Source organism: Bufo gargarizans, chromosome 9, assembly GCF_014858855.1.
Source record: "Bufo gargarizans isolate SCDJY-AF-19 chromosome 9, ASM1485885v1, whole genome shotgun sequence".
Lineage (NCBI taxonomy): Eukaryota > Metazoa > Chordata > Amphibia > Anura > Bufonidae > Bufo > Bufo gargarizans.
In genome coordinates, this window is record NC_058088.1 from 77,546,319 (window position 1) to 77,618,407 (window position 72,089).

The window sequence follows — 72,089 nt, forward strand, 5'->3', positions numbered from 1 at the left end:
ATTTATAGAATTTTAATTTATTATTACTTTTGTCAGATTAAAGTTATTTCTGTGACCATTGTGACTTTTTCTTTCATTGACCAAAGGGTACCAACAATTTTGTCCACGTCTGTATATGGACAAAGTCCTCACTCTGATATGATAATATCTGAGACACTTAGTCAATATATTTTGATCAAAACACATCTAAGCCCGCCTACCGAACGCCAAGGTGGTCTCAGGTCAGGCGGGTAGGGGAGGGGGCAAAAGTGCAGAGGAATGCTACTCCAAAGATAATAGGTGCGCATTCACACTTGAAGGTGCCACTCCCTCAAGCAAATACTACATAGACAAAAAAATTCCACAGAAAAAAACTAAGGTAAAAACATCCTGCACGATATGATATACAAATGTGCGGATGTCCCTGGCCATATTATTGAAGAAAACCACTGCACTTTTGCCCCCTCTCCTATCCAATAGAGCGCCTTGATTAGGTGGTACATATGGCTGTGCTTGCTCCTCCTCCCATTGGTTGCTTGATGCACATGGAGGTGACTAGGAGCAGCACACCATATGTGCGGCGTCTGCGCTCCTGAACATAGAAGCCCAACGGCTTAGGTAGGTTTAGCGTAGGACCCGCCTGACCTGAGACCACCTTGGCGTTCGGTAGGCGGGCTTAGATGTGTTTTGATCAAAATATATTGACTAAGTGTCTCAGACATTATCATATCAGAGTGAGGACTTTGTCCATATATAATGCTTTCATCTACTTTAATAAGTGCATTATTATCTTATTTCTGTGGTTTTCTTCAATAATATGGCCAGGGACATCCACACATTTGTATATCATATCGTGCAGGATGTTTTTTCTTTGTTTTTTCTGTGGATTTTTTTTGTCTATGTACCCAGTACACATCACACTGGTCACTGACCATGGCACCAGCACACATTTAAGGGGTTATCCCATGTAAAAAAAATCTGACATCATGTAGTACATGACAATCTCTTTCTAAGGCTACTTTCACACTAGCGGCACGGACCTCCGGCAGGCTGTTCCGTCCCTATTGACTATAATGGGGGCGGGGTGGCGTTCCAGCGCACGGCGAGAGGCTGCTGGAATAAATGTCGGACATGTCGTAGTTTTATTCCGGCAGCCTCTTGCCGTGCGTCTACCGGAACTCCGCCCCACCCCCATTATAGTCAATGGGGACGGAACAGCCTGCCGGAAGTCCGTGTCGCTAGTGTGAAAGTAGCCTAACAAAGCTAGAACCAGTCCTGCACCTCACATGGATCCAGAGATCTCCACATTCACAGCTCCAATTGTTCTGCTAGATTTATTTCAAGCTGGCAGCTTAGGGGATGTGTCCTTTCTCATGGGGCATGTCCTTTCTGCTGCAGCTTGTGGCTGTTGAAGGATGGAACTGAGCATGTGCTTCCGTCTCAGTAAGCAGGGCAGAGAAACTAGAGAAAGAGCAAACAGCAGGTGGCGCTATACAGATAGATTTCATTGAATAAATCAGTTGTTATAATACATTTTTAATTACATGCAATTACAAAAGTCTTCAGACTCCAGGCATTGGTTTGAAAAATGTAGAACCCTTTAATGTAGACTATGCTGGCACACATACAGTGACATTGGTGCAGCTCTCAGGGCACATATTACCAGAAGCACACTGACAACTTTATGTCAGTATGATTCTGTTACCGAAAGGTCAGGCAGAAGCACACAGCATTATAAATCATGATAATGCCATGCGCTTCTGTAGTCCAGAACGCACAATCCCACCCTCACACGGAGAGCAATTCCTGCAAGGGACATGCTTGTGTGAAAAAGCACTTTGGGCTACATTCACACGAAAGCTAAAAATGGCTCTGTGACAGCCATCTAAGTAACAGCCGTCACATGGACATTTTTTAGAGTCAATTAAAGTCAATGGGGCTGGGGGCGGAGCTAGCGCCTGAATAGCATGGACGCTTGAGGGCACAGCTCCGTTACAAGAATCACCACCGAAGCACTTTTCTATTAAACTGGCGCACCGATCATGGTGAAAATCGGAGGTCCACGGTCCGGAGAGCAAGAGGTACAGGCCAGGAGAAACCCTACCTCCGGAGAAATGGATAAATATATTAAAAAAGCGGCGACGCTGCAAGAGCCCAGGGAACCTAAGATGGCGCCGACCCCTATCCGCGGCCGGCACTCTAATCAAACCGACTTACTGGATCAAGCTGCAGGCGGCGTAGAAGACACAGACGATCTCCCTGTCTCGCGCACCTTCCTGAAGGAACTTCTGTCCTCCTCATTAGCTTCTGCCCTAGAGCCTCTGAGCTCAGATCTAACGGCCATTAAGCAAGAAATACTACAGGTGGGCTGCCGTGTTGAATCACTAGAAAACACGCAAGAAGCGATCATCCGCCACCAAACAGAAGTATCCCAGCGATTCCTGAGTATCCAACAGAAGATGAATAGCCTATGTAACTCCCAGGAAAACAGAGGTAGGCGATTATCACCAAAGCTCGTCAATCTGGCAAAGTGACCTGGGACGGTCATGAAATACAAATTTTCCAGGACCTGGCCCAATCCACACTGGATAAAAGAAGGGCTTTGGGCCCGCTGACAAGATGGCTCAGGGACCATAGGATCCCATACAGATGGACATTCCCTTTTGGCCTGTCTTTTATGTTTGATGGACGCAGACTCTCAGTATCTAAATACGCAGATTTGAGCTCAATCTTTGATCATTTGCAGATAGATCACCTAGAAATAGAGAATTGGGATCCCATCCAGGACTTTTCCAACCTTCCTGATCTTCCACAACCAGGCATCTGGGAACGCCAACGCACCCCAAAACGCCAAAAGAGTCCCAGGAACACCAGGAAAACCTCATCCAGAAGACTACCTTTGGGCAATTGAACACCTCCTTACAAGTCTGACCAGACCCGCCAGATCTTTAACATTATGGTGATTTCAAACATGTTTTCCTTATTTCCCCCTCAATCTATAGGCCTTACTATGCCTATTACTTTTCTGTTCACACTAGATATATCTGTCACGGACGGTGTACAGGAAACAAGGCAAAGCAACATGTATAAACGACTCGCTGGATCCAAAAACTAAGGAACCAAGGGAGACCCCTGCAGAAGACCTGGCACTTTCCCTGGCTGCTCAGCCTATGCAAAGATCCGAATGGTGGAGGTTTGCATATCCACGAACCTTGACTATAAAGCCCTGAGCACCCTACAATAGTGAGGGGACACGACCACCGGCTCCCTACACAAGATACGGAGGGAGTCAGGGTCACCTGGGATCCAGCAAACAGATAATAACAGATAAAGGTACAATACTTAGCTTTGAAGCAAACAGGAGGACAGAGTCAGCGTGCACACACACTCCAGGAAGTAGTATAAGCCGCCCAGAAAAGCCTTCTGGGGAAGAATTTAAAGGGAAGCAATTAGTCCAACACATGACAGCTGAGAGAGGCTGACGAGAGGAGGAGCTGAATACCACAACACAGAAACTCAAGGAGGAGGTTCTGAAAGGCCTCTGTCAGAGCTTCTCAGCTGTCTGGTTGTGACAGTACCCCTCCCTCTACGAGTGGACTCCGGACACTCAGAACCCACCTTCTCAGGATGGGACCTATGGAAAGCCCTGATGAGACGAGAGGCCTTAATGTCCGTCACTGGGACCCACATCCTCTCCCCAGGACCATACCCCTCCCACTGAACAAGGTACTGAAGAGAACCGCGGACAAGACGAGAATCCACAATCCTAGAGACCTGAAATTCAAGATTCCCATCAACCATAATCGGAGGAGGAGGCAAAGGCTAGGGTACAATGGGTTGAACATAAGGTTTCAATAAGGACTTATGAAAAACATTATGGATCTTCCAAGTCTGAGGAAGATCAAGACGGTATGCAACAGGATTGATGACAGACAGGATTTTGTAAGGCCCAATAAACCTAGGACCCAACTTCCAGGAGGGAACCTTCAATTTGATATTCTTGGTAGACAACCACACCAGATCACCAACATTCAGGTCCGGACCAAGCACACGTCTCTTATCAGCCACACGCTTATATCTCTTACTCATGCTCTTTAGATTATCTTGAATCTTTTGCCAAATAGATGACAAAGACGAGGAGAATCTGTCCTCATCAGGTAAACCAGAAGACCCCTCTCCCGAGAAAGTCCCAAACTGTGGATGAAACCCATATGCACCAAAAAATGGTGACTTATCAGAGGACTCCTGACGACGGTTATTTAAAGCAAACTCAGCAAGGGACAAAAAAGAACACCAATCCTCTTGATTCTCCGCCACAAAACAACGCAGATATGTCTCCAGATTCTGATTGACGCACTCTGTCTGGCCATTCGACTGCGGGTGGAAAGCAGAAGAGAATGACAACCGAACCCCCAAGCGAGAACAGAAAGCCTTCCAGAATCTGGAAACAAACTGCGTGCCCCTATCAGAGACTATGTCTGAAGGAATACCGTGCAATTTGACAATGTGATCAACAAATGCCTGCGCCAGCGTCTTAGCATTGGGCAAACCAGGAAAAGGGATGAAATGCACCATTTTGCTAAAACGGTCCACCACGACCAGAATCACAGTCTTCCCCGAGGAACGAGGCAGGTCCGTTATGAAGTCCATGGACAGATGTGTCCAAGGACGGGAAGGAATGGGTAAGGGAAGGAGAGGACCTGATGGCCGTGAATGAGGGACTTTGGCACGAGCGCAAGTCTCGCAGGCTGCCACAAAACCCTCAACCGACTTACGAAGCGCAGGCCACCAGAATCTCCGAGCGATGAGATCCAGTGTGGCTCTTACCCCCGGGTGCCCAGCAAGGACCGTATCGTGGTGTTCTTTAAAAATCTTGTGTCTTAAAGCGAGAGGCACAAACAACCTCCCAGGAGGACAAAGATCAGGAGCCTCTGACTGGGCTGCCTGCACCTCTGCCTCCAATTCAGGAAAAAGAGCAGAGACCACCACACCTTCAGCCAAAATGGGACCCGGGTCTTCAAAATTCCCGCCTCCCGGAAAACAACGTGACAGGGCATCTGCCTTCACATTCTTAACTCCAGGGCGGAACGTGACAACAAAATTAAACCTAGAAAAGAACAACGACCATCTGGCCTGTCTCGGGTTCAGACGCTTGGCTGACTCCAAGTAGGCCAGATTTTTATGGTCAGTAAATACGGTAATAGGGTGTCTGGCTCCCTCTAGCCAATGGCGCCATTCCTCAAAAGCCAACTTGATGGCCAACAATTCCCTATCTCCCACATCGTAATTTCTCTCTGCGGAGGAGAGTTTTCTTGAGAAAAAGGCACACGGTCGCCATTTGGCAGGAGAGGAACCCTGAGACAAGACCACCCCCACACCCACCTCAGAAGCATCAACCTCAACTATGAAGGGTAAAGAAACATCAGGTTGCACCAAGATGGGAGCGGAAGCAAAACTCTCCTTGATATCAGAAAAAGCCTTACGCGCCTCTACTGACCAAGAAGAAAAATCTACCCCCTTTCTGGTCATATCAGTGAGTGGTTTAACAATAGAAGAATAATTCAAAATGAACTTCCTGTAATAATTGGCAAAGCCCAAAAAACGCATCAGTGCCTTTTGATTCTCAGGAAGCTCCCACTCAAGCACAGCGCGGACCTTCTCGGGGTCCATGCGAAAACCAGAAGCGGAGAGAAGAAACCCCAGAAATTGAATTTCTGGAACCGCAAACTCACATTTTTCCAGTTTCGCATATAATTTATTCTCCCGCAGGATGAGCAAGACCTGACGTAAATGTTCCTTATGAGTTTTGAAATCGGGAGAAAAAATCAAAATGTCATCCAAATACACCAATACAAATTTTCCCATCAAATGATAAAAAATGCTGTTCACGAAATGCTGAAAAACGGCTGGGGCATTCATCAAACCAAAAGGCATAACCAAATTTTCAAAATGGCCCTCAGGGGTATTGAAGGCCGTCTTCCATTCGTCCCCTTCTCTGACCCTGACCAGGTTGTATGCCCCTCTTAAATCTAATTTGGAAAAGACTTTAGCCCCAACAACCTGGTTAAATAGGTCCGGGATCAGAGGAAGCGGATAAGGGTCACGAATTGTGATATTGTTCAGCTCCCTGAAATCCAGACAAGGTCTTAAAGAACCATCTTTTTTCTTAACAAAGAAAAAACCAGCGGCAACAGGTGACTTCGAGGGTCGTATGTGTCCTTTTCTCAGACTCTCAGAGATATAAGCACGCATAGCGATCCTCTCAGGTTGGGAAAGATTGTATAAACGAGATTTAGGCAGCTTGGCGTCTGGGATGAGATTAATAGGGCAATCGTACTCCCTGTGCGGGGGCAAATCCTGAACTCCACTCTCAGAGAAGACATCCGAAAATTCAGAGAGAAAAGATGGTACAGTCTTAGTAGCAACCTCAGAAACAGATGTCATGAGGCAATTCTCTCTGCAAAAGTCACTCCAACCATTTATTTGCCTCGCTTGCCAATCAATGGTGGGGTTATGCTTAGTGAGCCAGGGCAGCCCCAACACCAGAGGGGTGGGTAAACCGCTAAGGACGAAACATGACACATCCTCAACATGAGCATCACTCACAATTAAACGGATATTGTGAACTATGCCCTTTAATGATTTTTGAGAAAGTGGAGCGGAATCGATAGCAAAAACAGGAATATCCTTTCCCAAAGTGCGCACCTGGAAACCATGAGTTATCGCAAATTGATTATCAATGAGATTAACCGCTGCTCCACTATCCACAAAAATCTCACAAAAAATGTTCTTGCTCTCTAGCGCCACCCTAGCCGGCAGGACAAAACGGGAACTACAAGCAAATGGAAAACCTTCAATTTCCGCCTCAACCCTGCCAATAGTAACAGACGGAACATTTTTAAAAGATTTTTTCCTGTTTGTTTCTTTATTACTCCCAGAAAACTGCCTGAATCTCCTAGAGGGACAAATATTTGCCAAATGATTTATACCTCCACAACAAAAACAAACCCTCCCATGCGAGCTGAATCTTCTATTGTCAGAAGCAATCAACCCCAGCTGCATGGGCTCCTGCTCAGAAGGGGCTGACGGCGACTGAGACCCCTGCGCACAGAGCGGGACCGCTGCACTGTCCTGGGACTGCGTATGACAGGAAGGAGACATCTCTCCTCTCTCTCTAAGACGCCTGTCAATACGAACGGCCTGAGACATAGCAGAGTCCAAAGAAATAGGCCTCTCATGAAAGGCAAATGCATCTTTCAATCCCTCTGAAAGACCATGGCAAAATTGACTTCGGAGCGCAGCATCATTCCAACCAGTATCAACTGCCCATCTCTGAAATTCTGAGCAGTATATTTCTGCGGATTGTTTACCCTGGCATAATAGACGTAGTTTAGACTCAGCCAGAGCAATACGATCCGGATCATCATATATCTGACCCAGGGCTAAAAAGAATTCATCCACTGAACGGAGAGGCCGTGCCCCCTCCGGCAGCGAAAAGGCCCAGGACTGAGCGTTACCTCTGAGCAGCGATATAATGATCCCCACCCTCCGTTCCTCATCACCAGAGGAGTGGGGAAGAAGGCGAAAATGGAGTTTGCAAGCCTCTCTAAAACGCACAAAATTCTCACTACCCCCGGAGAACGTATCCGGGAGCGAGATCTTAGGCTCAGAACAAACTCCATGAACGCAAGCTGAACCGGTCACTTGAAGCTGAGAAAAAGTCTTGTCATATGTTTATAGTGGTGTCTATTAGTTAGACCCACCATAAAGTGTTCTCAGTAGTCTCAAATATCTGTATGCTGTTAACTGAGTTTGCCTTTGTGTATTTAATATAAGATTTAACTTTTATTCTTATTATTTAAAATAAATATGAGACAGCTGAATTTAGTGAAACTGCTGCGCTGTTTAGAGACAGAAGGGGCCAGTTATGTAGTACTATGGCTGGTCAGTTTGTATATAGAGGACAACATTAGTATATTTTACTAGAATTCCCTATATCTCCACCCTACTTGACCTACTCTAGTCAGGGTGATGACCTAAATGGCTGTAGTCGGGGCACATCTTCATATAATGTAACCCCCAGTGATATGTCGTTACTGAGTAAGGGCTTATCATTTGTCCCTACAGTCCAATATGACATGTTTGAATGGAGTAAGGACCTAGCACTGTTTACACGCAAATTGCTTTGGCACAAACTACTTCCGCCTACAGGATCGCAAAAAATATGAAGAGCTGAATATGAACCCCAGGGAACTTGAGGCCACACTGACCCTTGTTGGCTTACTGGAGGAGGGGGATAAGGATAGAGCAGAGGGCCCCTTCACAGAACTTAAACTTAAGAGTACGCAGATGCCACCACCCCTACCAGACTCCAGTATATCGATTTTCCACAATTTAGTCTCCAGGGATCTGGAACGCATTAAAACAACTAAGGGGATTCCAAACCTGAGTAAAGAAGAATACCAAGCCCTATCAACCTTAGAAAAAGACCGGAATTTAACAATTAAACCGTCGGATAAAGGAGGAAACCTGGTCATAATGGACCAAGACGCATATAAATCTATGTGTCTGGACATACTAAATGACAAGAAAACATATGAAATCCTATCAAAAGACCCTGGCCCTACATTTGCCTCAGAACTTCGGCAAATTTTAGGGAAGGCACTGTACAACAAACTAATTGACCAGTCAGAGCTAGACTTCCTCCTGCCAAAATATCCAGTGCTAGCTACTTTCTACTCCACTCCAAAGATCCATAAGGGGATAACACCCCTAAAGGGACGCCCAATAGTGTCAGGTATGGGTAGTCTAAGTCAAAATGTTGGGATCTACATAGATAAAATTATCAAACCCTTTGTAGAGACACTACCGTCCTACATACGGGACACCTCTGATCTCCTCCTGAGACTCAGCGGTGTGACCATGGATGACCAAACTCTGCTGGTGTCAATCGACGTAGAGACCCTCTACAGCTCTATCAAACATGATCTAGGTATGAAGGCAGTAGAAAGTTTTTTGAGTATGCGGGATATTAGACAATCTCGACATAATCAATTCATACTTGACCTACTTAATTTCATTCTAACCAGAAACTATTTTGTCTTTAATGACCACTTTTACCACCAGCTCAGGGGCACCGCGATGGGCTGTTCCTGTGCGCCATCTTACGCAAATTTGCTCCTGGGTTGGTGGGAAGCCAATATAATTGGCTCTGATGAGATGGAAAGGTGGCAGGACAAGATAGTTTTATGGCTGAGATTTATTGATGACGTCTTTGTAATGTGGCGAGGGACGGTGGAAGAATTTGGGGAATTTATGGAGTCAATAAATGATAACAATATGGGCTTAAAATTTACATCTGAACATAGCTACAACAATCTAGCTTTCTTAGATGTGCTTATAGAGAGAGGACCCAATAACAATATTGTAACATCTGTATACCGCAAGAAAACAGCGACAAACAGCTTACTCCGCTGGGATAGTGCCCATCCCTACTCCCTACGGAAAGGTATACCGAAAGGCCAGTACCTAAGAATTCGACGAAACTGCTCGACTTTTGGAAAATTTAAGAGTGAGGCAGAAGAATTAAGATTTAGAGACAGAGGATACCCAGATGGTGTACTCCGAGTGGCCTATGAGACGGCTGTCTCAGAGAATAGGGATGGGCTACTAATTCCGAAGAAAAAGAGAATTGACTACATGACCTCCTCTAAAAACACACGGATCATAGGGACCTTTGATAATGCCCATAGACAAGTAAGGCAGATATTTACAAAATACTGGGACATACTAAAAACTGATCCTGACCTTGAAGAGATTATAGGTCCACATCCAGCAATAACCTATAGGAAGGGTAAAAGTCTGAAAGACAGACTAGTCAATAGTCATTACCTACCCCCCACTAGTCCTGGGAACTGGTTATCTAGGAAACCTACGGGCACATTTAAATGTGGCAGATGTCTGGCGTGTAGCCAGATAAAGAAAACAAAAACATTCACGTGCTCACATACAGGAAGACAATATACCAACCGTGACTACGTGAACTGTTTAACCACAGGGGTAGTATACCTCGCACAGTGCTCCTGCCCGCTAGACTATGTAGGAAAGACTAAAAGAGAATTCAGGAGACGCATTAGAGATCATTATAATGATATACAAAACAAGAAGGACACATCCGTGGCTCGACACATTAACCAATGCCATGGAGGCAACGTGGCATGCCTTCAGTTTATGGGGATCCAACATGTCCCTAAACCCAAGAGAGGAGGAGACTGGGATAAACTAATTCTGAAGGCAGAGGCCAGATGGATCTATAGACTCAAGTCAGTCACACCAAACGGCTTAAATGAATATCTCTCCTACAAACCCTTCCTATAAGTAAATAAATAAATAAATAAATATTCTCATAAGGTCCCTATAAAAATATATATAAGCATCAAAATATAAGTATCTAGAACCCATATATCTATACACAACAATGTATTATATTATAAAAATCAGCATATAAACTGCATAATTTCATAAGAATTCATATAGTCACCCATATAAAATAAGATGGCCGATAATATCAAATTGATGACTATCAAAATATCATAACCCTGTAGAGAATACCTAAAATGATGGCTACTATGATAGCTAATAATATAACATAACTCAGCAAAAAATACAGGATTATCTATTCTCTGTCCATCTAGAGTAGCCCTGCTTGCTTTCTCTATTAATCAAATCGAATTACCCACAGGATTCCAGGAGATAGGAATATCTTGCGTAATAGTAAGCCAGCCGGGGACGCGGCTTGAGATCCCCATGACGACAAACCACTCCCACACGCCACGTCACCTCCTGACTACAGCTGAGCATAGCCGGACAGCCTGACGTAAGACGCAGCTCAAGTCTGCGCATGTCTCAGCGGGGAAGCAGACTCGTGAATATTCATAAGGGGGAGCGCCATCAGTACGTCCGAACCTGACCCGATGATTGGTGTATTCCATAGAGGGGAGGAGCGAGGCGCACAAAAGTGAGACACAGCTTCACAAACGCCGCCACTGCCGCATGATCGAACCGGATGAGAGCCACTGCCTGCAACACCGGATAATCTTCCTTAGTCCCTGAGGAGCCTAATCAGGCGAAACGCGTCGGATAAAAGGAAAGGGATTCAACAGCAGAGAGGTAAGAGAATAGGGAATTATAGAACAGGTCCGAGGTTCCTGAGGCTGGGGGTCGTCTTTTCAAAGACGAGTGCCCCGACTACAGCCATTTAGGTCATCACCCTGACTAGAGTAGGTCAAGTAGGGTGGAGATATAGGGAATTCTAGTAAAATATACTAATGTTGTCCTCTATATACAAACTGACCAGCCATAGTACCTCTAACCTGTACTACATAACTGGCCCCTTCTGTCTCTAAACAGCGCAGCAGTTTCACTAAATTCAGCTGTCTCATATTTATTTTAAATAATAAGAATAAAAGTTAAATCTTATATGAGAAAAAGTCTTACGGAGATCAGCTACCTCCAATGAAAGACCCTGGAAGCGTTCAGCCAAAAGTGAAACCGGATCCATGCTTGAGACGGTTATGGCGGCTTATAATGTCACGGACGGTGTACAGGAAACAAGGCAAAGCAACATGTATAAACGACTCGCTGGATCCAAAAACTAAGGAACCAAGGGAGACCCCTGCAGAAGACCTGGCACTTTCCCTGGCTGCTCAGCCTATGCAAAGATCCGAATGGTGGAGGTTTGCATATCCACGAACCTTGACTATAAAGCCCTGAGCACCCTACAATAGTGAGGGGACACGACCACCGGCTCCCTACACAAGATACGGAGGGAGTCAGGGTCACCTGGGATCCAGCAAACAGATAATAACAGATAAAGGTACAATACTTAGCTTTGAAGCAAACAGGAGGACAGAGTCAGCGTGCACACACACTCCAGGAAGTAGTATAAGCCGCCCAGAAAAGCCTTCTGGGGAAGAATTTAAAGGGAAGCAATTAGTCCAACACATGACAGCTGAGAGAGGCTGACGAGAGGAGGAGCTGAATACCACAACACAGAAACTCAAGGAGGAGGTTCTGAAAGGCCTCTGTCAGAGCTTCTCAGCTGTCTGGTTGTGACAATATCATTCTCTAGTTATGTTGTTAACCATTTTGTTTTAGGATGTAATATGTTCTATGGTCCGTCTAAGCTACATGTAGTAAGGAATAATGACATATATTTTTCTGTGTTTCGTGGTGCCCCTTTTGGGGGGAGGCGGCGAGGCAGCCCCAGTCTATTTATAATATAATATGGCAGACATACAGATTACTTCCTATAATGTAAAAGGCTTTAACGCCCCCTCCAAACGCTGCCAAATTCTTTCAGAATTAAAGAAAATGGGCTGTTCCGTGGCCTTCCTCCAGGAGACGCACTTCAAGGTAAACCACTTCCCGAATCTATCCCACTCTTACTTCCCTACCTGGTTCCATTGTGGTACTCATTCGTCCGCCTCTAAAGGGGTTAGTATAGGTTTTAATAAGAACACTCCTTTCACTCACATCGACCATATAACTGACCCTGAGGGTAGATTTATTTTCTTAAAAGGTTACATAGCAAACCAGATTTACACATTTATTAATGTGTATGCTCCAAATGTCAACCAGGCTACATGGCTTTATAGCATTCTCCAGACAATTGATCATTTCAGAGAAGGTGTGACCATTTTGGGCGGAGATCTTAATCTCACCCTGGTACCCCCAGCAGATTCATCTTCCAGTAAATCTGCTATTTCAAATAAGGCCCTAAGCAAACTGAGAAAATCTCTTCATGAACGACGCCTGGTTGACATCTGGAGAACCCTAAACCCCTCGGTCAAAGACTATACATTCTACTCACACCCACATAGCTCTTATCAGCGATTAGACTATTTTTTGATTTCTTCAGAACATATCCAACTTTGCTCTAAGGCCCAGATAGGCTCTATCAGCATATCTGACCACGCCCCTATATGGATCAACATTCTCACACCTGACAGACCCATTAACTCATACAATTGGAGACTCAATGAATTGTTGATTCAATCCCCAGAAAACAAAGAAAAGGTCCTCAAATGGTTGAAAGACTTTTTCTTAGATAACAACACCCCCAATATCCACCCATATACCCTTTGGGACGTCCACAAAGCATATATCCGGGGCCAACTCATAAGCTTAGGCTCCTTTACAAAAAAACTAAGGCTCGCCCGCATGGATTCTCTCTTAAAAAATATCAGAGATATTGAGATTCTCCACAAACGGTCCCTGTTAGACTCTCACATGACAAAACTTACGCTCCTTAGGGCTGAACTAAAAAACCTCCTTAATACACAATCGGCCAAATACTATCTCCATGCACAATATAAATACTTCGCCCACGGGGACAAGGTGTCCAAATTTATGATGTCCAGAATTAAAAAGGGAAAGGCCCAAAATTTAATCAGCAAAATTCGCAACAAAGAAGGTGACATACTTTCTAATACTGAAGACATAGCTCGGATATTCTCCGAGTTCTATCGCTCCCTCTATAACCTCCCTACCCAGAGTAGCACTACCCCAGACACCACACATCAGGATCTAATTAAACTCTTTCTCCGCTCTATAGATCTGCCCCGAATGACCGACGCTCACATTAACACCCTAAATTCCCCATTTTCTAGTGAGGAACTGCTTTTAGCTATAAAACAACTCCCAAAAGGTAAGGCCCCTGGCCCTGACGGGTTCCCAGCTCTATATTACCGCTCATTTCAATCTGTCCTACTACCACACTTACTCAATGTCTGTAATCAAACCTTACAAGGTGACCCTCTCTCTCATGAAATGGCAAAGGCAAACATCTCAATCATCCCCAAAGAGGGCAAAGACCCCACGGACTGCAGTAACTACCGCCCTATCTCTTTATTAAATTTGGACTTAAAACTGTTGGCTAAACTATTGGCTAACCGTCTTGCCCCCATTCTTCCCCATCTCATCCATAGAGATCAAACAGGTTTTATCAAAGGTAGGGAAGGAAAAGACAATACAGCCAGAGTCTTAAATGTATTGCTTCATGCCTCAAAACATCGCCTTCCTCTAGTCTTGGTCAGCACCGATGCCGAAAAAGCCTTCGACCGGGTACAATGGAACTATATGTATCACACCATGGAACATTTTGGAATCCCTAATACCTTTATAAGTTCTGTTCAAGCCATGTACACTAATGCCTCGGCATCGGTGCTGATCAACAACACTATTTCCCACCCCTTTCCCATAAACAATGGGACTAGGCAAGGATGCCCTTTGTCCCCCTTGATCTTTGTATTGATTTTAGAACCCCTCCTCTCTCTCATACGTAGTGAAGGCACTATTGAAGGGCCGAAATTGGGTGATCAGGAGCACAAAATAGCCGCCTTCGCCGACGATCTTCTTATTATGTCCTCTAATCCCGATAAATCTCTAAAAAGTATATATTCCATTTTGGAAAAATTCAGTCTCCTTTCCAATTTCAAAATCAACATGAAAAAATCCCACATCTTAAGTATAGGGCTAAGCCAGAAACAAAAAACTACCTTGGCTCTTTCCTCTCCCTTTAATTGGGACTCACCCTATATATCTTATTTAGGAGTCAAGATTCACCCCGATATTGCATCACTATTCAAACTAAACTATATCCCCCTGCTTAGTTCTATTAAAAGCCAACTGGAAACCTTAAACCCCCCCCTTACTTTCTTGGTTTGGACGAAAAAACATGGTCACGTCCCTCGTCCTACCTAGACTAACATACCTTCCCCAGGTACTCCCCATTCCTATATCGAACTCCTTTTTTCAATCACTGGGTCAATACATACGCTCCTTCATATGGAACGGTAAAAAGGCAAGGATCAACATTAATACCCTCCAGAGATCTAGAACTCAAGGTGGCATTGGCCTTCCCAACCCCCTAATATACAATAAGGCCATACTTCTCTCCAGAGCCCTAGACTGGTTTAGAAACCCCAAACATAAATCCTGGGTTGGTATGGAGACCCCTCCTTATCTCCAAAACTTAAGGGCCTTACTAGTAGATCCCCATCATAATTTGTTATCACCCATCAAACACAATTTGCTAGTATCATCTACCCTTGATGCATGGAAATGGTTTCAAAACTCAAAATGGGGCTTTCCATCTCCCTCCCCTCTTGTCCAAATCAGAGATGTGATGGGCTTGGCGCCCCTGGAGCTTAGACAAAGTGTTCCTAAAGGTTTACGATCCTCTGATATATCAATAATCTCCATCTTATTAAAGAATGAGGAGGGGATAGTAAACCGAGAAACTCTTATCTCTTCTCTCCCAGAAATTAAATCCTACCCCCTTATGCTCTCCTTCTTGATGACTTACATCAACAAACATATACAAAAGAGTTCTCTCACTAGACCTCTCACTTGGTTTGAGAGCCTTATCCATAGCTCTTCTCCCCCGAGGAAAGTTATATCTCAACTATATAAATACCTCAACACGGCAATCCTACCTCCCAAACCTAGCTTTATAACCTTATGGGAAAGGGACTTGGACACTCATTTCTCATGCGGGGATCAATATACTCTGTTTAATATACCTCACACATCCTCGAGATGTACCAGAATCCAGGAAAATGGATATAAAGTACTAACCAGATGGTACAAGACATCTGACATCACATGCCGCTACAGTAACAAGGATTCCGACACTTGTTGGAGATGTGGAGAAGAACGGGGAACAATGTTTCACATCTGGTGGTAATGCCCCCGGATCCTTGAATGGTGGACCAACATTTTCAAAAAATGCAATGAAATTTGCAGATCAAATATCACCCCATCACCAGTACTGGCTCTACTGGGGCTGCATACTGACCACAATACAAAAATCCCTCCCATATTCAGGATCTTAATTATAGCTGCTCGACTCCTAATCCCTACACATTGGTTGTCTCCAAATATCCCCTCTCTGGAACATTGGTCTAATAAAGTTGACTCAATATATAGATTTGAGGAAATAGCTGCTTGGGAAAACAGATCCCATCACAAATTTGTATCTTTTTGGGAAGAATGGAGATCCTACAGAAATTTCCAGGGATAATTTTATCCTCATTGTCCTACCTTACAATATTTCTTATAATTGTGGACCTACTCTTGCTTGCAAATATGTACTTCATACAATATAGCACTGTTTACAAACATCCTTTATTGTTGTTATGTTGCTTATTGCTTACTGATCGCCACTAAACAACCCATGTAATACAATTTATGTGTAACGGGAGTTTACCTCCCCTTTTCCTTTTCAATGAGTCAATGTGATTGTAACTGATATCTATTTTGCAATTAAGCTTTTAAAAAACTAAAAAAAAAAAAAAAAAGTCAATGGGGCTATGCACATGGTCGTTTTTTTAATGGCCAGTGAATAGCAGCTGTCAAAAAATAGGACATGTCCAACATTTAGCTGTTTTCATGGCCAGACGGACCCCATTAAACGCAACACAACAGTTTTAAATGGCTGTTAAAACAGTTACAAAGGGCCTTTCATTGGTTAAAACAACAACAACAAAAAAATATCATCCACTTGAACTCTCGGGGACATCCGTTCCTCACTGGACGCAGGTGATGACGTCATCACTCCGGCAGTGCAGGTCCTGCTGTCTCCAGTGAAGGGGACTCTCACTCCTCATTGTATGTAGCAGCATTTTTTTTTTTTTTGTACGCACAAGCAGAATGGAGGCGGGGGGTGGGAGGTATTAATACTGGGGGACACTAATGAAGGCATTATTAATACTGGGGGTCAATAATGGGGTCATTAATCATACTGGGGGCACTATGGGGATATTATGTATACGGAGGGCACTGAAGGGGTTGGGATTTATTTATTTATTAATTCATTAGTTTTTAATAGCCGTTAAAAACAGACAGCCCAAGAACAGATGAAAAATTGTTTAAAAACAGGCATGAAAATTTTTCTTCATGGTCCTTTTTTCACTGTGGTGTGAATGTTTTCTTAGTATGGCTTTTGCTGCTCCCATAGTAGTTGACAGAACGGAGAGACTTGATGAGCCCAGGGCTTCATTGCTATGGAAATCTGCATTCAGATACTGACAGAACGTCACAATACTATGAACACACATATTATTCAGATTTCTCAGATATGCCTGACATGCTTATCTATTTTTATTGGTACTTGTAAAATCCAATCTGACAAGGTTAACAGATTCTGCAAAAAAAAAATATGGATACAGAGATACAACATAATGTATATTTGTATTTTATGGTGCATACAGAGTGCTAGAGACGTTCTTAAAGTGAATCCCTCCTTTCACAATATTATTTTATTGTTACCATGTCATTTTAGATCTCAAAATTCTGTCCTGAATTGACCCCCGCAGAGCGTCTAGCTTGGGGGGAGACATGGGGGCAATGACACCATTGTTAGGCAGAAAGTTAAAGGTTTTTAGGGGCCTTGTTTCTCTCTGTATCTCTTTTCCCGCCCTTTTTTCTATTACAGGTAAAATCACCTCAGAGATGTCTTACCTGCATTCCAGAAGTTTCCAGCTGCTGCGTGTCAAGAAGGCAGCTGATTGGTTGCTGTTTGTTGCTGGGGGAGATTTCCAGCTCCCTGATTTGTTGCTGGATTATCGGCGGGAATCTGTTCCCTTTTATATTTCCAGGTTCGGCAGAGCTGGCTCAGAAGTGCCTAAAGAGCTGACCAGCGTAGGACATGGAAGAACTCTTGCAGCAGCTGATGGAGAGAGCGGGGGCCGCCGGAGGAGAAGACTGGCTGAGGAGCTGTTTGAAGATGCCAGCGCCACTCCTATTAAGCCAAGTTCGTCTGGACCGCCGCTGGGGACCTCGATGTTGCCGCCACCGCCGCCATCCCTGGAGCTGCCACCGCATGTGGAAGAAGAAAGGCCGGTTCCAGCTCGTAGAAGAATGCCGGAGCAGCGCTCAGCCGGAGAAGCTCTCAGCCGTTTCCGGGAAGAGGAGTCAGCAGCGCTACCTGGCAAAGGAGCTAGAAGGGCAAGGAGCGCTTATACTCCTCCCCCGGGGGCGGGGCGCCGGCGCAGTAGCAGTCAGAGAGGAGCAGCTTTACAGAGAGGCCGTCGGTCCTCCAGGAGGGCAGAGCGGTCAGCCAGGATATCCAGCTTGTGCTCTTACTGGTGGGGATCGTCATCAAGATGCTGCCAGTGAGGAGCTGCAGCATGAAGTGGAGCAGGGATGCAGCCTGACTGATCTACAGGGGCTGCATGTTGAGAGGCTCCCACCTCTGTTGGTTGAGCCATCTCCGGGCCCCCTGGGAAGACTACCACACCTATCATCGTCAGCCTCTGGTCCACGCCAGGAGGGTCAACCAATGGGTGAGAACATCAATGTTGTCCCTTTGTCTGAGTCGTCTGTTTTAAATAATTTGGTTAAGCTGCTAGCTGAGTTTTCTAGCAGGCAAACAGTTCATGCCGCTTCAGATGTCTGGAGCAATGGTCAAAGTACGGTGGTTATTCCGTCTGGTGTTAATAATGTTGGCAATGTTGTGCCTGTGATGGAGAGAGGTGCAGGGGTTAAGGAGACTTTGAAGGAGGCTCTAGTCTGTGAAGTGTCTCCTTTGGGCTATCACCTTATTACTATGATGAAAGAGCGTATTTGACGAATGGAGTACGTTGAATTAATGGCGTTATTGCCGTCCGCCAAAGATAGTGCTTTTAAAAAGGATGAAAAATTTGAGCATGAAAATAAACGCTTTCCCCCTAGATCATTTAACAATTGGCTTCAGGCTTTTTGTGTTTATGCTGCGGTTTTGGGGGAGAAGCATTCTGAGCTGTGTTCGGGACTGTTCCAGCATTTGGATATTGTTATTGAGGCCTACAGGAATTTTGGCGGGATGGCTTGGTTTCAAAACGATGAGACGTTCCGCCAAAAGTTAGTTGTCCATCCATCCCTTAAATAGGGTGTGAAGGACATTGGGCTCTGGGTAAATTTAATGTTGCCGCAAAAATCTATACCAGCAAAGCCGCCGGTGTCGTCTCAGACGGTTATGAGAAAAGGTGTCTGTTTTGCTTATAACGAGGCTTCATGTAAATGGTTGCATAACTGTCGTTTTAAGCATGAATGTTCCTTTTGTGGGGGGACCTATCCTATGTCCCGTTGCTATAACCACTTCAACCCCGCTAGCTAAAACCCCCTTCATGACCAGGCCACTTTTTACACTTCTGCACTACACTACTTTCACCGTTTATCGCTCGGTCATGCAACTTACCACCCAAATGAATTTTACCTCCTTTTCTTCTCACTAATAGAGCTTTCATTTGGTGGTATTTCATTGCTGCTGACATTTTTACTTTTTTTGTTATTAATCGAAATGTAATGATTTTTTTGCAAAAAAATGAAATTTTTCACTTTCAGCTGTAAAATTTTGCAAAAAAAACGAAATCCATATATAAATTTTTCGCTAAATTTATTGTTCTACATGTCTTTGATAAAAAAAAAATGTTTGGGCAAAAAAAAATGGTTTGGGTAAAAGTTATAGCGTTTACAAACTATGGTACAAAAATGTGAATTTCCGCTTTTTGAAGCAGCTCTGACTTTCTGAGCACCTGTCATGTTTCCTGAGGTTCTACAATGCCCAGACAGTAGAAAAACCCCACAAATGACCCCATTTCGGAAAGTAGACACCCTAAGGTATTTGCTGATGGGCATAGTGAGTTCATAGAACTTTTTATTTTTTGTCACAAGTTAGCGGAAAATGATGATTTTTATTTAAATTTTTTTTTTCCTTACAAAGTCTCATATTCCACTAACTTGCGACAAAAAATAAAAAATTCTAGGAACTCGCCATGCCCCTCACGGAATACCTTGGGGTGTCTTCTTTCCAAAATAGGGTCACTTGTGGGGTAGTTATACTGCCCTGGCAATTTAGGGGCCCAAATGTGTGAGAAGTACTTTGCAATCAAAATGTGTAAAAAATGGCCTGCGAAATCCGAAAGGTGCCCTTTGGAATATGTGCCCCTTTGCCCACCTTGGCTGCAAAAAAGTGTCACACATCTGGTATCGCCGTACTCAGGAGAAGTTGGGGAATGTGTTTTGGGGTGTCATTTTACATATATCCATGCTGGGTGAGAGAAATATTTTGGGAAAAGACAACTTTTCCAATTTTTTTATACAAAGTTGGCATTTGACCAAGATATTTCTCTCACCCAGCATGGGTATATGTAAAATGACACCCCAAAACACATTCCCCAACTTCTCCTGAGTACGGCGATACCAGATGTGTGACACTTTTTTGCAGCCAAGGTGGGCAAAGGGGCACATATTCCAAAGTGCACCTTTCGGATTTCGCAGGCCATTTTTTACACATTTTGATTGCAAAGTTCTTCTCACACATTTGGGCCCCTAAATTGCCAGGGCAGTATAACTACGCCACAAGTGACCCCATTTTGGAAAGAAGACACCCCAAGGTATTCCGTGAGGGGCATGGCGAGTTCCTAGAATTTTTTATTTTTTGTCGCAAGTTAGTGGAATATGAGACTTTGTAAGGAAAAAAGAAAAAAAAAGAAAAATCATAATTTTCCGCTAACTTGTGACAAAAAATAAAAAATTCTAGGAACTCGCCGTGCCCCTCACGGAATACCTTGGGGTGTCTTCTTTCCAAAATGGGGTCACTTGTGGTGTAGTTATACTGCCCTGGCAATTTAGGGGCCCAAATGTGTGAGAAGAACTTTGCAATCAAAATGTGTAAAAAATGGCCTGCGAAATCCGAAAGGTGCACTTTGGAATATGTGCCCCTTTGCCCACCTTGGCTGCAAAAAAGTGTCACACATCTGGTATCGCCGTACTCAGGAGAAGTTGGGGAATGTGTTTTGGGGTGTCATTTTACATATACCCATGCTGGGTGAGAGAAATATCTTGGCAAAAGACAACTTTTCCCATTTTTTTATACAAAGTTGGCATTTGACCAAGATATTTCTCTCACCCAGCATGGGTATATGTAAAATATAGATGCGCCTAGATGCGCAAAGGTGCCCAAATTCCTTTTAGGAGGGCATTTTTAGACATTTGGATCCCAGACTTCTTCTCACACTTTCGGGCCCCTAAAAATCCAGGGCAGTATAAATACCCCACATGTGACCCCACTTTGGAAAGAAGACACCCCAAGGTATTCAATGAGGGGCATGGCGAGTTCATATAAATTATTTTTTTTTTGCATAAGTTAGCGGAAATTGATTTTTTTTTGTTTTTTTCTCACAAAGTCTCACTTTCCGCTAACTTAGGACAAAAATTTCAATCTTTCATGGACTCAATATGCCCCTCACGGAATACCTTGGGGTGTCTTCTTTCCAAAATGGGGTCACATGTGGGGTATTTATACTGCCCTGTCTTTTTAGGGGCCCTAAAGCGTGAGAAGAAGTCTGGAATATAAATGTCTAAAAATGCATTTGGATTCCGTGAGGGGTATGGTGAGTTCATGTGAGATTTTATTTTTTGACACAAGTTAGTGGAATATGAGACTTTGTAAGAAAAAACAAACAAACAAAAAAATATATATTTCCGCTAACTTGGGCCAAAAAAATGTCTGAATGGAGCCTTACAGGGGGGTGATCAATGACAGGGGGGTGATCACCCATATAGACTCCCTGATCACCCCCCTGTCATTGATCACCCCCCTGGTAAGGCTCCATTCAGACGTCCGTATGATTTTTACGGATCCATGGATACATGGATCGGATCCGCAAAACACATGCGGACGTCTGAATGGAGCCTTACAGGGGGGGGTGATCAATGACAGGGGGTGATCAATGACAGGGGGTGATCAGGGAGTGTATATGGGTGATCACCCGCCTGTCATTGATCACCCCCCTGTAAGGCTCCATTCAGACATCCGCATGTGTTTTGCGGATCCGATCCATGGATCCGTAAAAATCATACGGACGTCTGAATGGAGCCTTGCAGGGGGGTGATCAATGACAGGGGGTGATCAGGGAGTGTATATGGGTGATCACCCCCCTGTCATTGATCACCCCCCTGTAAGGCTCCATTCAGACGTCCGTATGATTTTTACGGATCCATGGATACATGGATCGGATCCGCAAAACACATGCGGACGTCTGAATGGAGCCTTACAGGGGGGGGTGATCAATGACAGGGGGTGATCAGGGAGTGTATATGGGTGATCACCCGCCTGTCATTGATCACCCCCCTGTAAGGCTCCATTCAGACGTCCGCATGTGTTTTGCGGATCCGATCCATGTATCCGTGGGTCCGTAAAAATCATACGGACGTCTGAACGGAGCCTGACAGGGGGGTGATCAATGACAGGGGGGTGATCAATGACAGGGGGGTGATCAATGACAGGGGGGTGATCAGGGAGTTTATATGGGGTGATCATGGGTGATCAGGGGTTCATAAGGGGTTAATAAGTGACGGAGGGGGGGGGTGTAGTGTAGTGTGGTGTTTGGTGCGACTTTACTGACCTATCTGTGTCCTCTGGTGGTCGATCCTAACAAAAGGGACCACCAGAGGACCAGGTAGCAGGTATATTAGACGCTGTTATCAAAACAGCGTCTAATATACCTGTTAGGGGTTAAAAAAATCAGATCTCCAGCCTGCCAGCGAGCGATCGCCGCTGGCAGGCTGGAGATCCACTCGCTTACCTTCCGTTCCTGTGAGCGCGCGCGCCTGTGTGCGCGCATTCACAGGAAATCCCGGCCCTCGCGAGATGACGCATATATGCGTGACTCTGCGCAGGGCTGCCGCCTCCGGACCGCACATCTGCGTTAGGCGGTCCGGAGGTGGTTAAAAGGAACTCCCAGTCAGGCCAGCAGCAGCCAAACGTTAGGGAACAGGTGGCAAAAAGCATTGAGTCCAGTGAAGTTGGCAGAAATGCAAACGTGGCTCGCTCTTTATCCAGACCGTCAGAAAGCTGATTTAATTTTTAACGGTTTTCTGTATGGTTTAAGTTCCAAATTTTTCTGGTGTTGGCTGCTGTTGGGTTGAGAATTTAAAATCAGTAAATTTGCATAAGGAGGTAGTCCGTAGAAAGATTCAGAAGGAGCTGGACTTGGGGAGGATTGAGGGCCCCTTTTACAGAGCCGCCGTTTTTTAATTTTAGGCTTTCTCCTTTGGGCGTTGTGCCAAAGAAGGAGCCTGGTGATTTTAGGCTGATTCATCACCTGTCGTTCCCAGAGAAAGGCTCTTTGAATGATATGGTGAATAAATCTAGGGCTTCTGTGTCATATGCCTCTTTTGATAGTGCACTAGCATTAGTTAGGTCTTTCGGCAAAGATGCCCTATTAGCTAAGGCGGACATTAAATCTGTGTTTCGTTTATTGCCTGTTTGTCCAGATGGTTTCAACTCGTTAGGTTTTCATTTTGACAGTCGTTTTTCTTTTGATAAATGCCTGCCGATAGGTTTTTCGTTGTCATGTTATTATTTTGAAGCATTTTCTTCTTTTATTCAGTGGGTTGTTGAGTGTGATTAAAATTTTAATGATGTTCTTCAGTATTTAGATGATTTTTTGTTTGTCGGTTCTTCTCATTCTAGTGCTTGTTCAGATCTGTTAGCTAGGTTTTTAAAAAAATGTTCTTGTTTTGGTATTCCAGTAGCGGAGTAGAAGACTGTTGGTCCTTGTGTTTGTTTAGAGTTTCTCGGGATAGCTATCGACTCTAGTCGCATGGAATTTCGCCTGTCAGAGGCTAAATTGGAAAAAATCCGGATGTTGCTCTTGTCTTTGTTGGGTAAGAAGAAATGTACGCTGAGAGAGATGCAATCTCTTCTTGGATCCCTTAACTTTGCTTGTAGGGTTATTCCCATAGGTAGGGTTTTTTCTAGTCGATTGTATTTTGCGACTAGGGGTCTTAAGTCACCTAATTCCCATATTCGGTTGACTAAATGTTTGAAGGAGGATATGGGTGTTTGGTTAGAATGCCTCCAGGAATTTAATGGTTCTAGTTGCTGGCAGGAGGAATTTCTGAGTTCAGACGCTTTAGGGTTATTTACGGATGCGGCTGGTAGTTGTGGTTATGGAGCATTCTGGAACTGTAAATGGTCAGCTGAGAAATGGCTAGCTTCCTGGGTGGATAATGGGCTCACAAGGAATATTGTTTTATTAGAACTTTTTCCGGTTATTGTTGCAGTTGTTCTTTGGGGTTATGAGTTTAAGGATAGGAGGATCTTATTACACACGGATAACAAAGGGGTTTGTTTTGTGGTCAATACTCTCTCTTCCAAATGTGATGTAGTGGTAAAGTTATTAAGGCATTTCGTTTTATTTTGTATGAAGTTTAATATATGGATCAAAGCGAAATATATTGTAGGGCCTTCTAACGTGCTGGCTGATTCTTTGTCTCGTTCACAGTTCCTGAGATTCCGGGAGTTAGCTCCGGAGGCGGATCTGGATGGGAGCACGTGTCCTCAACATCTGTGGGGTTTGATTTGGGACTGATGTCTGCAGCTATTGAGAGGTCTTTAGCCCCGAGAACATGGGCAGCTTACTCTGCCGCATGGAGGGATTGGTTGTATTTCGTAAATGCATGTTCTGAAGATATTAAAGGGAATGTTTTAAGTTGCGGTTTATTGTTTGTTACTAGTTTGTTTAAGAAAAAATTGGCGGCTTCGTCTATTGCTAGGGTGGTGGCAGGTGTTTCGTTTTTCCAGAAACTGCAAGGTGAGAGACCGTTATCTGCCTTTTTTCTGATTAAACAGTCGTTAAAGGGTTACAGGAAAAGTGTTGGTAAGTTGGATTCTAGGAGGCCAATTTCTATCTCTTTGTTGGGTGACCTTTGCAAGGTTTTGGGTGACGTGTGTAGGGATCAAGGTGAAGTATTGCTCTTTCGTACAGCATTCGTGTTAGCCTTTTTTGGGGCTTTTAGGGTTAGTGAGTTAGTGGCTGCGAGCTGTAATAGTTTATCGGGTTTGGAGTTTTCAGATGTTGTTGTTATTAATGATAAAGTTGAGATTTTTGTCAGAAAGTCCAAAACTGATCAGTATGGTAGGGGTCAGGTAGTTAGATTATATTCTTGGGTAGGTTCTGAATTTTGTCCAGTTAAATTGGTAAGGTGTTTGCTTGAGATTCATCCTGCTACGTCTGGCTCTTTTTTAATGCATCAGGATGTCTCCCCTGTCACTAAATTTCAGTTTAGCGCAATTTAAAAGAAATGTTTGGGGAAGTTGCGACTTAGCTCTGTAAAGTTCTCGTCGCATTCATTCAGGATAGGCGCTGCGACTGAGGCTTCTAGGTTTGGGTTAGATGATTCAGTAGTTAAAAGAATTGGGAGATGGGAATCTAACAGGTTTAGAATTTATGTTAGACCAGAGTTAATGTTACCAGTCTGAATGCCTTCTTTATTTTACAGGGAGTCAGTTTGTGATTTGGATTGTGGGCCATTCATTTGTGTTTTGGGCTCAGAAGCGAGCTGAAAAAATAATATATTCAGAGAATTTGTCGTTTAATGCATCTGAAGTTCTTATTCTTTGGCAGGGAAATAGAGGAATGTGCTGGAAGGGGTAAATGGAAGAAATTATTAGGCTCATGAAAAAATTGCCTGTTCCGCATTTGATTGTTATCCACCTTGGGGGGGAACGATTTAGGTAGGTTAAGAACCTGTGAATTATTGTGGGTTATGAAGAGGGATCTGGCCTTATTACATCATAGTCTTCCCGGTACTGATTTAGTTTTTTCAGAAATTGTCCCTCGCTTAGTCTGGTCAGGTAAGGAGGGTACATTTTTTTTAAAATTTGCAAAAGAGTGAATAGGGCCCTAGAGAAATTTCTTCCCTTAGTAGGTGGGTTTAGCTATAGGCATTCGGATTTGGAGGGGTTTTTGCCTGGCCTTTTTAGGTCCGATAGCGTTCATCTTTCCGAAGTAGGGATTGATATTTTTAATTTGGGCTTTCAGAATATAGTGGAGAAATGGCTGCGGTGTTGTGGGGGGCCTCGCCTTTGTTAGGCGTGGCTTGTGGGGTAGTGTCGCTCAGCTCATGCTGAGTGGATCTTGGTCTTTATATGGTTAATTTATTATTGGTCTTATGGTATCGGTTATGATGGTATTTTAAAATTTATTTATTTATTTAACGTATGGTTGTAAAATATTTGTAAGTAACCCTTAATAAAGCTCAGCGGCCATTTCCTCCACTATGTTGTTGATGTCAATTATTTATTTAGGAATAAGTCAGTATTAGAGTGTGTCATTTGCCCCCATGAATTGACCCCACCAGAGCGTCTAGCTTGGGAGGAGACATGGGGGCAATGACACCATTGTTAGGCAGAAAGTTAAAGGTTTTTAGGGGCCTTGTTTCTCCCTGTATCTCTTTTCCCGCCCTTTTTTCTATTACAGGTAAAATCACCTCAGAGATGTCTTACCTGCATTCCAGAAGTTTCCAGCTGCTGCGTGTCAAGAAGGCAGCTGATTGGTTGCTGCTTGTTGCTGGGGGAGATTTCCAGCTCCCTGATTTGTTGCTGGATTATCGGCGGGAATCTGTTCCCCTTTATATTTCCAGGTTCGGCGGAGCTGGCTCAGAAGTGCCTGGAGAGCTGACCAGCGTCCCCCCCCCCTTCCCCTAATTTTTCACTGTGTCACCTGTCGCTGGGCTTTATTAGAGGGCTAGTGTCGCTCAGCTCATGCTGAGTGGATCTTAGTCTTTATATGGTTAATTTATTATTGGTCTTATGGTATCGGTTATGATGGTGTTTTAAAATTTATTTATTTATTTAATGTATGGTTGTAAAATATTTTTAAGTGACCCTTAATAAAGCACAGCGGCCATTTCCTCCACTATGTTGTTGATGTAAATTATTTATTTAGGAATAAGTCAGTATTAGAGTGTGTCATTTGCCCCCATGAGTAATATATTCTGCTATAGGAGCTCTGCTTTTTTGCCGACACAAAGTTCCAAATCCCCTACATAGACGTACATTTTAAAGATACCATGGAGGCTGCCTGCAGCCACCACTAGAGGGAGCTTACTGCATACTGAACCATTACTGAGTTCAATGCATTAATTGTATGCAGACCTCTATCAGAAAAAGAACTTTAACCACTACATTGAAATACCGTATTAAAGGGGTTAGCTATGATTGATGTAAACAATGAAAATAAGACATCATATAGATGACAATACCTTTCTAACCAAGGTAGAACAAGCCCTGTACTGCACAGGGGCCCATAGAGATCCACATCCACACCTATAATTGCTCTGATAGATTATCTTGAGCTTGGCAGGTCAGAGGATGTGTCCTTTCTGCTGCCGCTCTCTCCCTGTAACTCCCACAGCTTCTAACAGAACATACTGCTGGTGGCAGTGGAAGATTTAAACTGAGCATGTGTGACCAGCTCAGTGAGACGGACTGAAAATAAGGAAAAGAACAAACAGCAGGTGGCGCTATACAGATACATTATATTGAATAACTCAGTAGCTATACAAAATTTTTTATTACATTGAATTGCATAATTATTCAGATCCAGGTGCTGTTTTGAAAAATGTAGAATATGTTTTGTGACACAAACCCCGTTAATAAATTAATCAGCACACAATACCAAACCATTTTATAATCATAACAAAAAAATGGTGTTTCCAAAGTGACCATACACTTTAACCCTTTTTGTGTAAAGGAAATACTGTACGTAATACGCCTTGCCTGGCTGCAAAAATTAGATCTTTGTATCAAACAAAGCCCCGAAACTTAGCTTTCAAGTGATACCAATATACTAGATGCAATATTTGGGGCACAACTCTTGTTTTAAGGTAGGGAGCAGCTGTCAGGAGTTCCTGGTCGACCTGTCAGGGTGACTAGAAGCCGAGCCAATCAGGTTTTTGTGTCCAATCCCAGAGCTAGGCTGGGGATTTAAGATTGCTGATTCCTAGTTGACTTGCCTGTGATTTTCATTTGTATTACGGCTCTGTGTGATTTCCCATTGACTTTTCTGGTAACTGACTTCTGGCTGTTTTTAGATTTACCCTATGGCTTCTGCTCCAGCATATATCAACTCTTCTGGTAGCTGACCATGGCCCGTCTCTGGTTTTACCTCACATATACTGCATTTACCATGTCTGTCTTTTGTTTTTGATCCTGCTTGCTGACTTTTCCTTTGTACCTCCCAAATCATTCTGTTAGGTCTGCCCTAACGTGCCCACACCAGTTTTCTGTAATCCACTCGGCAGATGCAACCTGGGTCCCTAGCAACAAAATCCATTAGGCCTCACAGCGGGCTCTGGTGAAGGACCAAGTGGTTGCCTCAGCTTCAGGTCTCACTAGTGCTTTATACAGCGGGATCTCTCTCTTCCTATTGGTTATACCTAGAGATGAGCAAAGTTTTGGAAAATTCTATTTGGCTGAAATACTTCGTCACAAAGAGCATTTTTTTGTAAGCAGAGGGTGCAATGACATGGAGTTGCGATATCGCCACTCCCCATCATTGTACCCCTCAGATGCCACTGCCGCCATTTTGTGCAAAATCTCACATTGCCCGAGATGATGTCGTCACACCAGGTGGCGTGGTGATGTCACACTGGGCATATTTCTGTGAGGGGGCACATAACTGGGCATATTTGTCACAGTGGGGAGTGGAGGAAAAAAAAACACCGCACAATGTCTATATAGACCATGCCACTAGGCCTGGAAGCCAGGATAAGGGAGCAGGTCACCTCCTATGCATCCCTAGCCTTCTGACTGTATGAGCCAATCTTGATGGTGGGAGGGCTCGTACCCGTAACCTGGGACCCTAATTCGCCCTGATGATCCCTGAAGGTATTGTAAGGAGAAAGACAACGGTTCCTTCAAGACACAGAAGAACCGGAGGCTCCCACAGGCCTAGCAACAATGAAGCAGCAGAGAGCAAGCATAAACACATAACAGCAGGTAAGAGCCCAGAGCAAACGACTTCACCATTTCCTATAAATTTGAATAAAGGGTACTTTAAAGTTTAGGTAGTCTTTAACTGCTCTCTACGTGCTGTAAAAAGAAAAGGCAAAAAAAAACAAAAAAAAAGGTTTAATGGTTTCAGCTCATCTTCGGGAGGTCCTTGCACCAGAAAATTAAATGTCCATGTAACGGCAGTCGTGTACCTCCAATGGAGGCAGATTATGCAGCTGCTTTGGGGTCTGTGGGGGTAAGGGGGCCGACCATGGATGAAAGGGCCACCCCCTAATTACACCTGGAAAGCTAGGTGTGCAGAGGAGAAGCTAGGAAGTCCAGAAGGACCTGAGGGATGTTCTCATTATATGACCGGTGCTGGAATAGACAGAGCTCAGCAGTGCAGAGGAGAAGTGGTGAAGGCCCTGTGTGATGTCACCATGTGAGGGGGTGGAGCTCCTGTGTGTGGAGGAGCGGTTGGTACTGTCCCCTGATGGCCTATCATAACAGGGATCAGCTGTTCTAAAACTACAACTCCCAATATGCATCATTACCTTCTACGGGGGTTAGAGCCAGGACGGATTGGCCGTAGACCTTACAGGGAAATTTCCGGGCGAGCTGATGCCCAGGGGGCCGCCTGAGTAGGGTTGCCACCCGTCCGGGATTGACCCGGACAGTCCGGGTTTGTAATTCTGTGTCCGGGTACAAACCTTTCTCAGACCCGGACACAGGATTATTCATTCAAAGTAAACTGCAGTGTGTGTGGACGGACGTCCGACCGAGACTCCGTCGATCCGATCACATATTTAAGCTGTCACTCACTGCGGCCGGGTGATCAGCTGAGCGCAGCGCTCCCTCCCTCCCTCCTCCCTCCTCCCTCCTCTAGTCTACACACTACAGTGATGCCAGGCAGTGCTGTGTTCACTCACTGTTCAGCAGCTTCAGTCTCCCTCGCTCCTCCTCTGCCTCCCAGTCCCTCCCTCCTTCTCTCTGATAAGGAAGTCAGGTCCACACAGGAAGTGACATCAGAGAGAGAGAGGCAGGGAGGGAGAATTGAAATCATTCTTCTTCAAGCTCCAGCCCAGCTCCAGCAGTGCCCCTGCCCACTGTGCCCTGCCTGCAGAGTGACCAAGACAGTCCTGACACCTGTCCTAGATAGACACTTCTAAAAAGGTATATAAAACATTTGAAGTGTGTAAATGTAACAGTGTTTAAAGGGTTTCTACCACCAGAAATACTGTTATGTATCTGACTGATATAGCGATGCGCCCATGTCAGCACTACATAACAGTATGTTTCTAACATTAGTCCCTGCAGCCATTTTTGCTAAATGAGCCTCTAGGTGCTATGTGGGCGTAAAATCAGCACCTAGAGGCTCCGCCACTCACCCATTATCCCGTCCAGGTCCCCTGTTCTGCCCGCCCTGCTCCTCTTGATTGATGCCACTGTTCGCAGCAGCGTTGACAAAATCCCACGCCTGTGCCGTTCACTATGTCTTCGGCGCAGGCGCAGTGAGTGAAGGCCACTCTCTTGGTGCCGACTTCCTCACTGTGACGTCATCGGCGCAAGTGCAGTGAGGAATCCGGCACCAGGATCGCATCATTCACTCACTACGCCTGCGCCGAAGACATAGTGAACGGCACAGGCGCGGGATTTCGCCATCGATGCAGGGAACAGTGGCATCAATCAAGAGGAGCGGGGCGGGCACAACACTGGACCTGGGCGGGATAATGGGTGAGTGGACAGAGCCGCTAGGTGCTGATTTTACGCCCATATAGCACCTAGAGGCTCATTAGCATATTATTAAAGTGCTTTTTTTTAGCAAAAACGGCTGCAGGGACTAACATTAGAAACATACTGTTATGTAGTGCTGACATTAGCGCATCGCTATATCAGTCAGCTACATAACAGTAATTCTAGTGGTAGAAACCATTTAAACAGGTTTATGAATCTGTCAATCATCAGAAAAAACGTTACGTTATGTAGCTGACTGACATTAGCGATGGGCTGATGTCAGTCAGCTACATAACAGTGTGTTTTATAACTCCCTGCCGCTGCCGCCGTTCTCTTAAAATAAAGACGTATAATATGCTAATGAGCCTCTTCAGGGCGTAACGATCGCGGTGTGACAGCGACCAGGGGTGGAGGTGGAACATGGGCGTGGCTAGAGGTGGGGCATGGGTGTGGCTGGAGGTGGGACATGGGTGGGGCCTGGAAGGGGGCCCTCCCTCCCTTCTGTTCGGGTTTGGCTTGAAGAAAAGGTGGCAACCCTACGCCTGAGCCCTCCTCATGGTCAGCCAGTGGAAGTTTTTGGGGATGTATTTAGTGCTGCTGTCAGCAGTATTATGTGATGGACTGTGGTATTTGGCTCTGTTGGGGTGCTATAATGTGCCACAATATGGTATTGTTGGCAATGCCTTCCATCAATTTGGACCCAATTACAAAATGGGGCCGCTTTTCGTATTTTTTCCAGGGCCACTTTAACTTCCCAGTCCGCCCCTGGTTAGAACAGTCTGGACATAATGTTCCTGTGCCGTTTAGCGATGCCCTATAGTAGTCACGTCATGTTGGGAGTTGTAGCTCTTTCCATCTACACTCCTCTCCCTATAATTTCAACTGATTCACCATTAACCGCTTTACGTCCGCCCATAGGATATAAACGTCCTATGGGTGGACCTCTATTTCTGAACGGACGTTTCTGAACGTCCTTTCAGAAACAGCAGCTGCACGCTAATCGTGCAGCTGCTGATCGGGTTCCCTGCTGTCAGTGACAGCAGGGCAACCCAGAGAGAAGGCAGGGACAGTGCCCAGGTGTCCCTGCCTTCCGGATCGCTGCAGACACAGCGCTCGCCGGGACCGGAGCTGCAGGAGCTGTGTGAGGTCTCTCACAGACCTCGATCAGCCCTGCATTGAGGCTGTACAGCGCAGAATCACGCTGTACAGCCTCTCTGGGGGGTGCATTTCTTCTGTAACTGGGGCTACTATGTCAGGCCCAGTTACAGGAGAAATCAATAGTGGAAAAAAAAAGAAAAAGTGAAGCAAATGTCCCCCAGAGGTCTTGTATGACCTTATGGGGGACGAAAAGTGTAAAAAAAAATAAAAAAAAATAAAGGGTTGAAAAAAATAAAATAAAAAAAAGTTTCACATGTAAAAATAAAAAGGTCCCCAAGTAAGGAATAAATAAAAAAATTAAAAATAGAAAAAAATAAAATAAAATAGACATATTTGGTATTGCCACGTCCGTAAAAACCAGCTCTATAAAAATATCACATGAGCTAACCCCTCGGGTGAACACTGTAAAAAAAAATTAAAAAAAAACTGTGTCAAAACAAGCAATTTTTGTCACCTTGCATCACAAAATATGCAACACCAAGTGATCAAAAATGCGTATGTCCCAGAAAATGGTACCAATAAAACCGTCACCTCATCCCGCAAAAAATGAGCCCCTACATAAGAAAATCTCTCAAAAAAATAAAAAAAACTATAGCTCTTAGAACATGGAGACAATAAAACATCATTTTTTGGTTTCAAAAATGCTATTATTGTGTTAAAGTGAAACAAATAAAAAAAAGTATACATATTAGGTATTGCCGCGTCCGTAAAAACCAGCTCTATAAAAATATCACATGAGCTAACCCCTCAGATGAACACCGTAAAAAAAAAAAAAAAACTGTGTCAAAACAAGCAATTTTTGTCACCTTGCATCACAAAAGCTGCAACACCAAGTGATCAAAAACGCGTATGTCCCACAAAATGGTACCAATAAGACAGTCACCTCATCCCGCAAAAAATTAGCCCCTACATAAGAAAATCTCTCAAAAAATAAAAAAACTATAGCTATCAGAACATGGACACATTAAAACATAATTTTTTTGTTTCAAAAATGCTATTATTGTGTAAAACTTTAATAAATGAGAAAAAGTATACATATTAGGTATCGCCACGTCCGTAACAATCTGCTCTATAAAAATGTCACTTGACTGAACCCCTCAGGTGAACGCTGTAAAAATAAATAAATAGAAACTGTGCTAAAACAACCAATTTTTTGGTCACCTTGCCCCATAAAGTGTTATAATGAATGATCAAAAAATCATATGTACCCAAAAATAGTACTAATAAAACTGGCACCTTATCCCCTAATTTCCAAAATGGGGTCACTTCTTGGGAGTTTCTACTGTAAGGGTGCATCAGGGGGCTTCAAATGGGACATGGCATCTAAAAACCATGTGGAGTTCCTTTTTTTCTGCGCCCTGCCGTGTGCCCATACAGCAGTTTATGACCACATGTGGGGTGTTTCTGTAAACCGCATAATCTGGGTAATAAATATTCAGTTTTGTTTGGCTGTTAACCATCGATGTGTTAAAGAAAAAATTGGATTAAAATGGAAAATCTGCCCAAAAAGTGAAATTTAAAAATTTGATCTCCATTTTCCTTTAATTCTTGTGGAACGCATAAAGGGTTAACAAAGTTTGTAAAATCAGTTTTGAGTAACTTGAGGGGTGTAGTTTCTACAATGGGGTCATTTATGGGGGTATCCACTATGTAGGCCCCACAAAGTGACTTCAGACCTGAACTGGTCCTTATAAAGTTGGTTTTGGCAATTTTCTTAAAAATTTGAAGAATTTCTTCTAAATTTCTAAGCCTTCTAACGTCCTAAAAAAATAAAATGACATTTCCAAAATGATGCCAACATAAAGTAGACATATGGGGAATGTTAAATAATAAATATTTTATGAGGTATCACTTTCTGTTTTAAAAGCAGAGAAATTGAAATTTAGAAAATTGCGAATTTTTCAAATTTTTGGGTAAATTTGGGATGTTTTCATAAATAAAGGTGACATATTTTGACTCAAATTTATGACTATCATGAAGTACAATGTGTCACGAGAAAACAATCTCTGAATGACTTGGATAAATAAAGGCGTTCCAAAGTTATTACCACATGAAGTGAGATATGTCAGTTTTGCAAAATTAGGCCTGGTCAGGAAGCGGGCAAATGGCCCAGATGGGAAGTGGTTAAAATAAAAGACTGACTGTGCTGGGAGTTGTAGTTCTCTCCTCTGTTACTCACTCCTCCTATTTTTCAATAATACATTCATTTCATACAAACACACCAAGCCCCTACTGCGCACATAGTAATCCTGTACTCCTGTATGAACACGTGCCATTTCTAGGCAGGCCCAGAGCCTGACTCCTCCCACACAAGTGGCTGATCACGTGATCATGACATCACAAAAGGGCTTTTAGCCCAGTATGTGACCGGACAACAAAGCCGCTCTGAACGCCGCGCAGCGCCACCTGGTGGAGATCAGCACCACCGCACTGGCTGCAGTCTGAGCCTGCGCCGCCTGCTCTCAATGCCGCGTGTCATGTGACCAGGATCACATGATCTCGTTCATCCAGGAAGTGAAGCTGATCTCCTAGAACAGAAAAGCCAACATGGAGAGATACGATAAAGCGGCTCTGAACGCGGCCAACATCCCCCCCGCGGACTTCAGCCAGTGAGTGAGGGGGGCGCTCTGGGCATAGTTTGAACATGGATAACTTTATTGATCGTCATGAGTTTGGTAACTGCGCTGTGCGGAAGAGAACAGAGGGATGAATGGAGTACAGTGCCGTCTGTATAGGAAGTCTTCTCCCTCCGGGATGATGGCGGCGTAGTGATTGTAATGGCTGGTGTCTGTATTAATAATCTATGACTGCGGGGGAAGGGTGGACCTTTATGTGAATATCCTGACCCCTTCTCTGTAGCAGGCGCCATGTGTTTATAGGGGGTTAGAATATGTCATCAGTCAGGTGGGTGTCATGTCTGAACCGGACCCCACAAGTGGGCGGCCACCCTCCGGTCACCGCCGAGCGCTGGCTCTAAGTCTGGTAGTCCCAGAGCGATGAGTGGAGAGGTGGCCATGCTTGCTCGTGTGCGCATTTCAACTGTAGTCAGAAATCCTATAGCGATGAATGGAGAGAGCGTGCTGCACATGCATGTTGTGCTGTCCTGTACTTCAGGTCCCTGTTCTGGAGATAGGTGGGACTCGCACCTATCTGACATTGGTAGCACATCTGAGCACAGGTATCAGCAACCTTCGGCGCTCCAGCTGCTGTGAAACTACAACTCCCAGCATGCAACATTGTTCTTCTGACTCTTATAGAAGTGAATGGAGCATTCCAGGAGTTGTAGTCTCAGAACAGCTGGAGTGGTGGAGGTTGCTGATCCCTGTCCTAGCAATATGCCATCAATGTGCCAGATGGGCCAACCCCTTTAAGACATCCTCCATTTCTGATGAGGCTGGTCCGGTAGACCATTCGGCTTCTGACGTTTTGGCTGATCAAGGTTTTTACATATGCTACATGGATGTGGTGCGCCAGGGTGAGAGCGGCACTGTGTTGGTGTGTTTCTGCTCTGGCTCAGACTTATGTCACCCCTCTACCCCATAGGACATATAGGGAAGGGGGTTTATTGTGATGAGACCACCCTTTTATGCATCTAAGCATTTTTATCCTCCTTGGGTCATTATATTGCAGCGTCACGTTTAAGGCTACTTTCACACTAGCGTTCGATCGGATCCATTCTGAACGGATCCGATCATAATAATGCAGACGGAGGCTCCGTTCAGAACGGATCCGTCTGCATTATTTTTAGCATATAACAGCTAAGTGTGAAAATAGCCTCGTACGGATCCGTCCAGACTTTCAATGTAAAGTCAATGGGGGACGGATCCGCCTGAAGATTGAGCCATATTGTGGCATCTTCAAACGGATCCGTCCCCATTGACTTACATTGTAAGTCTGGACGGATCCGCACGCCTCCACACGGCCAGGCGGACACCCAAACGCTGCAAGCAGCGTTCAGCTGTCCGCCTGTCCGTGCGGAGGCGAGCGGAGCGGAGGCTGAACGCCGCCAGACTGATGCAGTCTGAGCGGATCCGCTCCATTCAGACTGCATCAGGGCTGGACGGCTGCGTTCGGGTCCGCTCGTGAGCCCCTTCAAACGGAGCTCACGAGCGGACCGACGAACGCTAGTGTGAAAGTAGCCTAAGAGCAGCAGAAAATCTCTGATACTTTTTCCTCCTGACTCTTAGAGAAGGACTCCATGCCATCCGTAAATCTCTAGTCCGCTTCAGGCCTCATTCATCCGATCTCATGCAGAAACTGAACATCGTGTAAGACCCCCATTATCATAGGCGGACATATGACCTGATTTTATGTTTATATGCTCATTGTATTTTACATTGCTGACGTACGTGGTCTCTAAACCGTTTTTCTCCTTCTGTGTAAGATAAAAATGTGACGCCTGGCTGTCTGCCTCATGGCTTTGGGGCCACTTAAGTGGGGAAAATTGGCTTGTACCTGGATCAACTTGCAGGATGACAGGCCGAACTGGATGGACAAATGTTTTTTTTTCAGCCTTATATGCTATGTTACTATGTGATGGGCGTTTCTTTTTTTTTTTTTTTTTTTTTTTTTTTTTTTTACACTAAAGACTAAAAGCGACTCTATCTAAACCTGATTAACTTCCTAACGTTGTTTATAATATGCACTCTGTACCTCAGAAGTAACACAACACTTGCTTAGTTTCGTGCCTATGACGTTACAGTTCTGTTCTGCGCATACATAACTGTTTCAAAATCTGAAGCTGAATTCTGCTTCGTTAATGAGGCACAAACCCAAGTTCTGCTTTGGATTTTGAAACAGTAATGTAACATCACAAGCACAAAACTAAACAAATCTCGTGTTACTTGTGGCTAGGAGAAGAAGGCCTCAGCGGCCTCATACATATTGTAAACAAAGTTTTGCAGCTAATCTGGTTCAGATAGAGCAGTCCGAACCCGATCCACTCAACACTACTGATGACCTATCCTCTGGATAAGTCATCAGTATGTGATCGGTGGGGGTCCAACAACTGGGACCCCCGCTGATCAGCTGTTTGAGAAGGCACTGGTGCTCCTGTGAGTGCCGCAGGCTTCTATCAGCTTATCAAGCAAAGCTCCATACATTGTATAGCGGCTGTGCTTGGTATCGCTACTCAGCCTCAGTGGCCTAGGAGAAGCTGTGAGAAGGCTGCGGTGCACGAGTACCTTCTGATCAGTGGGGGTCCCGGATGTAAGATCCACACTGATCACATACTGATGACCTATACAGAAGATAGGTCATCAGTTAAAAAGCCCCTTTAACATGGCCTCAGCGCTCATTTCTGTTCTGTATATACTAATGCTATGCATTAGTACCCTCCGCAAATAAACCTGCAGCCGTGGCACCAGTGTGAGCGGCGCCCTACAGGCTGCGCAGATGATTTTGCTGTAATGTTTAGGCAATAAACCTAAAGTACTGTTAGATTCTGACTGGTAACGGCAATACTGTTATCATATAAACAGTAACCCAGTATAACCAGTAGACTCCAGTCTGTATTTTGTAGGAACAGGTTTCTCTTGGGGTCAGGGAAACCTAAATACAGTAAATATGAGCCAGTGTTAAACGCTACCCATAGTATATAAGAGAAGAAAAAAAGACACAAAATCGCAATAGATAATGAATCGCGCCTACCGTATGATGTTGTGATGAGTCACAACACCTTTGTCTCGCCTTGCTGGTACCCTGTCCAGCTTGCGTGGTATCTGCACTGCTGCCAAGGTCTTTACCCTTACCGCAGAAGCGGTTTCTGGGATGAGAACAGTCGTAGAGAAGAAAAAAACAGGACCTTTTTTCCGGCGCTACTGCAGAAGACGTGGGACCAGATTGGTATTGGTAAGGGTACTTTCACACTTGCGTTTTTCTTTTCCGGCATAGCGTTCCGTCACAGGGGCTCTATACCAGAAAAGATCTGATCAGTTTTATACCCATGCATTCTGAATGGAGAGAAATCCGTTCAGTTTGCATCAGGATGTCTTCAGTTCAGTCGTTTTGACTGATCAGGCAAAAGAGAAAACCGCAGCATGCTACGGTTTTATCTCCGGCGAAAAAAACTGAAGACTTGCCTGAACGCTGGATCCGGCTTTTTTTTCCATAGGGATGTATTAGTGCCGGATCCGGCATTCAGAATGCCGGATCCGTCGTTCCGTTATGCGCATGCGCAGACTGAAAAAAAGGTGAAAAAAAATAAATGCTGGATCCGTTTTGCCGATGACACCGGAGCGACGGATCCGGCATTTCAATGCATTTTTTCGACTGATCAGGCATTTTTAAGACTGATCAGGATCCTGATCAGTCTTACTAATGCCATCAGTTAGCATACATTTTGCCTGATCCGGCAGGCAGTTCCGGCGACGGAACTGCTTGCCGGATCTCTCTGCCGCAAGTGTGAAAGTAGCCTAAAAGGAAAAGCAATTCTTTATTCCAGGTCTACGCGTTTCAGGGGGCAAACAGCCCCCTTCCTCAGGACAATGAATCATATAGTATATAGGAAGGCACGTTTGTTTACATAGCTTGAATATTTGCATTCCTAAAAGGAAGGGTTGTCAGAATAAAAAAGTTTTTCCATATCATCACCACGACGGCACACAAGGAGATTGACCCCTGACCTCTGTATGAGCAGGAACAGAGAAAGGTTTAAATTCCCATCCCAATACCAGTGTTTCCTGTCCCTACAGAGGACACGGCAGAGAAAGGTCTCCCTGTGCGCAGGGAGATGAAGATAGGAATCCTACTGCACACCATAATGGATCGTGGTGTCCCCCTGCTCTCCTGCGGTACCATGCCAACGCTGAGCAGGGGGGAATCGGGAGGGCTCGTTCCAGCTGATCCAGAGCCTGCTCCTGGGGTGAAGTCTCCTGCCTTGCCCCTGGATGCTTAAGCCGGGTTTGCGTGTCGGCTCTTTGAAAAATACGTCACTTCCGGCGGATGCAGGAAGTGATCGTGCAGTGTTCTGGCCGGCATAAAGCGGAGAAGCCACACTGATCTGAGGTCTGGATTCATCATGGCAACATGTCGGGACCAGAGTCGTGTGCCTGCCCTCCGTAAGCTCCCCTGTGGGGAGAAATTGTTATTTCGCTCACTAGGTTTGGGACACACACTTTTGCAGGTCAGGGAGTCCTTTTGATCCTCCTCTCCTTTTTCTTCCAAACACAAGGGTGTTTTTTATCAGAGTTAAATAAATAAATATATATATATACACACACACAGGTCCTTCAAAAACAATTAGCATATTGTGATAAAGTTCATTATTTTCTGTAATGTACTGATAAACATTAGACTTTCATATATTTCAGATTCATTACACACCAAATGAAGTAGTTCAAGCCTTTTATTGTTTTAATATTGATGATTTTGGCATACAGCTGATGAAAACCCAAAATTCCTATCTAAAAAAATTAGCATATCATGAAAAGGTTCTCTAAACAAGCTATTAACCTAATCATCTGAATCAACTAATTAACTCTAAACACCTGCAAAAGATTCCTGAGGCTTTTAAAAACTCCCAGCCTGGTTCATTACTCAAAACCGCAATCATGGGTAAGACTGCCGACCTGACTGCTGTCCAGAAGGCCATCATTGACACCCTCAAGCAAGAGGGTAAGACACAGAAAGAAATTTCTGAACGAATAGGCTGTTCCCAGAGTGCTGTATCAAGGCACCTCAGTGGGACGTCTGTGGGAAGGAAAAAGTGTGGCAGAAAACGCTGCACAACGAGAAGAGGTGACCGGACCCTGAGGAAGATTGTGGAGAAGGACCGATTCCAGACCTTGGGGGACCTGTGGAAGCAGTGGACTGAGTCTGGAGTAGAAACATCCACAGCCACCGTGTACAGGCGTGTGCAGGAAATGGGCTACAGGTGCCGCATTCCCCAGGTCAAGCCACTTTTGAACCAGAAACAGCGGCAGAAGCGCCTGACCTGGGCTACAGAGAAGCAGCACTGGACTGTTGCTCAGTGGTCCAAAGTACTTTTTTCGGATGAAAGCAAATTTTGCATGTCATTCGGAAATCAAGGTGCCAGAGTCTGGAGGAAGACTGGGGAGAGGGAAATGCCAAAATGCCTGAAGTCCAGTGTCAAGTACCCACAGTCAATGATGGTCTGGGGTGCCATGTCAGCTGCTGGTGTTGGTCCACTGTGTTTTATCAAGGGCAGGGTCAATGCAGCTAGCTATCAGGAGATTTTGGAGCACTTCATGCTTCCATCTGCTGAAAAGCTTTATGGAGATGAAGATTTCATTTTTCAGCACGACCTGGCACCTGCTCACAGTGCCAAAACCACTGGTAAATGGTTTACTGGCCATGGTATTACTGTGCTCAATTGGCCTGCCAACTCTCCTGACCTGAACCCCATAGAGAATCTGTGGGATATTGGGAAGAGAAAGTTGAGAGACGCAAGACCCAACACTCTGGATGAGCTTAAGGCCGCTATCGAAGCCTCCTGGGCCTCCATAACACCTCAGCAGTGCCACAGGCTGATTGCCTCCATGCCACGCCGCATCGAAGCAGTCATTTCTGCAAAAGGATTCCCGACCAAGTATTGAGTACATAACTGAACATAATTTTTTGAAGGTTGACTTTTTTTGTATTAAAAACACTTTTTTTTTATTAGTCGGCTGAAATATGCTAATTTTTTTAGATTTGGGTTTTCATGAGCTGTATGCCAAAATCATCAATATTAAAACAATAAAAGGCTTGAACTACTTCAGTTGGTGTGTAATGAATCTAAAATATATGAAAGTCTAATGTTTATCAGTACATTACAGAAAATAATGAACTTTATCACAATATGCAAATTTTTTTTAGAAGGACCTGTTTATGTATATATATGTGTGTGTGTGTGTGTGTAGTGTGTGTGTATATATGTGTGTGTGTGTGTATATATATGTGTGTGTGTGTATATATATATATATATATATAATGGCTGCACACCATTATATATACAATAGAGCTAGGAAATGGGGGTCATTCTAGATAAAAGCGCTAAGAGCTTCCATTATTCATGTATACTCATTTATTGTCGGTATTGTACCACTTCTATCTAGAATGACCCCCATTTCCTAGCTCTATTGTTTGTATATATAATGGTGTGCAGCCATTTTGTTTTTTGTAATTATGTTTGCCTCATGGATATGCACCTGTGATCCTGAAATATATATATCACCTAAAGAATTATTAGGAACACCATACTAATACGGTGTTGGACCCCCTTTTGCCTTCAGAACTGCCTTAATTCTACTTGGCATTGATTGAACAAGGTGCTGATAGTATTCTTTAGAAATGTTGGCCCATATTGATAGGATAGTATCTTGCAGTTGATGGAGATTTGAGGGATGCACATTCAGGGCACGAAGCTCCCGTTCCACCACATCCCAAAGATGCTCTATTGGGTTGAGATCTGGTGACTGTGGGGGCCATTTTAGTACAGTGAACTCATTGTCATGTTCAAGAAACCAATTTGAAATGATTTGAGCTTTGTGACATGGTGCATTAGCCTGCTGGAAGTAGCCATCAGAGGATTGGTACATGGTGGTCATGAAGGGATGGACATGGTCAGAAACAATGCTCAGGTAGCCCGTGGCATTTAAACGATGGCCAATTGGCACTAAGGGGCCTAAAGTGTGCCCAGAAAACATCCCCCACACCATTACACCACCAGCCTGCACAGTGGTAACAAGGCATGATGGATACATGTTCTCATTCTGTTTACACCAAATTTGGACTCTACCATTTGAATGTCTCAACAAAAATCGAGACTCATCAGACCAGGCAACATTTTTCCAGTCTTCAACAGGACAATTTTGGTGAGCTCGTGCAAATTGTAGCCTCTTTTTCCTATTTGTAGTGGAGATGAGTGGTACCCGGTGGGGTCTTCTGCTGTTGTAGCCCACCTTTCTTTCCCATTCTGACATTCAGTTTGGAGTTCAGGAGATTGTCTTGACCAGGACCACAACCCTACATGCATTGAAGCAACTGCCATGTGATTGGTTGACTAGATTATCGCATTAATGAGAAATAGAACAGGTGTTCCTAATAATTCTTTAGGTGAGTGTGTGTGTGTATATATGTATATGTGTGTGTGTGTATATATATATATATATATATATATATATATATATATATATATATATATATATATATATATATATATATATATATATATATATATATATATATATATATATATATATATATATATATATATATATATATATTCCGGCAGCACTCGCTTTTGTAGTTAATCAGGTGCACGCGTCTCACCCTTGACATCAGGCATGTATATCCATGAAAAATCAACGCAGCACTCTTCTTGTAAAAAAAAACCGCAGTGTCTTTATTCACACATGTGACACAAAATAGGCAACGTTTCAATCCCCTACCGGGATCCTTCTCAAGCCAAGTGCACAGACCAATTAAATTTCCATCGCATCCACCTTCATGACGGCACCAAAATAGAGGTTGCTCCCTTGTCGCTCTAAGGACAGGAAACAGAGAGGGTTAAAAGGGCCCCTCCCCTTACACACCCCAGTGTTTTCCTGTCCCTACAGGACAAGAGGATGCACGGATGAAGGGGGCCGGTCGATCAGGTCCTCCTGTGGTCTCCTTTCTCCTGGCATTAACCCCCCCCAGGCCAGTACTCTGACCGTTTGGGAGTCCCCTGTCTTGGGTCCGACGACCCTGAACCAGTTTGGCTGCTCGGCGGGGCTCTGAGCAGGCTGCGGGCTCTTTGCTTATGCAGCCGTGTCCCACGCTGTTTTCAGGCGGTGTCATGAGGGTGCTGTTTGCAGCATGCTGCAGCAGACGGCCTGAATGAAGCAAATTGCCAGGCAGGTGGGTGCAATTTCAGTGGAGGGCGGTGCTGTAAGAGAGGGATCCCTTTCCACACGTGGAACACCTCTCCAGTCTGTGTTTGCTCCACGCTCAGACTACAGGCACCATGGAAGCGGATCGTGCTGACCTTGTAGAAGCCCGGAAGACGTCTGTAACAGTGAGTAAGGTGGTATATCCACCCATTCCCCTTCATCACTGTTTTCTTACAAGGTTCTCTTTGTCCCTTCTTTTTTTCACGGGGTCAAGGAGCCTTCAGGGGGGAGGGGGGGGGGGAGGAGGTAGGAGGCAGGAGGCAGCCAAGGTTTTGTTCTAATATGCTGTATTACCTTACCCATATAGGCACCCTATCTGTAACACCCATATAGGCACTTTGGGACTTTGGTCAGCTAAGATGCAGGACATTAGGTCCATGATTAGGGAAGAGATTCGCTCTGCTATGGATGAAAAACATTCCCTTGCTGAACCGTGCCCTAGCGCTGCTCCCGCTAAGCGCCCTAGAATCTCTGCTGAATCCTCCTCCGATACTGATGACACCCCTATGGCTGTTGGTGGATCCTCAGACATATTATGTGAGGAAGGGGAAAGGGAGGACTCTGACTCAGAATCAGTAGTGAAATACTATTTTGATTCTGTTATTATAGACTCCTTTTTGTCCGCCGTCCGTAATACCATGGACATTGAAGAGGAGGTACAACCAGATGTTTGTACAGGACCAGATGTTTGAGAGCCAGGAGGCGTAAAGTTTTTACTGTAAACCCAAATCTGAAGGATCTCATCATGGATGAGTGGGTGGGTGTTAATAGAAGGTTCTTGGTCCCTAGAGAATTCAGGACTAGACTTCCATTCAGTCCTGAAGATGCAAAAATCTGGGATGAAATGCCTAAAATAGATGTACAGGTCGCTAAAGCAGGCAAACGTACATCCGTTCCCTTTGAGGATGCCTCCCAACTTAAGGACCCCATGGACTGTAGGTTGCAAGGGTTACATAGCCAGGCTATAAGCTGTGCGCTGCGATTGGCCAGCACTGCAGCAAGGGACACGCCTCCTTCAAAAAAATCAGTCCAATACAACAGACGGAGCTGAGACACCGGAGCATATACCGGGCGAACGGAGCGGCGCCCAGGCATACTAGTAAGTGCAGGGGGACCCCTGGGCGCCGCTCTGCCCACAGGTATAGTTAGTTTTTAGTTTGTATATTAGTGAAAGGTCCTCTTTAAGAAACTATGGGAGACGGGGCCATTTTCATTAAAACTAATGTGGCAGCCACTTCTTTTGCAAGGTCAATGTTTGTTGGCTTAACAGAGTTGAGGACCATCTTAGGAAGGGTACTTCTAGGGATAAGAGTCCTTTCCCCTCCTTAAAATGGCCACAGGTTTTCTGGCTAATGCTTCCACAGAATCTGTGAGGTTTACCGCCAGATCCTCATCCTTGTCTAACTCTTGTCTAACTCTGTCCACTCTGGCTTAAGTCTTGGTCGGGGGACGCCTTTATAAAAAAATTGACTTTGCTCAATTCCTTTTAAGGGGTCCCTGGTGTTCGGGCCAGAGTTGGCCAAGATTTTGGGAGATGTCCTTTCTTCCAGACACCAAAAATGAAAATCTTGTCCTCAAGGTATCATCCCTACAGAGTCTCAGGCTTCTATTCAGGATTTCGTGAGGGTTCTGGGCTTCATGACCTTCTGCATACAGGCAGTAGCTTGGAGTCAGGCCCACTCCAGACACCTCCAGTCCAATCTTCTCTCCCACTGGGACCGAAGTCAATCGTCCCTAGACAAAAAGATTCCAATTTCCTCAGTCACCAAAAGATCCCTGAATTGGTGGCAGGACAAGAGGAATCTCTCTGTAGGAATCTTCTGGTCCCATTCTCCTGTAGTGACAGTAACTACAGATGCAAGCGCGATTGGGGAGCAGTGTCCCAATGGGGCTTGGTTCAGGGTGTCTGGACATCAGAGATAGGTTGGAGGTCCTCCAATTACAGGGAACTCGGGGCTGTTTGGGAAGCACTAAGGTCCCTTCAGGGTCAGCTAGTCTGGAAACATCTCAGGATTTACTCTGACAATACAACAGCAGTCTCCTTCATAAGGCATCAGGGTGGGGCATGCCACCCTCATCTTCAGAATCTATCCAAGGAGATATTTTCCTGGGCAGAAAAGACAGTCCTTTCCATCACAGCTGTACACCTGAGAGTAGTGAACAATGTCCAGGCAGATTTCTTGAGCAGAAGAAGAGTAGTCCCAGGGAAGTGGGAGCTCCACAAGGCTGCGTTTGAGATGATAGCCCAGAACTGGGGTCATCCTCAGGTGGACCTGTTTGCTACCAGGGGAAACAGAAAGTTCCCCTTGTTCTTACATTTTGGGAACTGATCTCCCCGAACCCCTGGGCCCGGGAGGTAGTAAAATCCGGTTACAGGATAGAATTTTCTTCAGTCCCCCCCAAAAAAAGTTCATTGTATCCCGCCTCAGGTCTCTGACTGCTCAGAACAAGATCTGGCAGGGAGTGCAAGACCTTAAAAAAGACCTTAAAAAATGGAAGTGGTAGTCTCAAGAGCAAGGAAGAGGTTTTTACTCCAATCTATTACTAGTTACAAAAAAAAAGAGGGCTCGTTCCAAACCATAATAAATCTAAAATCCCTGAACAAATAAATATCTTACTGAAAATTCAGGATGGAGTCCCTGGGGTCAATAAGACCGTTAATAGGAAAAGACTCCTTAATGTGCACGGTGGACTTAAGACACCTATTACCACGTCCCAATTCATGTCACTTCCCAAAAGTTTCTGCTGTTCTCCATCAGAGACCACAGAGGGTTTATACACCATTATCAATTCATGGCCCTACCATTTAGAATTTCCTCCGCACCCAGGATTTTCACCAAACTTGTAGTCGAGATGGTGGCATATGTGAGGAAAAGGGGACTAATCTTAGTCCCATACTTAGATGATTTTCTCTTAATTGGCGATCCCATAGACCACCTATTGGCAGATTTAGACATCTTTCTGTCACCACTGGGCAAACGGGTGGATAGTAAACATCAACAAATCAAAAATATGTTTCCTGGGGGTGATTCTAGACTCTCACTACGGGAGAAGGTCAGTGTCATGGTAAGTAAGATAAGGGAAGGAAACAGAACACGGCAAAGCAAACAAAACAACTGACTAGGCCCCAAATGCTAGGGAACAATGGGGTCACCTCCTAGCAATCCCTAAAACACATTCCCTAAGCTGCTATGCCCATGTGCATACCTCGATGGTAGATGTGCACATGCCCACGTACCTAAGACTATAACACACTGAAACAAACCCTCAGCTGTAGGGAAGAGGGAAAAAGACATCCAGCTCCTTTAACAACCGAAGGAGCTAGCGTCACCCTAGAGGCCTAGGAAAAACAGACACAGAAAGAAAAAGGACTTATCTAGAGATGTGTTGAAGCAGACAATCCAAACTTCCAGAGCTCACACAAGGCAGAACTATAACCAGCAAAGGCTATAGGGAGAGAGAGGAATAAATAGCCTCACAAATTACCAAAAGAACAACACCGGGGAGGAGGTGGGATTCTGTTCAAACCCACAACAAAACAAACTGTCGGATCGAGTCATGTGCAGAAACTCTGACAGATCTCCTCAGAACACCCACAGGACAGGGCGTGACAGTCAGACAGTTTCAATAGAAAATCTGCTCCATAAGGGAAGCAATGAGTCTTTTGGGCCTACTCGCATCATGCATAACCTCAGTACCTTGGAGTCAACTGCATTTTTTACCTCTACAGATTTGCATTCTCAGAGTTTGGAACAGGCAACAGGTTACTCTAGACTAGAGTGTCCATTCCTCATATGGTAAAGACATCGCTATGTTGGTGGACAGTCCCAAGGAACCTCTCCAGGGGAGTAGTATGGAAGAGAACTCCCTATGTGCAAATCATGACGGACGCAAGTCAGGATGGGGAGCGAAAATGGAAGATTACGATCGGGGCTTCTGGCCCCAGTCGATCAGCTCTCAGTTGTCAAATTTCCGAGAACTGAGGGCAGTTCCTAAATCCCTAAAAATCATTTCGGACAACACGACGACCATTGCCTACCTCTCCCATCAGGGAGGGACAAAGTCAAAAAATCTCCTGGCCTTATCTACCAAGATCTTCAACTTTGTAGAACAAAACGTAAGGTCTATTTCAGCGATCCATCTCAAGGGGTCGCTGAATCTAGAGGCGGACTATCTCAGTCGGAAGAAATTAGACCAGACAGAATGGTCTCTAAATACAGAAGTCTTTTTTTTCGGGAACGGAATTGTGGACCCGAAAGTGCAGGTCCGCAGGTCCCGTTCCAGGCAGCACATAGTGCGGCCCCATAGAAATGAATGGGTCCGCAATTCCGTTCCGCAAAATGCGGAACAGAATTGCAGACGTGTGAATGGACCCTTATTCCGGATTTTTTATTTTTAATAAATGGAGAATCATTTTATCGATACATAGTTGAATAAATACATTGCATTAATGGGTAAGTGCTATAAATGCATATGTTTTCAGGGTATAGGCAGACTATAGGGTGCTGTAAATAGCCTGTCTGCTGATAAATCTATAAGGCTACATTTACATCTGCGTCGTAAGTAACCCAAGTCCATCTGAAAAACTCCTCCACTTTGTCCTTTGTCAAAAAAATGTCTGTTAGGGGATTAAATAGATCATCTGGAGAGGGGGGCTAAAGCAGTTTACTTACCTCTCCAATTCCCTGATGCTGCCATTCCAACACTTTAAGGGTCTCCGCTTCCTTGCCCTCAGTCAGTGATTTATTGAACAGACATCTCCTGCCATTTGCTTGACCTTGGACTACAAAGTGGGGGCCAGGTAATTGTTGGAATGGCAGCAGTGGGGGGATCGGTTATGTAATACTTACGTTTTTTTTTATTAAAGGGAGTCTGTCACCAGCATTTAACTTTTTTAACCTTTCCCACTGCTCCCTAGCATGCTTAAAGTTAATAAAAACGTTACCTCTGGCATCTTTCCTGCTCTTATAAATCCATCAAAAACGATCTTTATAAGATATGCAAATGAGGGCTCGCAAGTGCCCAGGGGCGGAGTTACTCTTACTGGAAAAAATGTATTCCACTGAACAACACCTTTTAGATTGGCTCCCTTTTATTAATAGGGTTTTTTGTGTTTTTGGGGGGGGAACTCTAGCGTTCCCTTCATAAAGCCACTGTCGGGGAGCATGCGATCTTCATGAGATACACAGATGCTCATGTATCCTACTAGTTATTTTTACTAGCCTGCCTGCGGGAGGGACTGGTGATCTGTCATTATTGTTGTTCTTATTAATGCTATGCTCAGTAATTTAATCTATTGCTAATAGATCAGTCATAGTTTTCATGTGGAAGTAACTATTTCTGTCACAGCTCCTGTTTGACTCGTTTTTACTTTACAGAAATGACGGGTCCCTACTTTCCACCCTGAAGACTCTCCTATTCTTCACCATCTTAATGATTATGCTACCGATCGGCCTGTACTTTTCCTCGAAGGTTTACGTGTTTGAAGGTCAGTATGTTCATTATGACCGTTTGTACAGCAAGATTTATTTTTTGTAATGTTACGTATGATCAGACTGTATATCTGTGCTCGTTGTACATGACAGTCAGGCGATGGCACATGGAGTGGAAATATTTTGCCGCCAGTTCTGAGCTACTTCTTGGTTTCTCTCAGCATGTGTCACTTTTCTTCGACACAGATGCAAAGATCAGTTTGACGATTCACATTGGGGTTCAGGTGGTGACGCAATAGCAGGTGATAGCTTTTAGATGCATGTCGGCAGGACCAGCTAACCATCTAATGTGTGTTGGGGCCTCTTCACTTTTCCTCAAGGGCGGATGTCAGGGGAATAAATATTGGGACATCCCTACTATAAACCAGTAGTTCTGGTACAGAATTAACCCTGTAATGTTTTTGTTGTTACTAGAAGTCAATTGACTAGTTACAGATACCCAAAATGGTGAAAAATGACATATAAAAGTATAACTACGTCTCCTTGTGGCTGTCCCCATACAGTATAATGTCTCCTTGTGGCTCCAAGTGTCTTTTTCTTCTAAATGGGCATTTGTCGTGATATATATCGTTATCGCAATAAATTTCTTAATATAGTTATCGTGGGAATATTTTGGATATCGTCCAACCCTAGGCACAGCTTAGCCCCAATAATGTAAATGGAGCTGAGCTGAAATACTAAGCACAGCTGCTATACTATGTACGGCACTGTGCTTGGTGAGCAAGGAGATGCCATGGCACTCACAGGCATGCCAGTGTTTTCTCAAACAGTTGTCAGACCACCACCGATCACATGCTGATGACCTATCCAGAGGATCTGGAATCTTAGAAAACACTTGCATGAATGTTTCTGGGAGGCTGGGACAGAGATCTGTTGGCTGAAAGTGTTCGACTGACACTAATGTGTATGTTCCGCGTAAGAAATCTATGGTGCTTTTTGATTTCTGCTATGGTCTTTTCATGTGATGTCCTCTTGGAATTTACATAAGAAGATAAGGCAGTAAACTGACACTAGTGTTATCGAATCCTTCCCTTTACAAGCAAATGTTAGTTGCGCCGCAATCTGCGACTTTTCCCTGCTCACGCCAGGTCTAAAAAAGTGGAGGGGTCGGGCCGGTAGGCCCATCTCGTTTATAATTTTCTACGCCTGTTTTAGATAATCGATAACAAGCGTTCGTATAAACGCTCTTTAGCGATCATCTTGCAGTGTAATACTGCCGCCGATTGCCCGATGAGCAAGCAAATGCTTGTTCATTGGGCAATCCAGATCTTTTGGCATGTTAAAAAAATTATTACACAGAACGATAATCTGCCACCGTCAAACCACTATACAGCATGGAGACGAGCAATGGCATAATGATCACTCCTCCCCATGCTGCGGAGGAGATCGCTGCATGTAATAACATCCGTCTCCTCTGCTAGCGAGCAGACAATGCCGGAAGGGACAATAAATAGCCTGCCACGTCGGGCTGTGTAATACAGCCTTAAACCTGCCTGTATTGGTAAAGAGAACTGCAGTAAAGTGATCTGTACAGATCAAGAAGTGGCAAATATTATCAGGCTTAGGGTACGTTCACACTAGCGCTTTTCTTTTCCGGCACTGAGGTCCATCACAGGGGCTCTATACTGGAAAATAACTGATCAGTTTTATCCCCATGCATTCTGAATTCTTCAGTTCAGTCACTGAACGGCGTTTTGGGTGGAGGAAATACCGCAGCATGCTGCGGTATTATCTCCGTCCAAAATCCTGGATCAGATGCCGGATCCGGCATTAATTTACAGACCGGTAAAAATAAATATATAACTGATCGGTTTCTCAGGATGACATCCGGAGAAACGGATCCGTTCTTGCAATGCATTTGTAAGACGGATCTGCATCCGTATCCGTCTACAAATGCTGTCCGTTTGCATGCAGATTGCCGGATCCGGCAGGCAGTTCTGGCGACGGAACTGCTTGCTGGATCACTCTGCCTTAGTGGTCAGTGTGATTTTATGATTTTAGTTTAAATATAGATATTGACATGGAAAATGAATGACCATAATCATCAAAAGTTCTTTAAAAATGTTAAACCTAAAAATGGGATTCAAACAATAGGTCATTTTCTGATGGCGGGTTCCTTTTAATAGATGGTGTGCTGCTGGAAATCTGCAGCGCCACCTCAGGGGAAATGAAGCATTGCACAGTTCTCATTGTAGTCAATGCCTCTCCAAGGTCTTCCAGGCTCATATGCCGTGTAGCCAACCTAAGAATGGCTTAATGTTTGAAAATGTGATTTTTCTTACTTGAACAACCCCATCAAAAACGTCTGTACAACCCACAGGCATTTTTTTTTTCTTCATGTGTACATTTTCAAAGGTTGCCATATTTGCCTGCCTGTCCAATTGTTTCACTAACCCAGTATATTTTGCTCTTTTGTTTCTAGGTGCCTATGGGATGTCCAACAAGGACAGTTACTTCTACGCTGCCATTGTGGCTGTGATCGCGGTACATGTGGTCTTGGCCATGTTTGTATACGTGGCGTGGAATGAAGGTTCTCCGCAGTGGCGTGAAGGAAAACAAGACTGAGGCCTTCTGACATTGCGCAGGATAAGGACTCTATGCACAGGGATCCCATGCACACTGCACATGGCTTCTATGTACAATGTGCATGTACTTGTGATAATTTAAGTTATAGGGTAATACATTTTTTAATTGCATTTCATATGCCCAGTTTCGTATTATAGAGAGATAGGTTTAAAGGAAACAGTCCACCATTGTTGGGAACATACATTTTTTATTTTTTTTTGTCTGAGACATCAGAGACCTCTCCTGCCCCCACCCTTATATATGTATGTCTGTGCAAAACGTTCTTCACTTTAAATAACCAATAAAAAGAAATAAAGCCAATGAGGTTGTTGGGGTATTCTTAGTGTTTGTGTGTTTGAAAGGTTTGTCTGTAAATCTATTAGTCTCTGTCCACTCCACATTTTTATCCTATCAAAATGACCAGGTTTTTTTTTGGGTGTGTTTTTATCATGTAAAAAAAACATCAAGATTGTGCAATAGGATGCCTATGGATGAGTTCACATCCCTGGCAGATTCTTTTGTCATTTTTGCCCAAAAAAATGATTGCGCCCGATGGACCACAGTCGGTGGGATCTGTTAGGCACCGTTGATGTCCGTTGTGTGATAGATCCAGTGCACCTGTCATTTCTTTGACAGTACAGAGAACCAAACGTGACAACACAGATGTGAATTTGTTGAATCTTGTAGCATCCGGTTATCATTAACTTGCATTACATTGTGTAAAAAAAATTAAAAAAAAATATATGCATTGGGGAAAAAAATCCTGATGGAAATTTGACAAATGCACCCTTCTATCCATGAGAGAAGCTCCATGTGAAACCTATGGGTCTGTTTCAAATGAAAATGGACATTTAAAACGGATAAGCCAAACATGATGTGAACAGGCCCTTAAACAGATCTGAAACCCTCTCTTTATATGCTGATTAAAGGGGTTTCTCCGGTTTCAGGGCTGAACCCGGACATGCATTCCCCTTCACTCCTTTAGCATTTCCTTGTTCCGATGCTCCCCTTGCCTTGCGCTGCATTGCACAGAGCAAGGTCTGTTTGTTGTGAGCCGGTGATGTACTGGGCTTCACATCCGCATGCTAGGCGGAGACTTCTGCCTAGCAGGGAGCCCAGTGATGTCACTGGCACAAATGGGGGGTATATAGCGCTGTTCTGGGTCTTTTTTATAGACTGATATCACTGATACCGGCTCTAGAACCGCCCAGAACAGCGCTATACACTGTCCATTTGGGTCGGTGACGTCACCAGGCCCCCTAGTATACTGACCTTGTCCTGCCCAATACAGTGCAAGGCAAGGGGAGCATTGCAGCAAGAAAATGCTCCACTCGTACACACCCTTTAATCTAATAAGGGGTTTCCCTAGTTTTGCAAGTAACTTAAAATTTCATTAGCTCTATTTTTTTATTATTCCTTAATGGGGTTCTACACAGACTGTCAGAGAAGCAATTAATTTATTAAGAGTAGGGATGAGCGAACCCATGGAAGTTCGGGTTCGCCGGCTTCGGCCGAACTTCAGGTCAAACTTGACCCTGAACCTGGACCCCATTGAAGTCACTGGGGACCCAAACTTTACTTTAATATTTTCCGTTATAACGGATAATAATAGCATTCTCAAGGCAGAATGTAAAAGGATATGGCAATTTAGTGGTTAGAAAAAAACTAACTTGTGGTGATGTCATCGCAGGTCCTTCTATCTTCATTCAGCAGGACTTGCCAAAGGACCAGGGATGTCACCGCGCTCACCACATGGTGAGTGCAGTGACGTCATCGCAGGTCCTGCTAAAAGAAATTGGAAGACACAGCGGCAGCGTGATCAAGTGGATGAGGTTTTTTTTTTTTTTTTTTTTTTTTTTTTTTTTTTTTAAATACTATAACGGAAAATAATAAAATGACTCGCACCCGGACTTCAGTGAAAAAGTTCAGGTCCGGCTACCCGGGTTCGCTCATCCCTAATTCAGAGGCATCTGCCTCTCAATTAGGCGCATCTCATTCCAGCGCAGGGGGATCAAGACTGGCATATGGGAACGCCATTCTTGATAAAGGTCCCTGATTATGTTTACTTGCAGCAGCCATTTAGTAATAGAGACAGCAGGAAGTGCTGCAATACTGGTGGTGACATATGTGTTGTCTTTTTGAAAAATGATGGTTGAAATTCCACTTTGTTATTAAACAGTTTTACCAGAATCTTCTGAGAAGCACATTGAAAGATGACAAACAACATGGCCGCAGTTCCTATTGTAAGCTGTCGCAAAAATGGCCGATATCTCTGAAAGTATACTGTAAAATAAAATTTGTTAGGGCTCATTCAGACGGCCGTAGTGTTTTGCGGATCCGCAAAACACGGATGCCGGCCGTGTGTGTTCCGCAATTTGCGGACCGCACATGGTCGCAACCATAATAGAAAATGCCTATTCTTGTATGAGATTGCGGACAAGTATAGGACATGCTCTATCTTTTCCGTGAAACCACGGATGCGGACAGAACACGGTGTGCTATCTGCATTTTTTTGCGGACCCATTCAAATGAATGGGTCTGCACCAGTTCCGCAAATTTGCAGAACGGATGCGGACCCATTCATATAGTGGTGTGAATGAGCCCTTACACGTATAACTTCTGATTTCTAATATATGGTCAGTTTTTAAATCTTAGTATTTGCTGTGGCCTTAACACTTTTCTTACACAAGATTTATCAAAACGGGTGTAAAGGAAAACTGAATTTAACCTTTCGTTTTTCAGAGCTCCTTTGGAAAATGAAAGGTGGAATCTGATTGGTTGCTATGGGCATCTTCGCCAGTTTTGATAAATGTCCCTCAATGTGTCTTTCCTGGGAGATACTGTAAAGATTTCCCTAGCACTTCCACCAGTGTCCAGCAGAGGGGGCATTCTGATTGTGCAGATGACAACACAATGCATGGACCCAACAAGTTACTGGAAGTAAAAACCTAAATCACTCCAAGCAGGGATGGGAAGATCTGATAATCTGGCACTATCGGATGACAATCAATTAGAAAATTCCTTTCTAATTAGGGCATATCAACATGAACTACACGGCAGAGAAGAGAATTAGGCCTCTTTTTACACAAGCGTGACGGATTAGGGTGCGTTTAGTGAAACTCGCACCATTTTGCAAGTAAGTTCAGTCAGTTTTGTCTGCGATTGCGTTCAGTTTTTTCCGTGTGGGTGCAATGCGTTTTGATGCGTTTTTCACGTGCGTGATAAAAAACTGAAGGTTTATAAACAACATCTCCTAGCAACCATCAGTCAAAAACGCATTGCAGATGCGATGCGTTTTTCATGCAGCCCCATTCACTTCTATGGGGCTGTGTGAAAAACGCAGAATATAGAACATCCTGTGGTTTTCACGCAACGCACAAGGGATGCGTGAAAAACAACGCTCATCTACACAGCCCCATTGAAATGAATGGGTCAGGATTCAGTGCGGGTGCTATGCATTCACGTCACGCATTGCACCCGCGCAGAAAGTTCGCTCGTGTGAAAGGGACCTTAGGCTGAATTCACATCACCATTTAGCTTTCCAGTCTTCAGAATGGAAGTCCAGGGATAAAAAAACATCCATTATTTTGAGCATAAGATCAGTTTTTGTCGCTTTCATTTGAGATCAGTTATTTTTGAACAGAGGAAAAAATAACTAATCTCTCACAGAACTGACACAAACTGATGCTCCAAAAAAAAAAAAAACGGATCAGTTAGGCTACTTTCACATCGCCACTTTGTATTCCAGTGTTGAGATCCGGAAGAGGATGTCCTAACCGGAGCCAAGCGCTTGCGTTTGATTTAAGGATGCATCCGTGCCGTTTGTGCGATTGTATTAAATCAAAACTGAACAAACTGGATCCGGAACTAAAAACAATGTAAGTCAATGGGTGAAGGATCTGTTAGTTTTTTTTTTCCGGATCCATCACCATTGACTTTACATTGTTTTTAGTGCCTGATCCAGTTTGTTCCGTTTCAAAGACCGGACACTAAACCGCAGCTTGCAGCAGTTTTGTGTTAGGCCACAAAACAGAACAAACCGGAACGGAATGCATCCTGATCTGTTTTGTCCCAAATGACAATGCAATGGGACAAAACACAAGCGTTTTGCTCTGGTTTTGAGATACTCTGGTGGATCTTAAAACTGGAATACAAAGCGCAGATGTGAAAGTGCTAACTGATAATACCTAATGCTCAAAATAACGGATCCTTTTTACATTTTTTGTATTTTTCTGTTCTGATGGATCAAGGCTAAATGGTGATGTGCACCCGACCTTAGATGAACATTTTCCACAGCATTTTTTTTTTTTAACATGTTCAATTTATGTTTCAGATGTTTGATAATCTGGCATGTATTCTACCAATGGCGGATTACAGGAATTTTATTGTATATAATACAAAAGTATTCAAATACAGCTAGTCCCCTCGATGTTTTTCCTGTTTTGTTACATTGCAACCCAGAATTAAAATGTATATTTTTTCTTTGGGGTGGGGTGTTGTACCATTTAATTTATACATCTACTACTTTGAAGATGCAAAATATTTGCAGAGATCTCCTCCTCAGTATGGGGAGGTGCAATCACTAATGCCATTGCTTGTTCCCATAATACATCACTGTTTGGTGGCAGCAGATTGCGATTAAACATCTTCCGTCGGCAAATGAAAATGTTTCAACCTGCTGAAAGATTCTAATTGCCCGATGAACGAGTGTTTGTTTGAAAGCCAATGAAGAGGCTGCAAGTGGGCTCCGATGGGTGTGACTGGTGCTGAATTGGGAAGCACCAGTTGCAGCAGTCCCCTGGGGAACCAGAGTAGAGGATGGAAGTGGTAATGGCCCTGATGTAGTGTTGTTGTGTCAGTGTCGTACCTCAGGCCACTGCTCAAAGGGGTCCATTGCAGTGAGAGTAAAAGTACTAAGAATGAGGCCAGAATTAAACGTAACAAAGTCCTTTTTACTAAGTGCAACATAGAACTTGAAATATATACAGTAGCAAGCTTTAGTAAAATTCTTCTGTGGCACCAGCTGAGGAGGTATAGTGGCAGAACGAACTGCTAGGGTTCCACATTTAGAAGATACATGCCTAGTGGTTGCATGGTGATGGGTGGCTGTATTCCCTCATTTCACCGCATTATCTTGAGTTTGATTCTGTTTGGTTTCTGGCCTCGGTGAAGTAAGAGGCGGTTTTTATGTGTCAGCAGCAGTTGCTGTTTGACACCTTGGTACTTAGCATGGCTGTAATAGCTGATCCCGGACGGCTATTACTAGGAGTAGTCAAAGTACTGGGTGGGTGATCTCTCCCCACGTTCCAGGCCGGGTTTTGCCGGGCATAAAACCAGCCAGCACTGCCAGGTGGAGAGGATTACCTCTGTCTGACAGTGGAGCTCAGGAGGTCTGTGTACTGGGATCTGGGGCCTGTGCTGGGCTGGAGAGAGTAGACCTGGGTGTCAGGGGAACAGGCCGCCTAAAGCCTGTATTTGAACTTTCTGAAGCAGAACTGCCACCAAGGTGACTTTTGTTTTATTAGCTTGCCATTGGGTGCAAAGTAACACCAACACTGCAAAAATTGTTTTGTTTTTGGCATCATGTGTGTTCTGCTTCGCGTTATTGACTGTTGTATAACACTAGTCAGACAGCTTAACAATAATTCAGAAGTCAAGAAACGTGAGACATCAGATCTGTTTGTATTCTCTTTTCTGAATAACTTTGTAAAACTACAATATAAACATAAACAAAACATATGTATCAGTACATTACATATAATACAGCAGCCTCACTTCATCAGTGAGAGTACTCACAGACAATTCCACCATTAGTCCAGGAATAAATCAAGAGCTCCTCTGCATGCAGCCTGCAAGATCCAGGAGCAGTGATGAAATGGAGGAAATACAGTTCCAGGTTAAAGGTTACTGCCTCTGACTCAGAGAACAATACACTTCCTGTAAAGTTCTGGCGAAGAAGAAACTAACTTTGACCACTAGATGGCAGCAACGTCAAACATAATATTTCAGTACAATCTTTACAGCACATTATAATGCAAAATAGGCGGAACACTCCCTGTCTGGCATAATTATTATTATGTCACTACCTAAATAACTACTGCTATGCAGAAAAAACATATAAACAGGAAATGGAATCCTAGCTAATCTGAAACTAAAACTATGACGTCAGTTATAGGTCTAAGATACATTTTGGAAGTCCCATTCTTTGCAATCTTGACCTCCACCTTCCTAACATTGCCATCCCTGCTTGGTAGAGCATTGACAATAAGTCCTACAGGCCACTCGTTCCTGCTCTCTTGGCTGTCCTTCAACAGAACAACATCACCCACTTTTACATTTGGGCGATCCTCAGTCCATTTCCTACGGCGTTGCAGATTCGACAGATACTCCCTCTTCCATCTTTTCCAAAAGGTGTCTGCCAAGCATTGTACTTGCTTCCATTGTTTAGCATGAACTTGTGTTGTACTTATGGTTGCGGATGGAGCAGACAAAGAGTTCACCTTTTGAGTCAACAACATTGCTGGGGTAAGGACCATAGGTGTATCTGGGTCTGAGGACACAGGAACTATAGGCCTGGCATTCATAATAGCTGTAACTTCTGCCATAAAGGTGCTTAAAGTCTCATGGGTCAAGTGAGCAGTTTTAGTTTGTAGCAACATAGCGTCCAAGATTCGCCTGGCAATACCTATAAGTCTCTCCCAGACACCACCCATGTGTGAAGAGTGTGGAGGATTAAAGACCCATGTACATCCTCTGTCTTGGAGAAAGTTTTGCAATTGTGATTCGCTGGCACAAATGTTAAGTTCCTTGCAGGCTCCTACAAAGTTTGTTCCTCTGTCAGAACGGAGCAGTTTTACTGGGCCACGAATTGAGAAGAATCTCCTCAAAGCATTAATAAAGCTTGATGTTGACATGGTTTCAAGTAGCTCTATGTGTACAGCTCGGGTGGACAAACAAGTGAAAAGGACTGCCCATCGTTTACTGTCTGCGCTGCCTCCTCTAGTGCGGCGGGTTAAGACAGACCACGGACCAAATACATCTAAGCCCACATTGGTGAAAGGTGGTTGAGCAATTACTCTGTCCTCTGGTAGCTCTGCCATCTTTTGACTTTGTAATCTTCCTCGCAGCTTGCGGCAGATGACACATTTGTGTATAACAGCTGATACCAAGCGTTTGCCACCAAGAATCCAGAAACCTGCGGATCTAATTGCACCCTCTGTGATGTGTCGCCCTTGGTGAACTACTTGTTCATGATAGTACCTAACAAACAGTGTTGCAATGTGGTGATTATAAGGTATAATGACAGGCTGTTTCTCTTCCTCTGAAAGTTCTGCAAGAGACAAACGTCCACCTACTCTCAACAACCCATTTTTGTCTAAAAAGGGGCTAAGCTTCCTAAGACGGCTTTGTTTCGGGAATGTCTTTTGTTTTTTGATGCAGTCAATTTCCTTCTGGAAATGTTTATTTTGAACAGAAGAGATTATAACAGACTTTGCCTGAGCAAGTTCTTCTAGATTGACTTGTTCATGGAAACTTTCCCACCTTCTGACCTGATTGCTGCTGGTTTCCCTCTGGAAGGTTTTAGCGACATGGATGAGTCTGGCTAGGGTCTTAACTAATATCTTCCAGCAAGAAAATCTATCAAAGCAATGTGAGTGAAGTGTGGCTTCAGAAGCTCTGGTGCTGAAGCTTGTAATCTCAAATCTGATTTCAGGGTCAGCTTCAGGCTCTATGAGTGGAAAAGCATTAGCAGTGTCTATATCCTCACAGTGTGGTTGGTACAGAAAGGTTGGGCCTGAGAACCAAATAGAGTTCTGAAGGCATGCTGCTTGAGTAGGCCTAGTGGCATAATCTGCAGGGTTTTGATCTGTAGACACATAGGACCACTGATCTGGATGTGTAGACTGCCTTATTCTATTCACTCTGTTGGAGACATACAGATAGAACCTCCTAGTGGTGTTGCAAATGTACCCTAGGACAGTCTTGCTATCAGTGAAGAATTTCACAGCATAAAAATCAGTGTCTAGTTGATCTGTGATTAGCTCAGACATTTCAACTGCAAGTACAGCAGCACACAACTCTAAACGAGGAATAGTGTGGGCTGGTTTTGGGCTTAATTTGGACTTTCCCATGACAAATCCAACACGACACACATTTTCTGCATCAATTACTTTCAAGTAAGCTACTGCACCTATAGCTGTAGTGGATGCGTCTGAGAAGATGCATAGTTCTTTCCTGCAAGCTGATGATAGAGATATGGGCGCATAGCATCTGTCTATCTTTAGGTGCTCTAACGCTTGCAAGGATTCTGTCCATTGAACCCACTCACTTAGTCTCTCTTGTGGAAGCAATGCATCCCATTCATTTTTTCCAGATGACAGTTCACGAACTAAGGCCTTACCTCTTATTGTCACAGGTGATACAAACCCTAGGGGATCATAGAGGCTGTTTACGGTGGATAGAATGCCTCTACGTGTAAAAGGCTTTTCCTCTGAAGAAACTCTGAAAACAAAACTATCATTTTCTAGATCCCAACTTAGGCCTAGGCTTTTCTGCAAGGGAAGGGCGTCTGTACCTAGGCAAAGATCTTTAAGGTCCTTAGCTCTGTCTGCTACAGGGAAGGCTTCCATTACTTTTTGGCTGTTGGAAGCGATTTTATGAAGACGCAGATTGGATTCTGCCAGCATTTGCTTTGCTTTACTGAGGATGGAGATTGCATCTTCAGGTGTGCTAGCAGAAGCGAGTCCATCATCTACATAGAAATGTCTCAATACAAAGTGTTTGGCTTCTTGTCCATAGCACTCCGCATTTTTCTGGGCAGCCTTTTGCATGCAGTATATAGCGACGGCAGGAGAGGGGCTATTGCCAAATACATGCACTTTCATTCTGTACTCGACAATTTCTTTGTCTATGTCATTGTCTTTGTACCAGAGAAAACGTAGAAAGTCTCTATGGTCTTCTCTGACAAGAAAGCAATAAAACATTTGTTGCACATCTGCTGTGAAAGCAACAGGCTCTTTTCTGAAGCGCATGAGGACACCTAGCAAGGTATTGTTTAGGTCAGGGCCACTCAACAGTACGTCATTTAAAGAGATTCCTTTATACTCTGCGCTGGAATCAAAAACTATTCTGATTTGGTTAGGTTTGTGAGGATGGTAAACACCAAACATTGGTAGATACCAGTGTTCTCTGTCTGTCTCAAGTGGTCCTGCAACTTCAGCGTGATCATTGTCTAGCATCCCCTTAATGAATTCAGTGAAATCTCTTTTCACTTCTGGCTTTCTCTGCAGTGTTTTGCTGAGTGAATGCAAACGCTTCATGGCTTGCTCCCTGTTACTAGGCAAAACACATCTGGGTGTGCGAAAGGGGAGAGGAGCCACCCAACTGTGATTGTCATCTTGGTAGGCCTCTTTATCCATAATCTGCAAGAAGATCTGATCTTCTATAGAGAGGGCCTGTTTATCATCATCTTTAGTTTTCTGAAATACTGTTATCCCTAGATTGTCTGTCTCAATGTTGGAATTGACTTCTTCTTTACCATATAGTGTAGAAGAGTCACAGTGTTGTGTTGACCTGCCAAAGCTTTCCTTGACAATGAAGTTGTTGTGACAGGGACTGAGAAGGGATGTGCGTCCATTTGTTAACACAGACGTCTTCAAAGTGCTAACGTTGTCAGGCTGGTGCACTGTCCCCAGGCAAACTTCTCCTACAATGACCCATCCCAGGTCCAGTCTCTGTGCATAGGGGGCATTATAAGGTCCATTGATTTGCTGGCGTACCTTGTGTACCTGAAGGATATCTCTTCCAAGAAGTAGAAGGATAGAAACATCTGGCTTAACAGCTGGGATAAGGTGAGCAATTGAGCGGAGGTGGGGGTGGTGATGAGCTACTTCTGGAGATGGAATCTCAGTTTTGTCGTCAGGTATCATGCCACACTCTATTAGGGTAGGAAGTGGAAACTGCACTTTCTTATTGAAGGATTCAATGGTAAAGTCAGTAGCTCTTCTCCCTGTGGTTTCAATTGTCCCTGCACATGTCCTTAGAGTGTATGGAACTGCACTTGCCTTAGGCCCCTTTCACACGGGCGAGATTTCCGCGCGGGTGCGATGCGTGAGTTGAACGCATTGCACCCGCACTGAATCCTGACCCATTCATTTCTATGGGGCTGTGCACATGAGCGGTGATTTTCACGCATCACTTATGCGTTGCGTGAAAATCGCAGCATGTTCTATATTCAGCGTTTTTCACGTAACGCAGGCCCCATAGAAATGAATGGGGTTGCGTGAAAATCGCAAGCATCCGCAAGCAAGTGCGGATGCGGTGCGATTTCCACGCATGGGTTCTAGGTGACAGTCTATTCACTGTATTATTTTCCCTTATAACATGGTTATAAGGGAAAATAATAGCATTCTGAATACAGAATGCTTAGTATAATAGTGCTGGGAGGGTTAAAAAAAATAAAAAAAGTTAACTCACCTTATCCCCATGATCGCCTAGTTCCCGGTCGGTCTGTTCTTTAGCTGTGGCTAAAGGACCTGTGGTGATGTCAGATCACATGCTCCATCACCATGGTGATGGACCATGTGATTGGAGCATGTGATCTGACATCACCAAAGGTCATTCAGCCACAGCTAAAGAACAGACCGGGATCTACACGATCATGGGGATAAGGTGAGTTAACTTTTTTATTATTTTTAACCCTTCCAGCACTATTATACTAAGCATTCTGTATTCAGAATGCTATTATTTTCCCTTATAACCATGTTATAAGGGAAAATAATACAATCTTCAGAACATCAATCCCAAGCCCGAACTTCTGTGAAGAAGTTCGGGTTTGGGTACCAAACATGCGCGATTTTTCTCACGCGAGTGCAAAACGCATTACAATGTTTTGCACTCGCGCGGAAAAATCGCGGGTGTTTCCGCAACGCACCCGCACATTTTTCCGCAACGCCCGTGTGAAACCAGCCTTAAGGTTAAAGATATCAAAGAAATCTGACTTTGCAAGGGATCTGTTACTCTGTTCATCTAGCACTGCATACATTTTCACCGCCCTTTCTCTCTTGCCAGTGGGATACACAGTCACTAGACAGATTTTAGAGCATGATCGTGCACTCTTGCCTTGTCCACATACTTCGGTGCAATTGGACATTACAGAGGAGAGTGAGGTCTCTTGTTGCTCCCTGCCCTGATCTTTCCTGGGTTCTACAGTCTCCAATGGGGCAGGAGCAGGGCCAGGGTGCAAAGCTGCAATATGTCTCTCACTGCCACATTCTGTACATTCTACTGGTATTTTGCAGTCTTTGGCAATGTGATAAGTAGATCCGCAGCACTTGAAACAGATGCCGTTTTGTTTAAGGAAGGACATCCGCTCTGCAATGGGTTTGCTTCTAAAGCCTTTGCATTTCTTTAGTGGATGTGGTTTTTTGTGTATTGGACAATGTCTATCAGGGTTTTCTATGGTGTGTACCTTGTGGGTGCTTTGGTAGTCTGTGACTTCTGAAGGTACAGCTGTTTTGTGTGTGGATACATAGGTCCTACCGTGAGGTCTGTGAGGTCTCTCTGGTCTGTGTGATTGATTGCCGCTGGTGGTGAAGGCGAAACTGGGATCACTTCGGATTTTCGCTTGCTGTCGGACAAACCTAGAAAACACAGAGAAAGGGGGAAAAGAGACTCCATAATCTTCTTTGAATTTACCTCCCACAGACATCCACTTGTCTTGCAGATTTGAAGGTAGCTTCTCTACTATGGGATTAGTGCCTCTAGCTGTATCTAGATACGAAAGTCCTTGCAAGTAGCCATCCTCTTTGGCATATTCTATCTCTAGTAGAAGATCACTTAGTTCTTGTAGCCGCACGTTGTCTCTGTAGCCCACCTTGGGAAAGACTTCAAGTTTATTCAACAGTGCTCCTTCTATTACCTCTGGGGATCCATACGTTTCTTCTAGTCTTCTCCAGGTCATGTTGAGTCCTGCTGCAGGGTTGAACAGGTTTGCTCTTCTCATCCTCTTAGCGTGCTCTGCTGACTCGGTGCCAAGCCATTTTATCATTAAATTAATCATTTCTGCTGGTGATAAGTTCAGACCTTCAGTGGCATTCAGAAAGGAAGATTTCCATGCCCAATAGTTTTCAGGACAGTCATCAAATTGGAGAAAGCCTGAGCTAACCATTTCTTTGCGGATGAGATATTTGGTGACATCCACTGCACATTGTTGTTCGCGCATGCAATCTATAGGTTGAGGTGATGGGAACACTTGTTTTTTGTTCTTAGGGGTTTCTGGTGCTTCCTTCTTGGTTTGCTGGCAGTCGCTGACTTCATGAGGTTGATTGGGCCTGCTCAGGGGGTATGTTGATCTCGGCCTGAATTCCTTTGCTTCAGGTTTAAGAGACTGTTCCTTTGTATGCGCATCAGTAAGGTTCTGGAGGTACTCATTTGTACGATCTGCAGAGAATAGAGGTTTTTCTGGAACCTCTGAGTCTTTATATGATCTTTCACTTCCTGACCGACTTGTTCCCATGTAGGCAGCGGCCTCTGCTTCAGCAGCAGCAGCCTGTCGCTGCAGGATGAGCAATTTTGATTCTAAAACAGCTTCTTCTTGCGCTATTGCAGCTTCCCTAGCTGCTGTCTCTTGTGCTATGGCAGCTTCCCTAGCTGCTCTCTCTTGTGCTGTGGCAGCTTCCCTAGCTGCTCTTTCTTGTGCCAGGGCAGCTTCCCTAGCTGCTGTCTCTTGTGCTATGGCAGCTTTCTTTGCTGCCAACTCCTGCATCATCATGGCCTCTTTTTCTGCGTACTGTAGCTGGACGCGGGCAGCTTCTGCCTTGGCACGAGCTCTAACTGCTGAGGAACTTGCTGAGGACATCTTGCTAGCCCGTGAAGTTCTGGACACATAAGACTTTGCATCGTCTTGCTGGGCACTGGGAATGTTCTCCCTGCCTTGCTGTGTCGGAGGTAGCGTGGCATCAGCCTGGTACTTTGTTCCTGATCTTAGACTCATGCTGCAGTAATGGCGTCTCAGTTTATTCCAGACCGCCACGTGGGTTGTCTTTTTACTGTTCTGCTTCGCGTTATTGACTGTTGTATAACACTAGTCAGACAGCTTAACAATAATTCAGAAGTCAAGAAACGTGAGACATCAGATCTGTATGTATTCTCTTTTCTGAATAACTTTGTAAAACTACAATATAAACATAAACAAAACATATGTATCAGTACATTACATATAATACAGCAGCCTCACTTCATCAGTGAGAGTACTCACAGACAATTCCACCATTAGTCCAGGAATAAATCAAGAGCTCCTCTGCATGCAGCCTGCAAGATCCAGGAGCAGTGATGAAATGGAGGAAATACAGTTCCAGGTTAAAGGTTACTGCCTCTGACTCAGAGAACAATACACTTCCTGTAAAGTTCTGGCGAAGAAGAAACTAACTTTGACCACTAGATGGCAGCAACGTCAAACATAATATTTCAGTACAATCTTTACAGCACATTATAATGCAAAATAGGCGGAACAATGTGTGAATAAATCCTAACAACCAGAGTGAATACCCACAATTGGTGGAGGATCCGTGCATGAGCAGTGAGGCTGGCGTGAATGCCGAAATATTTTTGGGTTTGCATTTTTGGGCACGGTGGTATGTCGTACATCAAACCAGCGGTATTACAACCCATGTCCTATGACAAAATGGAGGCTAATCTGCAGCAGCGAGAGACAAACCTGCAACAACAGGAGGCTAACAAGCAGCATCAAGAGACCAACCAGTTTCTGCTATAACACGTGATGTCTTTGCAGACAGCAGGAGCAACCCGAGCATCCACGATGCCCGGAAGGCAGTCCGTGCGGTGATTCCTAAGATAACACCCGCAAACGACATCGAAACCTACCTGGCGATGTATGAGAAAGTGGCCACAAGGGAGAAGCTACCCCAAAACCAGTGGGCTGAGGTTGTATTTCGACTTGCCGGACGATCAAGCGGCCAACTACCAAAAACTGAAGGGTGAGATTTTGGCAAGACTGGGGGTGAATGTGTTGGTCTGGGCCCAGCGGGTACATCAGTGGGGGTTTAAGCCAGCTGAGCCTGCGAGGACCCAGTATATTATGACTTACTCCACCTCTTGCAAAAGTGGCTACAGCCTGATGTGCTGAGTCCCACGGCTATGCTGGATAGACTATTGGCTGATATGTTCTGGAGGGCTTTGCCACCCCCTCTCCAGCAATGGATCGGCCAGGTCTCTCCAGGTAATGCTCTTGAGATGGTCGACCTAGTAGAAAGCTATGAGGCTACCTGGAATCTACAGGGAGTTTTATTTTGGAGGGGGGCAGTCAAATCTCTTAAATTTCCACCCCAGACCCGGCGACTTATGTCAACCAAACCTGCCAGGGATGTACCCGCTATGGATCCGGCTCCAATAGTCTGCTGGTGGGGTCGGGAGCATGGCCTTGTACGAGCTGACTGTCCACATCAGGTGGAACCCATGGACACAAACTATGGCTTCCGTCAGTCGTTATATGCCAGGAAGCTGTGTGCAGCGGCTACTTCAGAAACTCTAAATCACTTGTGCCAAGTGGGAGACACTCCAGCAGAGGCCCTGCTGGACTCAGGGAGTCTGGTGTCCCTAGTAAGGGCTCCCCTGGTATGGTCTGCTGAGCATACTTGCAGGAAAGTCGGGGTCATGTGCATTCATGGGGACTTAAAAGACTATCCCACCGCCCTGGTGTCTAACAACGGGGGCCAGGCAGGTGGACTCATGAAGTGGCAGTTGCCACAAACTTACACTACAATCTTATAATAGGGAGAAACTGTCCCTGGTTTCCCAGCACTCTGGCCTGCTACGAAATTGACCGATACCCATAAGACAGGGGTAACCCCAGCAGAGAGGCCTTGCTCCGGGGGAGGCCAGAACCCTGGGAACCTGAGAACGAAGGGCCAGCGGTAGGGGTGACCGCCACTTCGGTGGAATAGGGGGAGACAACCCCACTGAGTGTAATGGTGGGAGACGTGGAGGACTTGCCGCCAGGGCCTGAGCTGGCAGACCTCAATGTCACCGGGGATAATTTTTGTACTGCACAACACTGGGACCCCACCGTATCCAGAGTCTGGGAAAATCTATTAATGGTAGATGGTGAACCACAAGAAGCTGGGGCAGAGTCGGTGTTCCCCCGTTTTGTGGTTCAGCAGGATATGTTGTTGCTGTAAACTAGCTGCGGGGTGAACCCATTGAACAGTTGATGGTACCCCAGGCTTATCGCAAACTCGTGTTAGAGTTAGCCCAACAACAAGTTCTCGGGGGACATCTGGGAATGCAGAAAACACAGGACCAGGATTCTACAACGGTTTTACTAGCCCAGTGTGTTTAGGGAGATAAACGAATTCTGTAAGTCTTGCCCGACCTGCCATACAACTAGCCCCCAGCACCTTTTCCGTAGTCCCTTGGTACCTCTCCCGATCATCGAGAAACCATTTGCTGTATCGCTATGGACCTCGTAGGTCCAGTACCGAAGTCCGCTAAAGAACACCAACACATCTTGGTCGCCCTAGACTATGCCACTTGGTACCTGGAGGCGGTGCCAGTGCAACATACATCTGCTAAACTGATAATTAAGGAGCTAATGGAAATTTTCTCCCGAGTGGGGCTATCTAAAGAGGTTCTGAATGATCAGGGGACCCCTTTTATGTGCAAGGTGATGAGGGAGCTCTGTAAGTTGCTGCACATAAAACAGCTACGGACATCCGTTTTCCATCCGCAAACAGACTGTCTGGTAGACAGGTTTAACCAAACATTACAAAATATGTTGAAAAGGGTGATGGCTAAAGATAGGAAGGACTGGGACCCTCTTCTGCCCTATCTCATGTTCGCAGTGCAAGAGGTACCCCAAACCTCTACTGGGTTCATGCCCTTCGAAAGTTGAAAAAATAAAGTTTTTCCCGCAAAAAATTAAAAGTTTCAACTACAAAAAAAGTAATTTTCCCCAAATAAAGTAATTTCTTTTGGTCAAAAATAGGGATAAAAAGAAAAGTAGACATATTAGGTATTGCCGCGTCCATATCGACCAGCTCTATAAACATATCACATTACCTAACCCCTCAGGTGAATACCGTAAAATAAATTAAATAAAAACGGTGTAAAAAAAGCCATCTTTGTTACCTTGCATCACAAAAAGTGTAATAGCAAGAAATCAAAAAGTCATATGCACCCCAAAATAGTGCCAATCAAACCATCATCTCATCCCGCAAAAATCATACCCTACCTAAGATAATCGCTCAAAAAATGAAAACACTATGGATCTCAGACTATGGAGACACGAAAACATGAAATCATTGTGTAAAACTTACATAAATAAATAAAAAAGTAGACATATTATGTATCGCCGCCTCCTTAATAACCTGCTCTATAAAAATATCACATGACCTAACCCCTCGGTGAATACCGTAAAAGAAAACTGTGTAAAAAAAGCCATTTTTTGTCACCTTACATCACAAAAAGTGTAATAGCAAGTGATCAAAAATTCATACGCACCCCAAAATAGTGCCAATCAAACCATTATTTCATCCCGCAAAAATCATACCCTACCTAAGATAATCGCCCAAAGACTGAAAAAAAACTATGGCTCTCACAAATGGGGTCACTTTTTTGGAGTTTCTACTCTAGGGGTGTATCAGGGGGTCTTCAAATGTGACATGGCAGCTTAAAATTATCCCTGTGAAATCTGCTTTCCAAAAACCATATGGCGTTCCGTTCCTTCTGCGCAATACCATGTGCCTGTACAGCAGTTTACGACCACATATGGGGTGTTTCTGTAAACTACAGAATCAGGGCCATAAATATTGAGTTTTGTTTGGCTGTTAACCCTTGTTTTGTAACTGGAAAAAATGGATTCAAATGGAAAATCTGCCAGAAAAGTAAAATTTTGAAATTTTATCACTATTTTCCATTATTTCTTGTGGAACACCTAAAGGGTTAACAAAGTTGGTAAAATCAGTTTGGAATACCTTGAGGGGTGTAGTTTCTAAAATGGGGTCATTTTTGGGTGGTTTCTATTATGTAAGCCTCACAAAGTGACTTCAGACCTGAACTTTAAGCTATGGGGGGTTTAATTTTAGCCGTTTATAGTTACCTACAAAAAAAAAAATTTGTAGTGTAATTACTCATAGTGGATTTAAAGCTCTCCCATTTATCCTCAGTATTATTATGTGATAGTATCTGTTCCCAGTCTATTCCCTGAAATGCTGCCCTCAGTTCGGGGAAAATGGCCTTTTTAAAATTCAGTGTTTTTGCTCTACCAGCCAGAGTTTGGTTCTTATAAATCATGGGGAATCCTCTATAATACAATCCCTGTGTGCGTTTGCGTCCATGCGTGTGAGCCAATTAGTGAAGTGCGCATTCTCGGCGCGTCGGCCAATCAACACACTGCGCTCCACACCTGCGTGTCGGCCCGCTGCAGTGCCCAGCTCTGCCGTGCCTCCTCTCCCCCCCCCCCGGTTTCCTCTGCAACCGACTCACAACCCGGATCTGGGCTCTTCAACCGCAGCCTGCCACAGCGTATCCTTCACCGGACTCCCTTACGCACCGCCCACACCAGTGCACCGGGCAGAACGTGGCCCCGTACCTGCTGAAGCATCGCATCCTGGAGTTCATAGAACTCCCAAAGAGCATGGGAGGACAAAGCTGGGAGCACTGGGGACCTCTGATTCTGGACCCCGGGTATCTGTCAGCACAGGGGGCACATGTTAGTCCCCGCAGCGGCCGCATCCTCCTCTATCCTATTTCGCCCTAACCCCGCCCACCAAAGTCAGGAAATGGCCGCACAGTAGCAAGTGAGGGAAGCTATCACAGGCAGGGAGCATTACACATGTATTACACTCCAACCCCACATCATTGTATACATTTTACACTACAACCACCATCATTACACTACAGCCCTCATTGGAGTGTAATGTGTGTGTAATAATGGGGATTGGAGTGTAATATGTGTGAAATGATGGGGGTTGGAGTGTAATATGTGTATAATGATGGGGTTCCCTGGGTATGAGGCGGCTGCAGAGGAAGCTGGAGGGGGAGGAGGAGGAGGCACGGTGGAGCTGGGCACAGCAGCGGGCTGGCGCACAGGTGCGGGCGGCATGTAGAGCCCTGTGTGCTGATAGGTCCCCACGCCGCGCATGCCCAGTATTACAAACGGCACTCATACAGGCAGGGCCGTCTTTACCAAGGGAAAAAAGGGGCAGCTGCCCCGGGCCCAGTTGCTGCTGGGGGGCCCAAGGCAGCTGCCTCTTGAGCCCTGCTAGCCACTGCCCCGGGTGTCAGGCTGTCAGCTACACAGGGGGTGCTGCCATGCCATGCCTGCTGGCACTGAGTCCAGGCATCGTACTGTTAGAGCTGTGAATGTCATCTAGGACCTTAGATGACATCATCACCATGTGACCAGTAACCTAGCAATATTACTGGTCACATGGCTATGAGGTCATCACAGGTCCTACCACTAGTGTTGCGGGAGAAGTTTGCCTTAACTGTGGAGCTTTTTTTGTGAAGATTACATCAGAAAAAGGTGACGGGGCTGTTATGCTAATATACTGTAAACCACTGTATAGTGGGGTGCTGTATACTGTGTGGGGGCCTGTATACTGTGTGGGGGCCTGTATACTGTGGGGGGCCTGTATACTGTGGGGGGCTGTATACTGTGGGGGGCCTGTATACTGTGGGGGGGGGCTGTATACTGTGGGGGGCCTGTATAGTATGGGGGGACTGTATAGTGTGGGGGCCTGTATAGTGTGTGGAGGGGCCTGTATAGTGTGGTGGGGCCTGTATAGTGTGGGGGGGGCCTGTATAGTGTGGGGGCTGTATACTGTATACTGTGGATGCTGTATATTGTGGAGTGCTATACTGCTGTACTGTATACTGTGAGGGGCTGTATACTGTGGGTGCTGTATAGTGTGGAGTGCTATACTGCTGTACTGTATAGTGTGGGGTGCTGTATCGTGTATAGTTTGGGGTGCTGTATACGGTGACATGCTATACTGCTCTACTGTATACTGTGAGGTGTTGTATACTGTGGGGTGCTGTATACTGTGGGCTGCTATACTGCTCTACTATATACTGTGGGGTACTGTATAGTGTAGGGTGCTATACTGCATACTGTGGGTTGCTGTATACTATAGGGTGCTATACTGCATACTGTGGGGTGCTGGGGTGCACTGTAGCACTAGCGTGAGCCGAGCCCTGGTCTCCTTCCTGCAGAGCGGTGCCCACTTCCAGCCTGAGCCCAGCTGCCCAGAGCACTGATCCTGAGCCGCTGGAGTCTTCAGAACTGGAAGTATTTACAGTCATTCACTGGACTCTACCAGATGTGTGGATTTTTTGTGTGTGTGTGTTGTGGTGGAGGGCGTGATTGCCTGCTAAGGTGTGGGAAGGCGGGATCCAGGGGGCCCAAGTAAATTTTTGCCCAGGGTCCAATAAATATTAAAGACGGCCCTGCATACAGGGCATTTATTATGTAGGATGATGGGGGCTGGGAGTGTAATCCTACATAATAAAATCCCTGTGTGATATGTATACAATGATGGGGGTTGTAGTGTAATACGTGTGTAATGCTCCCTGCCTGTGATAGCGTCCCTTACTTGCTACTGTGCAGCCATTTCCTGACTTTGGTGGCCGGGGTTAGGGCGAAATAGGAGCGAGGAGGACTGAACATGTGCCCCCTGTGCTGACAGATACCCGGGGTCCAGAATCAGAGGTCCTCAGTGCACCCAGCTTTGTTCTCCCATGCTCTTTGGGAGCTTCTATGAACTCCAAGATGCGATGCTTCAGCAGGTACGAGTCCACTCTCTGCCCGGTGCGCAAGTATGGGCGGTGCGTAAGGGTGTCTGGTGAAGGATACGCTTGTGGCAGGCCGCAGGTTGCAGGGCCCGGATCCCGAGGTGTGAGTCGGCTGCAGAGGAAGCTGGAGGGGGAGGAGGAAGGTACGGCAGAGCAGGGCACAGTGCAAATGCACACTTCACTAATCCGCACACACGCACGGACGTGCACGCACACAGAGATTTTATTATAGAGGGGCTGCGTGTCCGTGTGTGCCGATAAATATAACTGCACATGCGGGGCTCACTGACCAATCATCACACAGCACTCTGCACGCCGCCCCCACTGCCCGACACCTGTGCGCCGCCCTATCACTGCCGCCACTCACAGGTTATGGTGTGCTCTCCACATCGGAGCCACCAGTCGCTGCCAGCAGTCTCAGCACCACCAGTCAGTGCCAGCCGTCTCAGTCATTGGCACCAGTCACAGTGCCAGCAGTCTCAGCCACCAGTCAGTGCCAGCCATCTCAGCCATCAGTCATTGCCACCAGTCACAGTGCGAGCAGTCTCAGCCACCAGTCAGTGCCACCAGCCACAGGCACCTGTTACAGTGCCAGCAGTCTCAGCCACCAGTCAGTGCCACCAGCCACAGGCACTTGTTACAGTGCCAGCAGTCTCAGATACCAGTCAGTGCCAGCTGTCTAAGCGATCAGTCAGTGCCACCAGTCACAGTGCCAGCAGTCTTAGCCACCAGTCAGTGCCAGCCGCCTCAGCCATCAGTCAGTGCCCACAGCCACCAGTCACAGTGCCACCAATTCTCAGCCATCAGTCAGTCCCACTAGCCACAGCAACCAGTCACAGTGCCAGCCGTCTCAGCCATCAGTCAGTGCCACCAACCACCAGTCACAGTGCCAGCAGTCTCAGCACCACCAGTCAGTGCCAGAAATCTCAGCTATCAGTGCCACTAGCCACAGCCACCAGTCACAGTGCCAGCAGTCTAAGCCATAGCCAACAGTCTTGGCCACCAGCCTCAGCCACCAGTCAGTGACAGCGCCTAATGTTTATGCACTAATGTTCTAGCGCCCGATATTGTAACAGGCTTAATGTCTAGTATAATAATATTGTGGTCACTATTACCTAGTGTTTCTTGAACAGTAACATTACCAACAAGCTCTGCATCATTAGAAATTACCAGATCCAACAGAGCATCGCCCCTAGCGGGAGCTCCTACAAACTGGCTCATAAAGCGGTCCTGCAGCAATACACAGGCCAGAACACAAAAGTATCTGTAAGTGATAATGAATTTAGACCTAAATCTGTTTCCCTCTATTTCTGTTTTCACTTATTACAATGATTTTTTTAAATTAGGGTTGTTGATTATATTCAAAGCAGCATATATACGTGATTAGTACACCAGTAGACAAAGGACCGCAATAGTAGTAGGCCGCAGTTATCCCTGCTGGCTTCGGAAAGGCGCAATATTATAGTAGAGAAGAAAGAGTATGAGATTGTGAATTGGATGGTTCACTCCTCCTCTTAGTCGCAGCAGGATGATGTTGAGGTAACTTCCAACATCATGCTGTGGAACCAGGGGTTACAGCGTTCCTCCTGCTCCTTCTCCTTGCTGCCCCAAAGAAAGCTTTCTGTGGAGTCCTCTCAGTGTTTACTT

General features: G+C 44.8%; 1 protein-coding gene across 1 annotated transcript; it reads left to right on the forward strand.

Moving 5' to 3' along the window:
• The first annotated feature begins 34,154 nt into the window (after nucleotides 1-34,154).
• Nucleotides 34,155-50,951, forward strand: VMA21 (vacuolar ATPase assembly factor VMA21). The gene is made up of 3 exons (XM_044306413.1): nucleotides 34,155-34,308; nucleotides 47,952-48,061; nucleotides 50,488-50,951. The coding sequence occupies exons 1-3, from the start codon at nucleotides 34,247-34,249 to the stop codon at nucleotides 50,628-50,630; spliced, it is 315 nt and encodes a 104-aa protein (XP_044162348.1). The 5' UTR covers nucleotides 34,155-34,246; the 3' UTR covers nucleotides 50,631-50,951.
• The last annotated feature ends 21,138 nt before the right edge of the window (nucleotides 50,952-72,089 follow it).

Coding starts and splice junctions, on each gene's coding strand:
- VMA21 (XM_044306413.1), top strand. CDS start 34,247: ATGGAGAGATACGATAAAGCGGCTCTGAACGCGGCCAACATCCCCCCC. Junction 34,309..47,951: donor CCCCCCGCGGACTTCAGCCA/GTGAGTGAGGGG, acceptor TTTACTTTACAG/AAATGACGGGTCCCTACTTT. Junction 48,062..50,487: donor GAAGGTTTACGTGTTTGAAG/GTCAGTATGTTC, acceptor TTTTGTTTCTAG/GTGCCTATGGGATGTCCAAC.